Source organism: Platichthys flesus, chromosome 6 (assembly GCF_949316205.1).
Source record: "Platichthys flesus chromosome 6, fPlaFle2.1, whole genome shotgun sequence".
NCBI classification, from domain to species: domain Eukaryota; kingdom Metazoa; phylum Chordata; class Actinopteri; order Pleuronectiformes; family Pleuronectidae; genus Platichthys; species Platichthys flesus.
Window position 1 is genome coordinate 13,828,354 of NC_084950.1, and position 60,944 is coordinate 13,889,297.

The 60,944-nt window shown below is 44.2% G+C and overlaps 3 protein-coding genes across 5 annotated transcripts; 2 read left to right on the forward strand and 1 right to left on the reverse strand.

Annotated features, from left to right (window-relative positions):
- Positions 1-561: 561 nt before the first annotated feature.
- tbc1d2b (TBC1 domain family, member 2B) lies at positions 562-14,555 on the forward strand. The gene is made up of 13 exons (XM_062390005.1): positions 562-953; positions 1,886-2,036; positions 3,406-3,580; positions 5,150-5,301; positions 5,453-5,706; positions 7,406-7,837; positions 8,001-8,111; positions 8,298-8,494; positions 9,471-9,965; positions 10,053-10,170; positions 10,415-10,600; positions 11,717-11,838; positions 12,671-14,555. The coding sequence occupies exons 1-13, from the start codon at positions 612-614 to the stop codon at positions 12,864-12,866; spliced, it is 2,931 nt and encodes a 976-aa protein (XP_062245989.1). The 5' UTR covers positions 562-611; the 3' UTR covers positions 12,867-14,555.
- A 176-nt stretch (positions 14,556-14,731) lies between these two features.
- Positions 14,732-30,780, forward strand: dapk2b (death-associated protein kinase 2b). Of its 2 annotated transcripts, XM_062389792.1 has the most exons (11): positions 15,394-15,517; positions 22,422-22,643; positions 23,728-23,866; positions 24,526-24,655; positions 24,751-24,799; positions 24,898-24,924; positions 25,019-25,171; positions 25,650-25,695; positions 29,122-29,211; positions 29,310-29,390; positions 29,800-30,780. In XM_062389792.1, exons 1-11 carry the CDS (start codon positions 15,441-15,443, stop codon positions 29,875-29,877), a joined length of 1,092 nt encoding a protein of 363 aa, XP_062245776.1. In that variant the 5' UTR covers positions 15,394-15,440; the 3' UTR covers positions 29,878-30,780. The 2 variants fall into 2 exon arrangements, with proteins under 2 accessions (XP_062245775.1, XP_062245776.1); XM_062389791.1 differs by lacking the exons at positions 29,122-29,211; positions 29,310-29,390; positions 29,800-30,780 and adding exons at positions 14,732-14,853; positions 27,151-29,002.
- Positions 30,781-39,231: 8,451 nt separating this feature from the next.
- LOC133955112 (circadian-associated transcriptional repressor) lies at positions 39,232-48,500 on the reverse strand. 2 transcript variants are annotated; one of them, XM_062389781.1, is made up of 6 exons: positions 48,257-48,500; positions 45,785-46,244; positions 45,324-45,399; positions 44,710-44,788; positions 42,152-42,278; positions 39,232-40,862 (listed from the first exon to the last, which is right to left on the reverse strand). In XM_062389781.1, the coding sequence occupies exons 2-6, from the start codon at positions 46,202-46,204 to the stop codon at positions 40,470-40,472; spliced, it is 1,095 nt and encodes a 364-aa protein (XP_062245765.1). In that variant the 5' UTR covers positions 46,205-46,244; positions 48,257-48,500; the 3' UTR covers positions 39,232-40,469. The 2 variants fall into 2 exon arrangements, with proteins under 2 accessions (XP_062245765.1, XP_062245766.1); XM_062389782.1 differs by having other exon boundaries at positions 48,344-48,499.
- Positions 48,501-60,944: the final 12,444 nt, after the last annotated feature.

Genomic DNA, 60,944 nt, shown 5'->3' on the forward strand with positions numbered 1-60,944 from the left:
TTTTCGCTCTAACTGTAGGAAACTTTGTAAAACTCAGGGGGATTTCAGACGTTAAGCTGATTCAATTTTACATCCCACAAAACTATAAAAGCAGGTAACAAGTTTAATATTTTCATATAAATATTTCATATTTCATTTCACTTTCAGTTGTCCCTTAGCATCAAATGGTAGCCTTTCGTTTTCTACACTTTTTGTGTATAATGTGTATTATTACCTCCACCAAGGAGGTCATGTTTTGTGGAGGGGGGGGCCATGACTCAAGGAAAATCATATTTTAATAAAATTGAGTTATTACTTAATTAATTTTATCTATAATTTCATTTGATTTATATTGAATGTTATTATTTTAGTACACTTTGGTATTTTTTGCACATTGTGGTAATCAAAAGTAAAAAATAGGAGAAAGGCATGTTGCTGCTCTCCTTGTGAAACAGCACCACCCAGCGGTGCTTCTGCCTCGCACACGAACTACACTTTGAAGTGAACTACATCTCCCGTGCTCCCCCGGGGCAGGAGGCAGCCAGTCATGCGGATGGAAGCAGCAGTGGGCATCCGCCGCTGCGCCGCTGCACAGAGAAGTCGAAGAAGAAGAAGAGGAAAGTTGGGGAAAGATGCACGAAGGGGAGGATGGCAGCGCCGCTAGCCCCGCCGCGGCCCCGCGGGTCACGGCCGCCAGGTCCGTGGACGTGGCCGAGGTGGAGGGCACGAAGGAGCAGGCCTCCCGGCTGTGCGGCTACCTGAACAAACTGTCCGGCAAGGGGCCACTGAGGGGCTACAAGCCGAGGTGGTTCGTGTACGACCCGAGGAAGTGTTACTTGTACTACTTCAAGACTCCGCAGGACGCGCTGCCGCTCGGACACATCGAGGTGGGAGACGCGTGCTTCTGCTACGACGTGGAGGGGGAAGAGGGTCAGTTTGAGATCCGCACCGCCGGGAAGGAGTTCCTCTTGAAGGTAGGAGCTGAAGGTGTGAGGGTCCTCGCAGCGCTGAGGCTGTGGTGCTCTGATTTCTCACTTCCTCCTCTGAGGGAGGGGACGCAGACACACCCATTCACACTGGACACAGTCATCTAGTCTCACATGCACGTCGTTTAGTCACTGTGAAGGAAATCTGCAAGTGTCATGTCTTCCAGAATCTGTCTGTTTACTTTTAAACATAGATTCAAGTGCACATGAGCTCATAGACTGTATATAAAAGTGTCACAGCCATAGACTGTATGTAAAAGTGTCACAGCCATAGACTGTATGTAGAAGTGTCACAGCACTAGACGTTATATAAAAGTGTCACAGCCAAAGTCTCTATATAAAAGTGTCTCATGTGACGCTCCCCTCTGCTGCAGTCATGTGACTTGTGACCGGGGTCAGTGCCAAACCAGGGCCCTGTGGTCTCACTCCTGCTGCCCAGGCTGAAGCAGATGGAGTGAATGGTTAACACCAGGCCCGACTGCATGGCCTGAGGCAGGAACAGAGACTGAAACCAGGATCTGCGCTCCTTCACGTGACAGATCTTTTTAGTAACCTGATATTTAAACTGTTTCGTATGTTCAATTTGACTCCACAGCTGTTATCTTGCATCCAGACAGGCTTTTGTTCTATTACTATTGATGTGTGAGGTGTCATTTAATCTTTGAACTCAAAACACCTACTGGGTAAACACTTGGCCCTCTGAGACTAATGAAGAGTTTGTTTTTGATCCATACAAGTGAATCACCTTTTGTGATTTCAGGCATGCACTGAACTCTGGAGATTCTCAGCATTTTCTCAGGAGGAGGTGCATGTGTGAACGCACTTATGTCCGAGTGAGAGCCTCGGGATTATCCGCGGACTTTCTTTATCCATAGATCGTCTGAAAACTCTTATTTGTGTTTTGGTGTTTGTGTCTCCAGGCCCCCAGCAGGCAGGTGATGAACTTCTGGCTCCAGCAGTTGCAGCAGAAGCGTTGGGAGTACAGCAGCACTCGGAGCTCTGGTCAGAGAGACAGCTGGAGCTCCCCGACCCTGGCCTACCCTCCCACCGGCCTGGTCGGCAAAGACAATGGTAGGCAGACACACACGGGTACACACAGTGTGAATGTACTCAGTGGACACGTCCCTGCTCTGTTTCATCATGTCCAGGCACCAGCTGAAAGTAAACATGTGTATCTGATGGGTTGATGTTGACACAACTGCTGCAAACACCAGGCGAGTTATTTTGTGGCCAGGTTCCCAAGTGTTAACAGTAAGAGAATGTAGGAGTGGTTTTAGCGAGCATTGATTAAATGAAAGATCAACACAGGTGGAAAGAAAAGAGGTCACATAAGTTGTTTTAATCTAGTGTGTTTAAATCTTATTGCATTAATAGAATCAAATAAGCCTACAGAGGAACTCCGGAGACTTGGGACTGGAATTTCTCCTGAGGTTTCCTTACACACGTGAGCAACGCAGAAGGAGATTCTCTGTGTTCATAACTGAAACAAATCCTCCAGCTTGTTCTAGTGAGGGGTGTTGCAGCAAAAACAGAACGTAACACATTAATAACTCTGCTGCGGAGATCACACGTTTTTGCAGACCAGTAGCATGTACAGTACAGTGCATTTACAGAGCTTCATAGAGCAACATGTTACAGAGCATAGTCTGATAAGGCTACTGCTTGCTTACACTGGAACTCAGGACAATGCATCCTCAAGCAGTTGGCAACTGTTGAATGTTGTTGCCGCACAATGCTGTGAAATCTCCAGCAGGACGTTATTATCTAAGATTAGAATATTCCACATGCCTAAATTGAATTATGTCTATCTGGGATAGGATCAGAACATGCTGTTCACATGATAGTGTCTTATTCAGAACAATGTCTTAAAGGGATAGTTCCCCCCCCAAAAAATTTAAATTCTCTCATTATCTACTCATGGAGGGTGGGTGAAGGGTTTGACTCCACAGAACACTTTTGGAGTCTCAGGGGGAAACAGTGTTACAACCAAGTTAAAAAGGCTGTAAGTAAAATGTATTCAGGTTTGGAAGTGTGCATTTGTTAATTGATTTCAAATTACAAACACACATTTGTGATAACACACAAGTACATACAAAGCATTGTTGATATTTGCGACCACTTTCCTTTTAAACAACGTTTAAATAACATCTTCAAAGTTAGTTTCATACAAAGACGAAAAATGTATATTCAGCATGCTGGGCTTAGAAATGTTACACAGTGATTTTTAGAGAGTTGCTCATGAACCCACAGGCATGTATCCTGCTGTAAATAGCTTTGTGGGCAACTCTTACATATTGCTTTTCTTTATTTTGGAATCCTTTAGTGTCATTTAAACTAAAAATAATAAGATGAATCCTAGATCTTAAGAAGGAGTAGTGGTGAGGCGAGTGCTGTCGTATTGATCCAATGTTATTCTCATCGTCTCTGTGTTGCACTTCAGATGGTTTCGTCTTTGAGAAGCTGAGCGACAGCATGGAGAAGGTCCGCAGCGACTTTGCCATGGAGACGGAGACAGAGGACGGGTCGATGGTGGGACTTCAGACGGCCAGAGGAGCCTCCGCTGTGTCCACCAACCCTCTCAACTTCTCGCTCAAAAACTTTGGTACAGAACTCAAGTAAGGCTCAGTTATATTGCACATTCAGTTTTTGAAGAAAGATATCACATTTTCATCAGGTCTTTGTTTCGAGTCCCTGCTGAACAGGTGCAGCTAGTTTGACCGCTGCAGCGCGTGCCCTTAGAGAGCTGTAGTGAGGAAACAAAACACCTCCTCAGTTCTTCTTGAAGGTGTCAGCAGGACAGGAAATGGTTACATCCAGTTCACAAGTTGCTCCAGTATTGAGACATCAACAGTTCCCCTTCTGGTACCATACAAAACATACATTCTGAAATGTGCATTTGATCTTGCTTTGTATCTCTGCTGGAAAGAGAGTTGTACTCGTTGAGGTGCACAGGAATCTGAGAGCAACTCAACTGCGATGCTGTTCACTTCCAGTGTGCTCTACCTTTAACGATGATGTAGCTTCCTGTGTTTCCTTAGACTCAGTTGTTTCCTGATAGAGCTGCTATCTGAACCTGTTATGTTTGACATCAGTCTGTTATTTTTTTTATTTTCTGCTCATAGAATTAAAGATGAGAGCAGAAGCAGTCAAATCTCAAAGATGTAAATGCTCATTTATGCTGCCTTAATCTATGAACAGTAATACATGGGTTTCAAACTGTCGCTTCCGACATTCTTCCATGTATCCTTCATGTTGGCGTAGTTGTCAAGCAAAACATCCACTAGAGGGCAGCGCAGACTCAAGAGTTTGCTGACAACAACAAACATGGCGACGGCGGAGAAGGTTCTGATAACGTACTTCTTAAGAAAAACACAAATGCTGCCGTGTTGTAGGCAGCGATGGTTCATCTTAAAACTTGTAGTCTCAACCATTGTTTAAATTTCTTCCTCGTGTCCTATGATCATGTCTTTTCAACTATTGGCTATACTGCCCCCCCAGCATTACTTGTGGTACTGCTACGTTTAGTCTGTTTCATCTGTATCCTGAAGCTTTCAGAAGACGTGCACAGATGCGCACAAAACGATTGAGAGGATGGACTCTTTGCTCCGTCCATTTAAATTCACATTTCTAACGTTGAGCATAAACTAGCCTTTACTGTAACAGCAGAGTCCTGAGGTAAAAAGATGCTTATTGAGGCCTTAAGTGAAGAGTGATTCATCATGTGGCCTCTGTGGGCAGCTACACTTGTTAAACGGTGTCCTAAACGGTGTCCACAACCGTCACACTATTGTGACGGTTGTGGGCCGGATGTGTCGGCTGACGAGGTGTGAAGCAGGCGACCAACTTGAGTGTCACACTTGTCGTGGCCATTTTACAGCTGTTTACACTTTAAAGAATTTTATAACTATGATTCATAGCTTCCCACTTATTCCAATGTGATGATATAATTGATTAGTATTTAATTTAAAAAGACATTAGCATTATCAGAATTTATGGCAGCACTCTTAGTAGATTAACAAAGGATTTCTTTATGCTTATGTTACTATTCACCAAGGAGTAGAGCTTCATGTTCCCTGCAGTAAGTCCGTGATGTCTGTGGATTTGAACGGCTTGCACAAAGTAGCAGTCACTATAGCTCCACTCCTGGTCTTACTCACCCTCCTGTCTGTTTTTTGTTCTGTCAGGAACTCCATGTCTTATCTGCGGCAGGGCAAGGGAGCTGACAACAGGCGCAGTGTGTTTTACACTGGTAACAACAGCACAGAGGAGTGGGAGCTGGTGGACGCCCCACCCAAGGACCTCATTGAACAGAAATCTCACCCAGACACACTCAGACGTAAGTACTTCATGTTTCTTTAAACACTTCTGTTTTAATACTCATACTCTGCTGACTATCCCAATAGAAGAACTGTATAATTGTTTTGCATCCAGCTCCTGAAGTCTCTTTAATAAGAGGCAATAAGTAAGAAAATTCTCCTCTCTCTCAGATTCCTTGGGATCTGCATTTACATTTGACTTTGTTCGAAATCCGGCCCGGCCTAAGAGGCCACTGCTTCGGGACATGATGGGCTCTGGGAGGTTTGGGCGCAGTGCTGAGACGCGCAGTGCTGAGAGCTCGCCAGTGGAGTACAACGGCAGCAAGCCTTTGGAGATGCAGCTTCGCCTCCAGAGCCAACAGGAGGAACTGAGCCGCATGGAGCAGGAACAGGCTAAACTCCGAGATGAGCTCGCCAGTCAGAAGGTACACACTGCCATAAGCTCTCCCGATGTAATAGCATTTAAAAAAGGAGTGTGATAAATCAAATAAGTATGGAATATATATATATATATATTCATATATAGTCAAGTTTATTGTGTTTGCTAAACACACAAACCTTCTTTCGAACAATGTAAACATTCTGATTGCTTTATATCAACATGTTGCCAAGACTGATTATAAGGCAAATCATCTTGAACGCCCCAATTGTTGCTACATGCAGTATAGATCATAACCCCCCCCCCCCCCCCCTCCTCCATGTTAGTTGATGTGACACAGACCAAACTAAAGCGTCCAATAACATCTCAAATTTATTTTCTCAAAGATGGTTTATTTAATTTAAGTAGTTCTTATCATTAAACATCAGGTGAACATTTCTCCATTTAAGCTGTTCGGTCCAACAGGTCTTGTGTCATCTCTAAGTGGATGTAGCAAGGATTCATTGGTTTTCACAATGATAGATTGTCAGGACTTTACTTCAAAATGGATGACTCATCCACTTCAACAAAAATGTACTGCTTGAAATAGTATTTCAGGGAATTTAGCTGTAATCTTGGGTGGTGATGTTTGAGTTAGAGCTGTGAGTAGTTTTGACTCTCTCACTGACACAGGAAGACAAAAATGTAGCAAGAACCGATAGAACAACAGTTCCCCTCAAAACAGTCTGTTAAGAGACTAGCTAACTGTGTGTGTGTGTGTGTGTGTGTGTGTGTGTGTGTGTGTGTGTGTGTGTGTGTGTGTGTGTGTGTGTGTGTGTGTGTGTGTGTGTGTGTGTGTGTGTGTGTGTGTGTGTGTGTGTGTGTGTGTGTGTGTGTGTGTGTGTGTGTGTGTGTGTGTGTGTGTGTGTGTGTGTGCCCCTCAGTTGGGAGGTAGTTAAGACTCAGCAGCTCCAACTTAGGCAGGAATTTCTAACTGACTCTGGAGACAACTGGTGTGTGTCTCTGTGTAACTGGAAATACAATACAAATTTGTTGCATGTGACATATTGTGTCTCCATCTGTGTGAGCACACATGTGGGTGTGTTTGTGAAAGCACATTAGCCACATTTTCTCAGTGCAGCACATTTGACGATGGTAGAGCTCTGTTGTTGAAGTGAATGAGGCGGTCATGCGCGCATAGTGGAGGAAAACGTCTGGTCCACCTGACTCCAGGTCCAAATGACCATCGACACTTTCTTTATTATATTAGTGTTGGGTTTTTTTTTTTCAGCTCTGCCATTAAACACAGTGGGAAACCCCAACTGGCACAAACTTGGCTGCTTGGTTAGAACAACAAGTCAATATTTGTCAAGACATCAAGATTAACTTCCTTTTGCCATGAGTTGTTATCAGTTTCAGTAACAAGCTGCAAGATTGTGACGATTCATTTAGACTACAACCTGTCTGTCGTTAAAATATAGGACTTTACATATTACTAAATGGTGAGATCTGTAATCAAGAGTTTGGTTCCAGAAAGAATGGAACTCTGCCAAGTAGGGTTGTTCCGGGTGGTTTTCTCCTAAATAGTTTTTTTTCTTTATTCTCATAATATATTGAAGTTTTTCTTGTTAAATTAAGACTTAATTCTTGAAATATTATGACTTCAAATGCATATTTTCTGTGAACCAGGCAACGTCATTTCAAAATATCATTTTGACCCTACAAGTTGATGTGGTGACACATTTACTTTGTCTTTTATCACCCAGGAGCTGGTTAGACTTCTGCAGCAGACTCTCAGGACGTCTCAGAGCGAGCGGCCAACAGTGCGCTGTCCAGCCCCGGCTCCTGATCCATCCACAGCCTCAGACCAGGCCCCGGCTCCCGCCTCTGAAATAACCCAGGAAGACATCACCCAGCTGGAGAACCTGCTTCAGGAAAGAGACGGACAGATCAAGGCCCTGTGTGGCCACATGGAGCGTCTCGCCTTGGAGAAGGAGAGCCTGCAACAGGAGCTGAAAGGCTTGAAGATTAAAGTAGGGGAGATGAATGAGCAGCTGGGTATGATGATGGAGACCATCCAGGCTAAGGATGAGGTCATCATGAAGCTGTCGCAGCAGAGCCTTGAGGACAGTGGAAAACCAAATGATGCAAGTTCACTGTCTCCAATCAAAGAGCAGCAGGAGCTGGACATCCTGAAGGTGCAGAGGAACACACTTAAACCTGATTTTTAGAGAGAGACAATGAAGCTGCTGATTATAAGCACTGATTCTGTGGGAATCGATTTGCAGTCAAGTATTATTTTCTTTTTGTGAATAAGTTGTCCCTGTTTAACCCGACAAACTATGTGTTTTAAATCTTCAGGACGGTCTTCAAGGCTACAAATCCCAGAACAAGTTCCTGAACAAAGAGATCCTGGAGCTGACAGTGTTACGCAGGAATGCAGAAAGTAGAGAAAAAGCTTTAGAAGCAAAGGTACTGTCTTGTCTTTGGTGGTTAATGGTGCATTTTCCTGTTAATAGAAACAGGAAGTCTGAGTGGTAGGGGAAGTCCAGTGTTGAGCTTGCCTGGTGCCCCCTAATTCTTGAAGTGCAAAACAAGAAACAATTATTAACAATCAGAAACTTTATTGTAACCCTCTGCGTTTTCCCTTTCCTGCAGTATACGGCCCTGGAGGCCAAGTTGTGTCAGGTAGAGAGTAAATATCTGGTGCTGCTTCAAGAAGTGAAGAACCCGGTGTGTTCCTCTTCGGAGCAGAACCCTGCCTGTGACGTCATTTCCAGATTGTTAGAGGATGCTCTGCAGGTAGAGGGCTCCGATCAGCAGGAGCACCCCATCTTCAAACCAAGCACTGTCAGGTATGGCCATTAAATGTTAGGAAACAGCAGTAGCCAATGTGTCAGTCCCTGGACATGCTGTTATATGTAGATATAGGATTTCACAAATCATGGAAAAATCTGTTTCAGGAGAGACGGATATTATCCCAGTAGTCTTGACAGACACTGTTGCATGAGAGTCACAAGACCTGCTGTACCTTGATTAACAGCGACACCCATTTATTAAACCAGAAGAACAGGCTCTGCTGAATGGGTATAATAACATATCTAGTGCTCTCTGAATCTCTCTCTGTGTAACGCTTATCTCGAGAATCATTCATCTTATCAACTTCCCATCTAACATGTGTATTTTAATGGTCTAGGGAAGTGCAGTGTTTGGTCTGGTGCAGTTTGTACATGCAATATGCTCATTATTAATACAAAGTTGAACAGGCGACAGTGCTCTGTAGCAGTAGGTGGGGGTGGGGCTGTGTGCAAATACTCTGTCCAATCATGTTCTTTATATGTCCTTGCATAAACTAAAGCAAACTTTCTGTAACTGGGTCAAACTCTACACCAAACTATTTTGATAAGTTGATTATTTTTATTTCACCATATCAGACACACGCAGATCTGACCAGTAACAGGTGCAAAGCTTCGTCATGGCAACGAGATCCACAGACCTTGGATCTGATATTTGTGCCAACTGTTTAACAGTTATTATGAAATCTTCACTGCAGATAAAGCAAGTTTTCTAGCTTCACTCTGCACCAGAAACTGTTTTATAAAAACTTCATATTTGAGGAGGACTCATGTGTGACAAGGAGTAATTCGTAATTCTGAAGCAGCTCTGGAGAACTAACACAGGACAAGTAAACAGCCCATTCTGAACAGGCGCTGAACTCGTTATTATAAAATCAGGAAATCCTAAGTTTAAATAACTTTTGCATTAAAGTGAGTGTCACTGATTCTTGACAGTTTTTTCTACTTTGTTTCTCTGTTTTGAAATCCACCTCAGTGAGTACGACGTGTTTGGCTTCAAGACGGTGCTTGAGGAAGAGGAGGAGGAGGAGAAGCTGTTTGCGAAGATGAGAGCCTTGGAGCTGAAGACGCTGTCCATGACGAACCAGGAGGTGTCTGTAGGAGTAAAGTGGGAGAACTACCTTGCCAGCACCCTGAACAGAGACCTGGTGCGCTCCCCTGAGCTCAAAGCCCTGATTCGCTGCGGTGTGCCACATGAGCACCGGTCTCAGGTGTGGCGCTGGTGTGTCTCCTTCCACGTCAAGAAATTTCGGGACCATTTGGCGCCAGACTATTATGAGACGTTACTGAATGTAGCCAGGGACAAGCCCAACCCGGCCTCGAAGCAGATCGAGCTGGACCTGCTGCGCACTTTGCCCAACAACAAGCACTACTCCTCTCCGAGTGCGGGCGGCATCCAGAAACTCAGGAACGTCTTGATGGCGTTCTCCTGGAGGAACCCAGATATTGGCTACTGTCAGGGACTCAACAGGTACTGGAGGGGATTTAGTTTTTCTGCTCTTCCCTCTCTCCTCTTATGCATTGTAACCATTCATTTTGATTGCATGCAATTCCTCAGGCTGGCTGCCATTGCCTTGCTCTATCTGGACCAAGAGGACGCCTTCTGGAGCCTCATAGCTATTGTGGAAGTGTTCATGCCGAGAGACTATTACACCAAGACTCTGCTTGGCTCACAGGTAAACAAGCTGAAATTAAATACTGTGATACTGGAGAACATGGGACAAGCTGCTGCCTCCTCAGGAGTGTTTTTTTCTTTTCTGGTGATGGTGATGTCATATCCATGTGACCGAGCCTGCTGCTCATGACATGCCAGAGCAGGAATGCAGTGCGCTGATCAGTCTTTCTATCTGCTGGACTTTTTTTCTGAAGTTTTTCCTCCTGCTTCGAAAATAAAATTCCCTGTTTCTCTTGCTTGTGCAGGTGGACCAGCGCGTGTTCAAGGACCTGATGTTAGAGAAGCTGCCGCGGCTTCACGCCCACTTTGAGCAGCACAAGGTCGACTTCTCCCTCATCACCTTCAACTGGTTCCTGGTGGTGTTCGTGGACAGTGTGGTGAGCAGCGTCCTCTTCAAGATCTGGGATGCCTTCCTGTACGAAGGTCCAAAGGTAAGAGGCCAAAGAGAAATTAAAACTCTGACTCGCCGTTTTCAAACGCTGTCGCTCCATTTCTGATATTTGTCCAGGCATGCTGGACATTCGTGTGAGCTTAAATTCTGCTCCTTCTATATATAGCATGCTTTCTGTTGGGGTGTAAACAAGTTCCAACAAGTTGTTAGTCATATTAATTCACTGTGTCTCCAAACTTCAAAATCATTTGTGGGCGCCAGAGATCTATATATAGACTTTTTTTATTGACAGTGGGTAAATGCTTTTGTGTTATTAAAAAATATTATGAGGATCCCACATGAAATTATCCCCTAACTATACAGCTGCTGAGCTTTTTAGCCTATTTTAGCTTTTTGTTTTGGTTCTATGTTCTACAAGTTAAATATACTCTCATTTTCGACAGCAGCACACATCTATTTTTAGTTAGAAGAGTGCTGACAAAGCACCAAAAAAGACCAACAAAATCTGTTTCTGTATCAGTCTGTCATTTGCCGGGTTCACCCTAAGATGGGTACAAATCAATGCTACATGTCGGCACTTTGGTTTCAGTTTTTAACCACAATAAATGAATACGACATTAAACCTGGACTTGTTTTGGCCCTCTGGTGGCAACAGAATTATTATTTTCTTGTGTCGTATGGTAAACTGCTAGGTCACAGTTTGATAGTCACACATCCAGCATATACAAGAACATTAGCAGACTTTTGGATTCATTCTTGCTCCCCGATGTTTAGTATTCACTTTATTTTAGTTTCATTTTCGGTCTCCACCATGTGAGGCAATATCTTTGTTGTAGAAGTCCAAAAAAAAAAAAAAAAGGCCCGTGGGGAGACTTTTTCAACATATTATCATGACTAGTTCCAAACTTTTATATGATAAAAGACTACCCTAACTCTACATCATATTTCCACCTTTAAGGTTCGGTCACATTTAAGCAAATGCAACAGTGGTTATTTGGTGTTAAATATTGTTACCTTCAGACATTCCTCTAAAAGTCATAAAAACTCCTTCTAAATGGACCTTGCATATTAAAGATGATGATGGGATTATCGTTAATGTTCACACAGGAAAGTCCAGGGGAGAATTTCACAGCTTTTGATACTTTCTTCTCTACAGATCATATTTCGCTCCGCCCTCGCTCTCTTCAAGTACAAGGAGGAAGAGTTTTTGAAGTTGCAGGATTCCACAACCATCTTCAAATATCTCCGATACTTCACAGGAACAATTCTGGATTCAAGGTACAGTCACTGCTAACTGTTTGTTTTGGTATTTGCATCGTGAAACAGACCAGTGTGTCTGCAGTAAGAAGGAGCAAGGCCATTTACACTGGAGTAGCTGATTGTGTCCTCATGCTCTGTTACTGAGCAAATAAACTCGCTCACTGCTCTGTGTGTCCTGCACCAGATGGGTCAAAAGCTGAGGTTACATTTCCCTACCTGCATGAGTGTGCCTGTGCATGTCTGTGCATGTGTTTGGGACAAATAAATGCATCTTAATCTTAATCTCTAATCTTAATCTCATCTACAGTAGGAGTTTGCATCTGTAGCTTAGCATTAAATAATCAAGAATCAACCAGAAGGGCACTCAGTAGACTGAATACCTCGGCCAAGGCCCAACGGTCTCCTTACGAAACCACATTTCGTTTGCGCTTTCTGCCAGAAGATCCAGGAATTATTCTCTTAGAGATCAAGGACAATTTCGAAAAACGTCTCGCAATGTTGAAGAAAGTGAAAATAATTCCAGGATCCACCCCCTGATCCAAATTTGTCCCAAAATGTGTTATCTTTCTTTGGCCATGCCCCACCCCTCCATAAAGGAGTAGTTTGTGTGTAATCCTGCAAACAAATAAATAAACAAACAAACAAATAACAACTTCCCTGGCAGAGGTACAAACTCTAACTCTAATACGCTTTTAGACTAAGTCATACACTTAGTAACCCTAAAACAAATACACAACACAGGGACAACAGGATGTCAAATCAGTTCTCATCCACAGAACAGTGTCTGCATAACAATGTGAAACATCCACGACTGACACAACAGTTTTTCCACCGTCTCTGTTTTTTCCAGGAAGCTGATGAGCATCGCCTTCGGGGACATGAACCCGTTCCCCATGAGGCAAATCCAGAACCGCCGCGCCTTCCACCTGGAGAAGGTCCGTCTGGAGCTGACGGAGCTGGAGGCCATCAGGCAGACCTTCCTCAGGGAGAGGGAGTCGAGTCAGGACGGACGGAGCTTCGTCAGCGACGATGAGGAGGATAATTAACCTGACGCTGAAGACGAAGAGACCTCCTCCACACAACAGTGATGTGTCGCTGTAAAAGGGGTGTTCTATTGTAGAGATCTGTTTGGAGTTGCTCTCCGCATTTATGCTGGAACAATCAACTTCATACAAAGTCGAGGTGGAATCGTGACAAAGGACAAAAACGTCACAGGCTGTGTGGCTTACTATCAGTATTCCTGCCTTATTTCCTAAATCCTTTATTTGCTGGATGCTTGTGTGTTTACCTGACGGCCAAAGCTGTGTTTGTCTTATTATCTCTTTATCCTCCAATGCCAAGTTCAAACTTTCACTTCAGTCCAAATCAGTATTTTCGAAATCATGGCTGTGATCTTGTAATAAGTTGGAGATTTTTATACCTGTCGAACAAATGATTGTTTACTCTTCTTTTCCTTTCATCGCAACTCAAATGTCCTCTGAAATGTCATTTTTCCACTTGTTCTGAACAACAGATATTTTTGTCTGTTGATGAACTTGAACTATTGATGCTGAAAACTTAAACTTTAAGTGTTAGAGCCCTCAAATCACAAGGTGTGTGCGGTCCAGAAGCTCTTTTGATCAAACCTTGGATCAAAAACAAAATCTTACTCCCGTCTTAGCAGTTGGAAATCAGGTGGAGGGTTTCAGTTATTTTTCTTTCTCCCAAAGGTCAGAGTGTTTTTCATACTTTTGACCCCAACTTCTTTCATATGCTGGGATTTCTGAGTCTTATCTCAAATTGCTGATGTATTTGCATTCGTTGTCCACAGTGTGGCAGTACAACATTGGTCTCTGTCAAGCGTTTACACTTGTCCACAGGTACCGATCACTGTGCTGGACTTCAGCTCAGGATGAGAAGTCCCTTTTTCAGTGTGGTTGTTGTGTGAGAATGGATTGAGGATATGATTTGTCATCTATGGAGATTGTTGAACCTGTGTGGCAACAGCTGTCTCTCCTCCACATCCAGGTACTAAGACATGACGGTTTCCTCTCCAGCACTGTGACCATCTGGTTTGTGATTCATGCTGTTCAACTAACTACAGTCTAAAAATATTCTACAAACACAAAGAACCATGTTTTCATTTGGCTAAACAAGATTTTGTTATTGTTTGAAATCTACAAGGTTTGGACATCGCTGATGTATTGTTCACAACTTATAACTTTTATCTTTCTTTTACTTTTATTTACAGAGCATTTGTTTGCGTCAGAATTGACCATGTTTTCGTTTCCTTGTTCAAATTGTTATTAAAATAGAAATGTAGATTGAAAAAAACTGTAGGTTCAAATGAAATGAAATGATCCTCATGAGAGCAGGTCTCTCTAGAAATTGTTCAGTTTAAGCTAAAAAATGTCCTTTTTACTGAACTTCCACTCATAATGTCAATGTTCACTTCTATTTCAATGCACGGCCACTTGTTCTGATGCTTGTTTTGTCCTTTATTTTTCACATTGAATAAGCTACATGTAAAGTTACCCTCTGCTCTTCAGTTTATCTTTTTGTCCTTTTTTTCTTTACACATCCCTAAAGTGTCAGAATATTATTGTGCACTCGATTGATTTTTTATTTGTAAATCTCTACATCACCTTGTTCGTTGTTACTCAGTATAAAGTGCAAAGCTTTTATGTCACAGAAGTGAGCGTACGCCACTCTATGTTTCCGTTGCACACATTCAATAAAAACAAACGGCTGACTGAGTTTGTTGTCCCCTCTGTGGGTGTTTTATAAGGAACGCTTCAGTAATCCTCACTTCAGACCAAACAGCAGACATGTCAGTCATCTTTATTCATAGCCTGTCCATCTCATGCTTCAGTTTCATAGTGGAGCCATCAGGGGGAGGGACTTGTGCAGACTCAAAACCCTGACGGTGCAGCCCCAAGTGACAGAAAACAACAGAGACGGTGAAGCAGCCAGTTCCATGAGGAGAGCAGAGCAGCTGCTGGAGACGTGGGGACAGATGTGAGGTCATCGGCAGACAGAAGCTTTGACACTGAGGTAAGATGTGGCTGCTGCTCAGTTAAATGTGTGACATGAGGCTTAACATATGGGGAGTTGGTTCTAATTCAGTTTGTGAAAAATATGAGATTGCTTTTATTCTATATTCTATTTTGTAACTTCATTATTTATTTCATTCATTCCTATTCATAGAGGAAATAATAGCAATACAAAGAATATGCTGTGGTCTGTGTCAGACAAAATGTTTCACAATAGATACCCTGCCCTCAATACCCCAAATGCTCTTATCTTTTAATTTGTAATCCTGTTATAATCACAAGAAGGAAACACTGTTACTCGGCTCAGCTTGGCACAGTTACATCTTAAGCCAGTAAATCAGTATTTTGACAAATTAAAGACAAACCAAGCGCACTTTCTCCTTTGGTGGTCAAGTTCTAGTGTTGTGAAGACTTTGTGAACAGGAAGGTGAAAGTAGGTACAGCTCTGAGATGGAATGCTCCACAGCAAGCTGCAACACGTACTAAGGGTTTTCTGTGCCCCTGTCAGGAATTAATGTGAACTGCTCTCTTATATCCACAGGGCTGGACTGGTGGAGAAAAGACAGGCTGGACCCACAGACCACATCAATGAAGACACCTGGCATGGCGGTTTTCAAGCAACAGAACGTGGATGATTTCTATGAAATTGGGGAGGAACTGGGAAGGTGAGTACAGTAGAAATTGTTTATCTCCAGGGCAAAACTGTGTGTGAATCAGTGTGTGTGTGAGGAGTCCCCTGCTTGCCTCTATGTGTGCAAACAGCTGGCTTGTTTAAGCTTGACTTGGGAGTGTCACTGTGTCAAAACTAGGTGGAAGTTTACAGCCAGAGATAAAGTCTGAAAAGTGAACGCTCTCTCTATGAAAACAAGCTCCCACTGGGTTCAGTCCAAGAGAGAGAATGAAAAATGATTTTGGCCAAAGGTGATTCTGGGCGTTGGTGGAACCAATGTGTTGAAGTATATACGTTAAGGAGGGGTGTTAATTCAGAGCACACATCAAGGAAACAGCGTCTAATGGGGAAATAAATTAAAGGAAGTTGGCCGAGTGCATTGGGGCCTGAGGAAGCTGCTGAGTCGTTTTGCACGGACGCACGGCTCGGACATACGCAGCACTTGTTAACAGACGGAGAGGGTGTGAGGGGACAGCGTCTGACCTGTGACCTTTCGCTACCTGTCAAAATACACACTGCGTCCCAGTGTCTGCTGGCCCCCGACCCTCTGACACACCCTGACAGCACAGAGCAACATCTGCTCTGGAAATGCTTCAGCTGCAATTCAGGAGAGGTTTCATGTCCAGCACTTTGATTATATGCTACATTGAGATTCTAGATATAATTTATTTAAACATCCCAATGCAACTTGAAAAGCAGAAATTTACTGGACGTAAACTGGGTATGACTTCACAATTATTAAAAGGCACCCATTACTCAGGGTTTACAAGGTGCAAATAGGGATTTTATTCATGTGTCAGTCAAATCCTTTAGGTTTTCAAGTCAAATTACTTGTTGACCACTTTCTATGAGAAGAGCAGCAGAGATCTGAATGTGCTTATTAATAACTTAATAACTATTTATTAAATGCAACAAATTAATGACAAATTGTGAATCATAATTGCAGATGCATTTCTAATATTTTAGCTTCCTGATTAATTAAAGACGAAGAACCATCCCGTTCATACCCTTGCAACACAAACAGATATAGTTGATGGTTAAAAGCAGATGTTTTGGTGGCGCCCGGAAGTTCTCTGGGAGTGAATTGTTTGGTCAAAATAAACGCACGCCGAGAGGCGCACAAAACAATAAGATCTCCGGACTCCGTGATTCCCTCGACTCCTACATTGGTGACCTTGACGTGATTTGAACACACAGCCTTCTGATGTATTTATATAGTCAATGTCTTACAAAGGCAGACTCAATGTGCTTTACATTAAAAGATGAATGCAATTGATAGAAAATACATATTGATACTAATAGGTATGTACTCTACTGAGTGCTATTGTAGTTATTAAATGTTTATTGTAAGAACGTCAGTGAGTTGTGGCTGAGCTGACACATGTTGCTCGAGAGGAGAACTGAGACCTGAGGTTTGTACGTGTTCAGCTTCACACTCGTGAGAAACAGAAACTCACATCTACTGTGGTTTTGAACGCTGCAGATGTTTGTGACTGAAACCACAAAACTTTGTTTTTTCAGTCACACGTCACATCTGAGAATTGTATCACTAATCCCAAGTCTTTCGCTCGTAGCTCTTCTGTGTTGTTTAGACAGCTTTACTGAGAGTTTTGAGTTCACCCACAGTTTGTGCTGACCTCATGGGTTCAGACCGCTCCACAGTGGAACTGTTGCTCAATCGTCCTCTCAAGAGAGTGGGGGATATTGAGTGTGGCCAGAAATTGATCGATGTGGGTTATTTAAATGTTTTCTGTGCTCTGTGGAACTGTTGAGCCGAGAGGAAAGTCCATTCATCTTATCAGCCCCCCACTGTTGACAGATTCAAAAGTCGCAGGACCCCACACGGTTGTACTCACTGTTTCTTTCCACCGATGGAGAACGTTGGGTAAACCCTGTGCTTGAGACGCTAGGCATTCACCCGCAACTGTACCGGTCTTAACGTGTGATTGAAGATACTGATGATGACGTACAGTTTGGGCTCACAGCTGCCACTGCCCCCCCCCCCCCAGCCGCCTGGTGAACCTGTGGTAGCTGTTATGCATGCGACCATTAAGGCAAGGTGCTGATGAATGTGAACTCTACCTGTCAACAACAGACCCGTCCTTGTCCATGTTTGGTCGTGACCAGCACCATGTTCGGTCAGACAACTTTAGTACATTTACAAGATGTAATTTCCGTGTCGGTCATTTAGCGCTTACTGATAAAAAAAACAACAACACCCCCTCTGTAGGTCATGGCCAAGTAACGACAAAAATTCACAGGATGCACCGTTGGGTAGGAAGTGCCATTGTCTTTGCGTTCCTGAACACAAATAAAAGGCTTGTAAACTTCCTCTATTTACTGAAATGTGTAAATACTGCACTGACACCATGGCGGATGTGAGTATGATGTCTCCTACACAGGTTTCACAATGATTAGCTAATACAGCCCTGAGTCTGTGGTGTTTATCTCCACTGGCTGCATGTCATTGTGGAAGTTGATGTGTCAGTTGTTTTCGGCTCACTACTCTGGTCCATACTAAAATATCTCAACACGTATTGGATGGATTGACAAGAAGTTTTGAGTCTGCGTTCATGGTCCCCAGATGCTGAATCATAAAGATCGGTCCTCTAGTGCCACCATGAATTTGACCTTTTTGTTTAAAAAACTACTGAGCCACAGATGGATTGCCATGACATCTATTATGTCCACGTCCTGATGAATTATAATCACTTCCATGATAGCACCACCTTATGGTAAATATTTACAACATTTTCATCAGCCTTAGCTGTACTTAATGTTAGCAAACAAGCCTAGCTAAGATCATAGACTGTGAATAGAGATGGACGACATGTCTCCACTTCTTCACACTATCTGGAAATGATTTTCCAAAATATCCAGGATATGAACGCTTCCATTTTGTGCATTTGGTTCTAGAGTAATGGACTAGTTATGTCACATTCTCGACAAAGAGTCTGTGTCAGCTGTCAGTCATGATGTTTCTTTCCTTTTACAGAGAATCAAATATCATTTGAAGAAAAAATTATTGAAAAAAATTATCAAACACCAGTTAGAACAATTTAATTTAATGTTTATTAGTTTGGTCCACGTCTCACCCACTAACATGGAGGAGGCAGGGTTTCTTAATCGAGGGAGGTTGTGGGGGGGGGGAAGCTGTCATTTCGTTAATCCTCATTTACAGTCAATGGCTAAGATGGTGAACATGAGGCTAAACACGGGCAGGCTGTCGTGTTGGATCTCCCAGAGCCCTGTACTCGTGATTCAATTAGAATGCAGAAACAGTGACGAGGTCTGATCTCACCACACCTGACGTCAAAGGTGTTTCCCTATTCCTCTCCGGTTGATGTCCTTTCTAGAAACACATGACAATGAATGCAGAAGGATATTTTAATTGCGGGGGAAATGTGCAGGCGCTTGTTGTCGTTGGCGAGGGTTCAGGGAGGGCGGACGATGCTCGGTGGAGGCAGCAGCGTTCACACTCGGGATGTGTTGAGGTGCGAGGTGCAACAGGTGCTCCTGGTGAATGCAGGGAAGTGATAGAATTTCTCCAATGGGATCTACTGTACGAGGTTTATCTATAGCTTTGAGGGAGGGTGTGCACGGAGCAGGTCGGGAATGCACGTAGTCAGCTCTGAGGAACACGCATTCCTGCCGTCGAGTGGGAAGAAAAATGTGTTTATTCAACGCAGCCGGGCAGACGGAACTCCGCGTTGACCTCTTGGACATTCCCGGAGTTCCCGCTCGACAGGGGTCCTCCCGTTACTGTCAGCAAACACTCGTAAAGCCTCGCTGAGCCGGAGATGATTTGTTGACATTGGACCACTTCAAAACCAATGGGGATCTATAGTATCCTGAACAATTTAAAGGGCATTCAAGTTGAAGTACTTCAGGACAAAAGCATAGTGGCTGATCAAGCTGTATTTTGTACATAATGTCTTCTGCAGTGTGAGGATCATTATTTTAGAAGTTCGAGGTTCTCCTGCAGCCGTAAATTTACAGATGGTCGTCGGGGACAGGGCTTGGCCAATTACGAATCTGGCTTTCATTGTCATCGCAGCCCCCCCCCGAGATTGCTCAGTTGAGAAATGTGTTTAAATATTGGGCCGGCGCCACTTGTCCGAGCATTCCTCCAACCTTGGCTGTGGATAATAACCTTCAGCTGTTGGAAGTGGAAACTCTGCGGAGAGATGGTACTTTCAGCCCCACCGGCCCCGGCTTAGAGGCTAAGACAGCCGGCACGCCTGGCCCGGTGTGGAATACCACTCCCAGCATCTCTGCTCTCTGCTGTTACTCTACACGACTCCGCAGCCACACTAAAGCAAAGCCCGCCGCAGACATTCGTGTCGGGCACTTTCTCACATTTTGGCGACAACCATCAACGCGGAGGGTTATTCTGCTCGGCCTGGTTCTAACAGGCAAATCAAGGACACTGCTGCCGCTCCTGCCATTGGACTCTTCCTCCCCTTGGGGTGCCTGTTTTTGGCAAGAGAGATCTCATTGGACGCCTTCCCCTCCTCTCCAGTTCACACATTATCCTCGTCATCTTTAACATTGTCAGCCTCTCGGGATCTGTCTCTGAGGTGTAGATGTCGCCCGAACGGAACAGACGGGGGGAGAATTTGAGACTCCAGATTGCTCTGCTTCATCCCCCCCACCCTCCCTGTTGTTACCTCTGCAGTATGAGACTCTATGTATGATGTAAGATGCTTTCTCCCCCATTATCTCTCTCTCTCTCTCTCTCTCTCTCACTCTCTTCTGCATTTTCTGTCGGGACACGTTCACACCCTCAGGTGGCGTTTAGTTATGCCGATATGAATGAAATGATCTTAATAACTACCTTGAGCGCTACAGTTGACGACGTGCCGCTCTGGAATCCGGAAGGCATACTGACTCATGGAAAAAAAAAAAAACGATGTCCACTTTCAGTTTGAACCTTTTGTTGTTGGGGAGACGTCTATTTATCATTTCATATTGGAGGGATTCCCCTTCGTTTTAGTAAACGTTTGTTGGCTTGAAAAGAAAACCTCAGTGACTTATTGTTTCATTGTGTTTGAGTGAGGTAAATCTAATGGAGCTTAGCGTGTACAGTGCAGCTGCTCCCAGATGTGACTGTTGAGTGAGCACAGGACAGGGTGTGCCTCATAAAAGCAAACTGGCTCACCCGTCATGCTCTTATGTGGTTAAGGAAAGGTTAAACCCACTATATGGGTTGATTCAAACCACAAAGAGGATAACTGTTGTTTGGTTGTTATTTCATCCCTGCCAAAGAGGTTAATGTCCTTACACCTGTTTGATGGGCTGTATGTTTGTTTATAAGCAAGAAAGCACAAAAATTGCTCGATGAATTACGACAGACCTTGGTGGGGGAACGAGCTCATTCACTTTTGGTGCGGATCCAGATTAGGGCGATTTTTCAACATTGCGAGATAGTTGTTTTGGGGGGGGGGTACATTTTCACCAATCTCCGAGCAAATACTTAATTAATATTAATTATATACGTTTTAATTATAGTTGATGAAGAACTAAAATCAGGCCTGTTAAGTGGCCTGATATCAATGACTGCTTGAAATGTGGTGCAGCTTCACTGGATTGAAAGGGACTGTGGGGCCTCGGCGGAGGTTTGTTTTGCGATGAGCTCGGTGTGAGTGCTACTTGAGAGGGAAAGTGGAACCTGAGTGTGGCAGGAGCAGAGTGGGCATCCGTGCGTTTGTAGACTCTTGTCTTTTATCCAGCAGCTCCTCTTAGCACTCCTCTTTCCCACTCGTCCTCGCTCTCCACTCCTCCGCGCTCAGCAGGACGCCTCTCTCTTTATCCACAGCAGCAGCAGCAGCAGTGGAGAATGAGCCTGGAAGCTGAGCTATTCTTAGCCCCACTAGACACCATGATGATAGTGGATGCAGATTGGACAGCTTCTCACAGCCACCCTGGAATCTCCGGCAGTAATGTCCGAAATATATGAAATGCCAGTTATTATCTCTCCCCTCCTCTGGGCATTTTTTTTGGGGTTCAGTATCTGGCCTGCTTTGACCTGCTGACTGCAGGGGCCAGGGATCAAACAATCAACTTCATTGTTTGTTTGGTGGATGACCTGCTCGACCTCCTTAACCGAAGTCGCCACAATGCTCATCCTCCATATGCAGAACGTCACCTTTGTGTCTCTGTCGCCTTCGGATCAGTGACTCAGACGTCTGAATTTACACGGTTGGCAGTTCAGGTCCCAGATCTGTCTTAGTCAGGCCTGAGATTACATGTGCTGCTCTGATCACAGAGACTCTGCACATATATTTAACTGGGCGACGACGCTGGAAAATGTTTTCACACTCTTCTATCTGTCTGTCAGTGAGTCAATTATGAGTGAAAGGACCGTGTAGTTATGTTGGAGGAGAGTGACACAGAAGGAGCATGTCAGAGTCCCAGGCAGAGGCTAGGACATGCGAAAACAAGCGCTCAGTGAAAAGTGAAACAATCGTCCTCTGAGAGATGCTCCCACCCCCCCGAGCCACGCCTCTGTTGTGAAATATTCAGAGTTCCTGGGATTTTATTTTCTCTGTGGACTGATCACTTGAGGATAGTTTGAGATTTGGCAGGAATGCTGGTGAAGTGGGAGGACACCAGCTCTGTCCACACTCTAGGCCTGATTGTTCTTTGTCCGGTCGGGAGACAGGAAGTGATGAACTTTACCACAATATTTCATCTGGTTGTGACACACGGCTTCCTCCCTGGGTTTCTTCACCTGCAGCTACATCCTGTCGTTGATTACCAAGAATCTCCTTTTGAAAGTTATACAAATAAATGATAGAACAAGTATTTTACCATTTGCCACATAAAAACCCCCCCCAGTAATAACATTGTTAAGTAACCTCTGTGGTTTTTTTTTTGTGTCTTTTTGTTCTCTGCAGTGGGCAGTTTGCCATAGTCAAGCGCTGCACAGAGAAGAGCACGGGCACCGAATACGCCGCCAAGTTCATCAAGAAGCGCCAGAGTCGGGCCAGCAGGCGAGGCGTGAGGAGAGAGGAGATCGAGAGGGAAGTGACCATCCTGCAGGAGCTCCAGCACGCAAACATCGTGTCCCTGCACGATGTGTACGAGAACCGCACGGACGTGGTGCTCATCCTCGAACTGTGAGTCGCCTGCATGGTTCAACAACACCGGATAAAGTTCGCCCCCTACACTCACCCTTAACCGACTATGTGACCACGGTTATTTTTCTTTAATCCAATAGACAATCAAGAATTGAACAAGTACAAACAAGTAAAGACAGGAGTTTATCAGAAACATTCCCCAACAAACGCTGTGTTTCTGAACCTTACCAAATCACAAGCATTTAGTCTGAAATCCTTCCGGTTACTATTACATTCACATTAAAGGAAAATCACCAAACACAACACATCACAAAACACAACGGCAAATAAGAAAACACAATGACAAACCACAACACATTTCGTTGTGGTTTGTCATTTGAAGTGCAATATTTTGTGTATTGCACTTCAGAGCAACCGTGCTTATGTCATATTTAACCTCATTGAACTGAGTCTCCCCTGAAACTGTTTCCTTTGGGAGAATCGCCTCCCACTATAAAAACCGTAGAGATTTGTATCCATTTCTTCTGCAGTCACATGATCGCAGCCTGTTTAACATAGCATGTAATATGTTGAGCAGTGTTTACAGAGTTTTTAAAATTCACTACATGTCCTGCTCCATGAGAGTTTTGTCCACGCTTGGTTTGTTAAACACTGGTTTGCTGAAATCCTTTGTCGAGTGTTGTTCCACGAAAGAACTGAATGTCTCTCTGCGACAGTAACAGTTGTGTTGATCAGTCCTGAGAGGACCTTGTCCGTGTCCAGCCAGCCCCCGCATGGGAACATGGAGAACTGAAAACTGGGACTAATTGAAGGCTCTGTCCAATTAAAGCAGGGATGAACTGTGACTGTGACCGTTAGCAGCAGGATCGCAAACTGTGTGCGTAATCCAGTGATCCGTCCATTCTGTCCTCTTTGTATGACAGTGAAAGAATATCATGCTTCTGGGATGCCAGCTGGTCAAAGGGTGCTTTATGTCGCTCTGTGAAGTTAATGGGGAACGTTTATGAGTTGGACAAACAGAGGCAAAGCTGGGCTAAATGAGTACCACAAACAAACGTATACAAGGCATCCATTCACACTGTAGATCAGTTCAAGTGTGTGTTTTTGTGTGTGTGTGTTTCAGGGTCTCTGGAGGAGAGCTGTTTGACTTCCTGGCTCAGAAGGAGTCACTCAGTGAAGAGGAGGCCACTCAGTTTATCAAACAGGTCCTGAACGGAGTCCAGTACCTCCACTCCAAGAGGATCGCACACTTTGATCTGAAGGTACAAACTGCTCCATCTGTGCATCACAACAATAAGACTATATCTGTCCCGGGGCTGCAGAGGGAAATTCTTTCCCTCTGGAAATTCTTTCCCTCTGCAGCAACTCTACCATTACATACTGTACATGCAAGGACAATATAATATTTATAGCGGGTGTCCAATTTACATGTCAGTAGAGTCTCAATTTTCATAATCACACTTCCTTCCTGTTTGCTCTGGCTGAGATCCAGATTCTCAGATACAAACACCACAAGGTTATCTCCTCACATTCAGAGAGCAGTGTCACCATCATCGCTGCTCTGTGAAAACCAACATCCTGTTTACCTCTTCTCTCTTCATGAGTTTTATCACCAACACAAGTCTAAACTTAATTTGGCAAAAATTAAGCTGACATTTTAGATGGAAAGTAAGAACATTTCTTGAAATGTGCTTTTTCACTTTCTTGCCACGAGTTAGATAAGAAAATTTAAACCACTCAAGATGTCAAACTTGAATAACAAGTATAACGGATGCAATGTTTTTCTTTACTGCTTACACAAAAGACGGCTTTAAAGAGGCAACGTGAGTTATTCATTGTCTTTATGTATTAATCGCTCTTTGTATTAGAGCAAATCCGCTTACAAAACGTGCGTCTCTCTTTTGTTTTCTTGACCCTTCAGCCTGAAAACATAATGCTGCTGGACAGGAACGTTCCTCTACCCCGCATCAAACTCATAGACTTCGGCCTCGCACACAAAATAGAAGCTGGCGCAGATTTCAAAAACATTTTTGGCACTCCTGAGTTCGTCGGTAAGTGTTTTGTACGAGATTTGTTTTCCCCCGCAGGACAGTGTGATGTCTGGTGGCCTGATTGTGATGCACAACCATGTCCTGTCTATTTTCAGCCCCAGAGATAGTCAACTACGAGCAACTAGGATTGGAGGCAGACATGTGGTAAGATCCTTTAATTACCTCTGACGCTGCTGCCCTCCACACAACAGGCTGCAGGGCAGAACTCAGGATTAACCTTGTGCTGTTGTTCACATTCACAGGAGCATCGGAGTCATCACTTATATACTGTGAGTTGCCATGATTCGTGATTATGAACAGGAATTCTGGAGATTATCGAGGAGGGTCTTAGTCAGTGTGTGAACGATCGCTGTGTTCTTTCAGGTTAAGCGGCGCCTCACCTTTCCTGGGTGACACCAAGCAGGAAACGCTGGGAAACATCTCGGCGATGAACTACGACTTCGACGAGGAGTTCTTCAGCAACACGAGCGAGCTGGCCAAGAGCTTCATCCGACAGCTCCTGGAGAAGGACACGAGGTAAACCAAACAGGTCGCTGGCAAACTGCTGAAAGCCAAAGGTCAAGTCCCGACAATGCCAGTACAAAGCCCGGCTTTAGTTTGGTTTCACTGCCATGAATCCTAAGTGCTTAAATACGCAGTCCTGATCCAAATGAAAATGAAAGCACTGCCAGTCCACGGAAATCTAGAGCAAGGATTTGGGAAACATGTGTTTTTGGTACACACTGTGATACACAAAAAACGATAAGCTGAATAAACATTATTTACAAAGGAGCCTCACTACCTCAGGCGAGCCATTGTGCAATACTTTTTTTGCACCGTGTGGTCCTGTTCTGTTGCTTAACAAGTGTTTCCATTTAAAAACGCCTTCCCTGAAATTGAATATCCCTGTGAACTTTCAACTCATCTGAACGTATGAATGTTTCACAGCAGAATGTGTGACTGACGGTCCCGCTCCTCCCTCCTGTATTTACTCAGCTGCATTTTCTTCTTCCAGAAAACGGTTGACCATACAAGAAACCCTCAATCATCCTTGGATCAAGGTATGCTCTACGTGTGTGCCGTGTCGTAGCATGTGTTTGGTGTTCTTAATAACTACGGTCAGCTCCCCACCCACACACGTGAGACAACACCAGACAGGTTCATGTCAAACAGGGAAGCAGGTTTGTTTGAACAAAATAAAAATGACACTAACTTCAGCCTTTATGTTTTGGGAACATACAGTAGTTTATCACAGTGACTGCACAATACATAAGCTGTGTCTCAATTCAGAGGCTGCATTCTTCTGAGGCTGCATTTGAAGAACAGATTGTGTCACAGCAGCACAAATAGACAGTCCCACTAAGAAGTCTCCTCCGAATGCAGCCGACAAATACGTCCTTTCATCCCCGAGAAACAAAGCCTCCAACAGGTCGATCCTTTGCAGCCCAACCTATCCCAGGATTCACTTCACTTCACAAAACCAAGGGACATCAACGTTTCCTGTCGTGACCAACTCCAGTAATGAGGGTAGGATGAGCTGATGACTCGGCAGTAGACAGCCCCATAGACGGCATTCTTTGTGGTCTATGCTGCCCACCAGAGAGATATAAATAACATAGAAGTAAATAATCACAACAAACAACATCCATCAAAACCAGTTAAAAATCAGGGATTAAAGGTTTCCTTCAAAAAAAGGTTTCCAGCAGTAATTTGAACATGTGTTGGCAATTCTCATCTCTTGAGACGTGGACATCCAGAGCCTCAGGGTCCTGATGGCAAAAGCCTGGTCACCCTTAGTCACCAGTCAAGACTGAGGAGCAACCAGTAAGTGCTGGATGGAAGTTCTTAAATTATGGCCCGAAGCATAGGGTGTGAGCAGATCCATAACATAACAGTGGGTTGTTAGAATCAATCCTAAAATTAACTGGCAGCCAATGAAGCGGGGCATGAATAGGAGAGGCATGGGCCGGGGCTTGGGGCTGGTTATAATGCGAGCACTAGCGTTCTGCACCGGCTGGAGCAAAGACCCTGAGGATCGACAGGAGAAGACGGAGCTTATATGATTGTCGTTATATTTCTCTCTCGCATTGGTGATAGTAACTCAATTTAAATAGGGATCATCACAGCAGCACAGATCTAATAGGTCTGTAGTTCGCAGTCGGAGGTCAAGGGGAAGCAACTGGTCACTAATCGTGTTTTTCGCTGGCATGGACATTTAACAACCCGTACCGTCAAAGGAGTCCACTCCAGTGTCCACTGCTGAAATGCATGGGAGTAGTGTCCTGCGGTGGAGTCTTCATCCTGTTTGGACACATCAGCATGAAACCAGGAAACTTAACACACTCAACAACAATGTCTGTCCCTTTCGGTGCTCTTAACTGCCATGGCTTTCGCTGTAGGGTCACACACTAATCCTTCAGTACCACATCTGCTGGGATATTCACCGCTTCGTGTGTTTCAAAGACAACGAGACTCTCACTCAGTGTCCTCCCCCTCCTCCACCCCTCTGTCTGAAGTCCTGCGGTCACCCGGAGGAGGACAGCGCCGCCCCTGAGGCCGAGAAGAAAGCGGAGCAGCTGAAGACTAAGCGTCTGAAGGAGTACACCATCCAGCTGCATTCCAGCATGCTGCAGAACAACACGTACGCCAACTTTGAGCGCTTCGCCCATGTGGTGGAGGACATCAGCCTGATGGAGACGGGGCTGTCAGAGGTGGCGGGGGCCCACCACACCCTTCAGGGGGACATCGAGGCGCTGCTCTCCATCTACAATGACAAGGAGGCCTGGTACAAGGAGGAGAGCGAGGCAGCGCGGAAGCAGCTCTCCCAGGTCCGCTATGAGTTTCGCAAAGTGGAGGCCACCAGGAGGCTGCTGCAGGAGGACGTGAAGGCCGTAGATGCCGCTCTGGAGAGCATCAGCGGGAAATACAACCAGAGGCAGAGCCAGATGGACGCTCTGCGGCTGGAGCTGGATTCTGAAATGCAGTGGCTGCAGGACGTGATGAGCTCCCTGCATCCAGAGGGCGCTGACAGCGTCCACAGCAGCAGTCTGAACGTGGACGTGAAGCAGGCGCTGAAGGAGCTGCTGCGTCAGTCCTGCAGAGGGGAACTGTGCCCTGAGGCCCAGCAGCCGCTCAGCGACTCTGGTTAACACGCTCAGACGAAGACACGCTTTCCTTGAACTTAGGGATCTTAACGTGTTCTGCACATAGATTTTTGTTTCCAGAGACACAAACTTTTGAATGTATAGCTGTGTAGTACTCCTTTTTTAGATTTCCTTATTTGTGAAAACAAAAATAATTGAACTTTCCAGTTGAAGAAATAGATTACAGGAAATACGCGTGATTGCTTTCTTGTTGAGGGATAAATGAGATGATTAATAGTCTGGTTCTGGAAGTAAAAATCCCGTTGATTTTAAAATAGAGATGTTGATTATCAACCCTAATATTGTAATCATCCGAGGTAGACTTACAGTTAGCTTGTGTTTGCGATGTCAAGTGCAACACTACCCACAATCCTCAGGTGAAGAAGCGAATGGTAAAGGGTGGAGCTCGCTGTTACCACGGGAAAGTAAGCTACTGTATACGATAAAAATAAAGATACAGCAGAGGCTAGCCTGGCTCTGTCCAAGTATCTACCTCTAGTCCTAACTCTAAAGCTTATATCTTGTTTATCAAAGCATTACAGTAAGCAAAGCGAAAACACATTTTTTATTGAGGGCAAAATCATCTGTAAAATACCAACTCGGCATGTACATGTAGTGCTTTAGAGAGCAAATAATCATACTTCACAAAATGTCAAACATTTATTTTATGTGGTACAATATAAAATGTTACTAAACTTGAAATGTTATTAACAGAAGCTGATTTAACTTACGCACAGCTCTTTTTGATGGAGCAGCTTTGGTGGCATATACTGTAGCAATGAAGACAACAATGGTTATTAATGTTTTTACTCCGTCATGTTCACATGAATACAGAATCAAACTGCAAATATTTTCAATTGAATGTATTTGAAGTTGACATTTTGGGATTGATTTATTGCTTTTGTTATCCCAGTCAATTTTTTTCGACTATACAGTCATATTTTTTACAATGGTTATAAATGTGTAGAATAACTTTTGTAGTCTTATTAATTAACAATGGGCACTTTTAATGAATGTTGAATTTATTTATTTGATGTAAAATCCTTTTTGTTTCTTTCTTGGAGATGTTACAACAGCAATCTATGATGAGATGTAGTTTATCAGTTTTGCACCTTTTTCAGTGTTTTTTCAACACCTTACAGATGTTTTGGTCTCGGTTGATGTGCACACTGACATTTTTAACTGTTGTCAAAACCTCTGAAATAAATGTGCATTATTTATTAAATATCCTCATTTCCAATCTGCTTTGATTTTTCAACAATTTCCTTTTATTTCCTGAGCTTCTCCTTTGACAAGCATTCTCCAAATTTGAAATTAACCTGAAAGCTCCTTGTGTCTTTGTAGCCTCTGAATACCAGACAGGCCATGGTGAAGAGGCTGTCGGTGGTGAACCTGGACAACTTTAGGAGACAGTACGCCCGACGCAGGTGGAAGGTACAGTGCAGTATTTACAATCTTACAGTAAATCAAGGTTCTATAAAAATATCATTGGTTTATGTTGTAACTGATTCTCTCTTTGTTCTCTCCAACAGTTCTCATTTAGAATTGTGGCTCTGTGCAACCACTTGACGCGAATCATGAAGAAGGGCAACAAGCTGCCTGAGCAGGACGAGGTATGAACACACTGTTGTAAAAGTAACAGCCACGGCTCAGTCAGGAGTTAAAACAATACTTCAACAAGCGTCTTTGCTTTCTGGCAAATCTGGAAACTTCAGTAAAATCTCATTGCATTATTTATGCTTAAATAAGCATAAATAATATGCTGTAGCTATACATCCTTCATTTATTGGTGAAAATACAATTAATTTATTCATCCAACTATCAGCAATAAAACAAGAGATTTCATTGTATTATAACCTGTTAATGTAAATGTAACCTTGACAGTTGCAGCAGGGGTGGAATCTGTGTAGAGTCATAGAGCTGTTCCACCTGTACAGTTATGAGCCCATAGATTTTTCCAAATAATAATAATCAGAACTGTTTCTAAATTCTAACACTAGATTTTACTTTTATTTTTCTCAGCGTGACTGTGAAAGTGACCAAGAAGAAGACATCCTGAAGAGACGACAAAGATCCAGAAAGAGAAGCAACACCTCCTGAGAGCAACAACCAGCGTGTCAAGTCCAAGTGTCAAGTCTGTTGGTTCATGTTCCGGTTGCAAGTAGTGACTTAGCATCTTTTTTTTTCTTTTTTTTTAACGTTGCAGCTGACATTTTCTCAAAGAGCCCGACACAGTGTTCGCTTGAGTGACGACTGAATATGCAGCGTTTTCATTGGTCAAGACGTCTTTGTCTTTATCCTCTCATAAAAACCAGCAGACGATAGACCACCTCCTGCTGTTTCTAGATTCAAATGTAGGTTTTAAAGATGTAACATGTGTGATTGTTGACAGGAGCCGAGACGCCGGTGTTGGCGGATACACAAGAGCGTAGGCAGCTTCCTCTAATAACTGCAGTCTTAAAAGTCCCTCGGCTGTTGTTTGACGCCTCAGTAAAAGTCCTTCTCTCTTTTCATTGTCGGGTGCCTGTGAGGATCTGAAAGTCTTGTATTGTCCAACTTATATAGACACATAAAAGTGCTGTGGGAAGACAAGATGTTTACATGTTGTTCTGCTTAAATTACAGCCATGTCTGTGTGAACACAGTGTTTACTGTCGACCTCTTTGTTTGCCTCATCATAATTACCTGCATTGTTCACTATACAGACATATCTGTAGGTTGTATTGAATATAGGTCATTTGAAATACTGTCAATTACTTTCCAATGGGAAAATATTTGCATCTCATTGTAAGACAGTTTATAAATATCTTTATGATGCAGTTGTGACGTTTTTGACATCTATATATTTATGGTGTAAATATACATAAATGTAAGCCAAATGTCTTAATTGCAGTTTTACTCATATCTTAGCTTAAAAAGAAAGTTCACTGTCACAAGCACGTATTTCTGTTCACTTGTATGTATTGTAAATGGAGCCTTTGTGTAATAAATTAATGAAACGTGACTGTTTGTTCTGTTAGTTTTTATAAAGTAAAGAATCAGCGGTGCCGTCCAGGTGCAATTATTGGTTCAAGGTCATTGCCATTCTTTTTTCTTAATTTCTATAAACATTCTGTACACACAGAAGTGTTCTGCACTGACACCAGTTGCTCCTGACAAAAAATTAATTATTAGTTCTCTGGACACCCGAGAGCTCTGATTCTAGTCGGGCTCTTCTTCTAATTTTTCCTCTGGCCACGGTTCAGTCATTTGGTCTCACAACAGCGATGTTGTTTGAGTTCAGTTGGGCTGAAAACGATCAGAGGCATCATTTGAACAAGATGGATTTTTGGCAGCAACACAATATAGGTCAATTCCACAGATTGCAAGAAAGAAGTAGTGATCAACAAGTGGGTCAGTCTGAAACCTGAAGGCCTGTTTGTGCTTCAGTGTTCCATGACAGCATTGATTCATTTATACACTGAATTTGCACATACAAGTTTGATAAGGTCTGGGGGGGGGCACATGAATGATTCGCTTCATGAAGTTTTGTGGAAAGAATCAATAATATGGCTTTCTATTAAAATGTCTTCAGGGCCAAATGGCTAATTATTTAAGAGCTTCAGCGTCAAAGAAATTTAACAAAATAATGAAATGACAAAGCTCCTCTGTTCTGATGGAAGAAACAACTGTTGAGTCATTTTCCTCTTGATGATGTCTTAACTGACAAGGCGTGTAAAGTCGGTGGTGTCGCTATGAGTTTAAGAAATAAAATTAAAAAAAAACACACAAGATTTACATATACAACTTTGTTGTGGGGGCTGTGGCTGAGGGGGTAGAGCGGTCTTCCTCCAACCAGAAGGTTTGCGCCACGAAGCCCAGCCCATTCCGAAGTGTCCTTGGGCAAGATGCTGAATCCCAGCTGGCCCCTAATGTTCACATTTTGAATGGAAATGAACCCACAGCCGGATACATGTCATGGAATCAAGAGTGTTTCAAAGGGACTTTGGGGACCCCAGGCAAAAGGGACTTGGCCCTACATCAAACCATAGCGCCCCCCCCCCCCCCCCCCCAACCACCCCAGAAACACATTACACACATCATCAAATCGTCAAATTATTGTTTCATTATCAAAAGTGAAAACCAAAGCACTTATTGTGTCTACATGGAAATAATAGAAAAGTAGTTAATGTAATGATTGCTAACCCCAGACACATCACACACGCATTTCGATGTTCTAATCTTTAACCAACCTCTGAAGTTATGATGAGTTTGAAAACAGAAAAATACTGACATGAAATGCTGACACCTCGTTACAGAGGTTTGTAACCATGTAGTCTTTGCTCTCTGCTGTATGTAGCTAATCGTATAATTTAAGGGGATGCTCACAAAAGCTGGTATGGCCCAAGGTAATCAGCTGTTCTCAGGGGACCCTGGCTATAGCCTGCTTTAGCCAGGGCTATTGCAACAGGTTAGCAGGTCAGCATATTCTTTGAATTCATATTTCTCTTATAATAAGTTGAAAATTTGTGGATGATTTTGATTTTATTTGTTTATTGTAATTCAGCCTCCATTACTGAATTGAAGAAGGTGTTAAATCCGCCGCTGTCAGGTTGTAATGGCCAGTATCACACTGCTGGATCTCAAGTCCTTATTAGAGCATAGTGACACTACATTTCTACAGTAGTCCGTTTCTGTTTGATGACAACCCGTGAGTTACTGGCACAGGATCAGATGAGGGAAAAGATTTAGAGCACGCCCTGGACACTTTGTCTGCCATGGGCCTGATGGAGTCAGTCCCCGGGCTGGTGACTGTAAATATTTCAGCCATGTCTCACTGCAACATGAGCCGAGTCTTTTGCAGCTTTGTCATGGGCAGAGAAGTGAGATGCCTTCCAGTCAGCCATTACAGATCGGTCTGAGCAGTATCTCGTGTAACAGAGTCGCTGCTGGTATGCTGGGATCAGTTCTGTGGTCGACCAGCGACACAGGGCTATGGGCTCATGAGATTCCAGCGGGCTCACAGGGTGATGATCTGATGGTTGGTCCATTGACACAGACAAATAAGGCGTCCAGTCACATCTCAGACGCTGCATGTATTTACTGTAACACTAAACCGTGTCCTTCATCAGCAGAGATACAGATGTCTCTGAAGCTGCAGCAGACAGGAGGCCACACTGGAACATGTGATGTCGTCTGCAGGAGGGCAGACAAACAATGAGGACCCTCAGTAAAAAAATCACACACAGGTCTTTCTGAAGAGTGAGCTATCAAAGTCACTTCTGAAAACAGATCATAAACATTAGGCGGTCCATGCTGGAGTGTATTGATAACCGTATTGATTGCCTGTATGTAAAAATGGATTCCCTTGTTCACCACAACATTGGTACAAGTGATTCAATATATTTATATTTCCTTATCATTGAGCTGTTGAGGGTTATCAAGTAGCTCACAGTAGACCACACACATCACTTCTGGAACTGCCCCATTAACTCACTCAGGTTAAAGTCATTTAATGTACATGTACAATGTTCATTTATATGTGTGGAAGCTAAAGCCCTCATGTGCAATCCAGGTACATTGTACATATTCTGCTCACACTGCTCAAATTGCATGTATTATTTCTGCTCTATTCCTATAATTATATTTCCGTGTGTTTATATAATGTATAATAAAGGATTATCTAATCTTATTTTTGCAAGTTGCACAGCAGTGAGTTTGTTTACCTTTGAGAGCAGTGCCACCTAGTGGTCAATACGAAGAGCTGCTGATCCATTTATTCTGTGTTTTTAAATTACAAAGGATTCATATCAGTGAGCCACAACATTAAAGGAACATCATAAATATGTTCAGAAAAGCAGTAATTAAACAGTTGAGCGCAACCTAACCAGATGAATCCTGTTCCAGCATGTGACAAACTAAATATTAATTGTGTATGAATGAATATTAAAAGCATTGCATAAATATTGCAGCTATAACAGCACAACAACAAAACTGTGAGACCAAGCTCTCATTTACGTACAACAATCCACCATATGTCATATATTATTATTGCATGAATGTCCCTTTAGTTTTGTGTAATTATATTGTACGTCTGATATCAAAGCTGCTGTGTGCACACTGACAAATGTTAACAATACGTCTCCAGTGTTTCAAAGTGGATCTTGTTTTCTATGAACATCTGATCCTGGGCACTCGGGAACACGGGCGTCAGAAGATCTGACAGCAGAGGCCGTGAATCTCTGGAAACAGACCTGGAGGCATTAATCTTGTATGTCAGCCTCTCACTTTATCTGTGTGATCATCGGGCGATTCTTTAGCTCCATGATCACTCTGGAAATTAGCTCCTGGAGGCTGCTTCCATTATTCATACCTACAAGAGCACGGCCTGCTCCCTATTCTTGGAGATGAGATTTAATGAAAGGGGGCCATATTTAGGCTCTGGGCTCTTGATATGTCACCGGCTGGTGTGTCTGTATCTGGGGTCTCACCCCCCCCTCCCCCCCCCCCCCCCCCCCCCCTCGGTGCTTCATCCTCAGCGGTGTGCGTCCCCTGGACCTGCTGAGTAGACTCCAGGGAGGTGCCAGGTGGTGCACCTCAGGATACTGAGGACGACTGCAGGACGCCCCTTCAGTTAGATTCACTCACTGAGAGGACATCAAAGTTATGTTTTGCAGCTCTACAAACAACTGTGGATCTGACAAAGCTTTGAACTGCAACACAGACTGTTTACATGGACACGGATAATCTGACTGCCGTTAGTCCTATTATTTCAATGATCCTATTTATGATGAATCTTCCATTCATATTCCGGTTTACATCCTACAGAACAGAGTCTGATTCTGACATCAAGCTGTTGGTAACTGATTATATTGATGTCTGGAAATGCTGTGAATCTCCAACAGGACACTACTGTAGTTAAGACGTAAATGTCTTAATCACAGTATCACAGTACATTTCTTATATTGTCCGATTATTTATCTGATTGTATGACTTCAGATAAATAGTTGTATTGCACATGCAGTACATCTTTTAAGACATCCAGGTCCTGACGGAGTATCTGCTGTATGTACTCACCCAGCGGGATGTGAGAGCTGCCAGATGCAACGAGCTTAAATGCCTCTTGCAGGTTCTTTAAAAGGATAGTTTGCTTATTCCAGGAAGATCCGAAGCCTCAGGAGAGTGGGTCATGCTCCTCTGCTACAGGAGTGAGTGCAGGTAATTAGCCAGCAGTATGTGGCAGATTGTGGTGTGGGGGGGCTTGACGATGCCACACTCCCATAATTGGTCTCCGAGGCCCCGGCGGTGCACAGCTTGAGACACTGCATACAAATTAAACCCCATGATGAAGCTGAAGCTTGTGGACGTTGTTGAATCAGGGACAGCTGACCACACAATGAGAGCACACTGAGAAAGAGAATCATTTCCAATGTGATCATCATCATCATCTCTGCTGCGACCATGTGAAAAATTCAACAAGCCTTTAAATAGCCTCCCAGTCGTCCACTCACATGTGATCAAGCTTTTTTTCTCATTCGTGTCAGTTTTCTGGGCAAGTGCAATGCATCGAATTTGGATATATCCTCAGATCTAAGGTTTTTCACATTTCAAACAAATGTTAATGTTGCTGGGAAGAGCCACGCAGAACAGCAACAGTGCTCTTTGAACACCTCTGCTGCTAAAAGGGCTGAGGATAACCTACTGGAGACAGAGAAATCCATGGACCGGTTCTGAGCTGAGGAGGCCCACTGCTCTCTGCAGGGATCAATGGGAGGGGGGGCACTTAGCTCCAGAGACCAGGATATTCCTTTTGCAATATTAGGATGAAGCAGCAACCAGCATCCTTTAAATAGCATTATTTTATCCTCATTAATATACTGAACAATTTAGCTAATAAGCCATAAAAGTAAGCAAGACCCGACCTCGCCATTATCCATGCAAACTGCTCAGAGGTTTTATGGGAGATGCGACAAGCCCTCCCTCAGTGGGAAGCAGATTGTTGCAGCGGTGGTTGTGTCATCATTTGTGTAACCCGCTCTTCTTATAATTGAGCCGGGGATATTTTGGGTTCACGGCTCTCTCGTAATTAAAGGTGTTCATTCCTCTGACAGATGAGACAATTATCTCTGTAGGGTGTGAATGAATCAGCTTCACGCTTCCTAACAACATAATGAGTTCCCTCTATACTTTTGATCTCAGATGGAAATGTGTGACATTCTCATGCGAAGTCGCCGGATGTTCTGAAACACGTTCGTCTCCCCTGCAACTCCTGCTGCTCTGACAGCCGGTAATTATTTGTTGTTCTGATGGAAACATTTAGAAATTAGTCGATGGGCGTTGATTTTACGTCCAACGACTCAAGTGATTATTAAGCTTTAAACCTCTCTGCTGACAATCTGCCGATGGCAATTCAGTTATGGTCGCATGCATTTAAATATGCTTGTGATGACTGTGTGGTCCTCGCCTCTTTTTGTGTTTCATAGAGCAGGTGTAAAGACTACAAACATGTACGTCTAAGTGTTGAATCACAGGAGGATGTTGTTTTTTAAATGTGGTCTCACAGCTTGAGGAATATTTTTAAACGGCCTGCAGGGGAGATGGTGGGATTATCTCCCTGTAGTTCACTACCTGAACCGAGGTTAATTAGACCCTGTTACATCCTGAAGTGAAACCTAACGTTCTTTTGACTTGGCGGCTGGGAGGTGACTTCACATCTGCCTCTTTCTGTCTGCGAGGACTTGAAGAAATTGAATTACATAGATACAGTGCATATAAATAGCTGCAGCAGAGAGAAGCGCCACCACCTTGGGTCCCATTCAGCGTGGTGCTGCCTTGTCATTTCCCAGTCAGCTGGAGCTCAAATCAAGGCTGATTTACAATGAAAGAGTAGCTGGAGATAATTAAGCTCTATTTATTATTCCTTCCGGCTTTTAGCAATTTGGAAGAGCGGACCTGTCCTCCTCCCCCCCTCTCCCCTTTTCTCTCTCCCACTCGCCTTTCAATGTTTCAAACAAAAGACTCCCATCTCTGCTCCTCCAGTGGTGATTAGGCTTTGTAGTTGCTCCCACATGTCGGCCTCAAGGTAACAATACACTAACATCAATCAGTGACCTCTCTGGACCTTTAAAATGGAGATGTGATTTCTGGTCCATTGTGTCATCAGGTGGACCATTGGAAGATAATTCGGGATTCTCCAACCACTCACAAATTAAAAACATTCACTTATGGGATTTTTCTGGCACTTGCTGGCGTTTATGTGCACGGGACTTGCCATTTCTTGGGGTTTGCATGTTTCTAGTAATGCAGACCAATTATTATTCTGGATACGTTAAGCAATTAAAGTATTTTTATGTTCCTAAAATATGATAAGTATTCTCTGGAGAGCATTTTTAAAGAGCTTGGCCTTGAGGCCCTTTTTCTGTGCCCTACTTGCCTATTTTGGTGCACATGTTTATGGTAATGCATTTATTTAAAATGTTTTTAAGTGCACCCATATTTCCATATCTGAAGATCCCTTGCCCTTTTTGTTCTGTGTTATTTCCACATCACATTTTAACCATTGAAAGCCATTTTACAACAACCCCCTTCACAGAGCCGTATGAGAGAAGTGTCTCTTTTTTTGTAGCTACAGCGAGACGGATGCAGCTCTGGGCCAGCCGCCTTCTGGTACAGATGCTGTCAGGTCGACTGCACACGTGAGTCCAGTGCTATTAGCCCTGCCCCTGGGAGATGGAATCTGGGGCAGAAATGCCAGGAAACAATGCTGTCTGGGTAATGGACCTCCAGTCAGCCAGCCCCTTTTAATCTGGAAAATGAGACACGTGACTATGCACTGCAATTTAGAGAACAACGAATCAAAAAAGAGAAAAGTGGAAGATCTGAACTAACTCCATAATGGCATTTTTTCCTAATTCCCTCTGACAGATTAAAACTCCGAAGCAGCTTCATTTGGGAAAAGAAGACACCTCACAAACACCGGATGGACTCTGTGTTTGTGAGGTTTCCACCTATAGATGGCGGTGTACGGTTTTAGATTCGGGGACGCCAGTCATTTCAAGTCTTCTTTGCAGAAATCCTTTTTTTTTCTTCTGGCAGTGAAAGGTGTACTTTTTTTGAGGCACAGCTTATCGTGCAGCTCCAGGCGGCGGGAGTCGTCTCTTTCATCACACAGAACTTTGGAAAGTTAGCTGCTGCTGTAACGAATGTAGGTCACAGTCCAACACTTCTCTCCAACAGAAAACCTGCAGACATTTTTGAATCTACCAAATGTTTATTACATGCAGACGTTTTCCAATGTTTCCTTTCTCCGAAAATGATGCTTGTCTATCTGTCATTACCTCTTTTATTTTTATTATGATTATTCCATGACAGAGATAAATGTGTTGTATCTCAACAGGGAGATATTCAAGTTATAGTGCACTGTGTTTTATCACAAATTTCTCACTCATCATTGTTCTCTGCGTCACTCGGCTTATTGAACATCTTCACAGTCATCTCATGTTACTCCTTTATAAAGGTGTAGTGAATAAACTTCCAAACTACCTCATCTCTCTTCTCTCATTTAAATCTAGTCTGTACAGCACATGATCCAGTAACTACAGCACCTTAGATATCCCCCACACTCACTCTGATGTCTGCAGAGCTGTGTTCGGCTGCTATGCACCGTTTAAATAAAGCGGCGACTGGAGACAGTCTAACATTCCCCTTGGTGAAATTTAAGTCTTTGTTTTCTGATGTTTTTTTCACGATTCATGTTTTAATTAAGTCCTTGTTGTGTTGCTTTTATTTTCTGATTGTTGATCTTTCCGGTTCTCATGTTTCTCTTGAAAGAGAGAGTAAAAATCTCAATGACTCTGCCCCGATTTACCAAAATTCGAATTAGGAAATACCAATAAAATAAGAAATACAGTCATAGCTCTGCAGTGGGGTTTGTCTGCAGGCTTACGAAAGTACTTTCCTGTGTGAGCATGGAAATAACTGAAGCCAACCTCCCCTGAGTGGCAACACTTTCTTAGAAACATGAAGTGATACCACGCAGGCATATTTCACTGCACTTCTATAAAACCATTTGACTTACAGCAGAACTGTGCTGATAATTACATCCTCCTCGCAAATAATAAATCGTATTATCCATTCGGTCGGTAAGCCCGAATTGAAAGGGTTCCCAGCCAGCCCATCCTATAATTGCTCTACCTGTAATATAAACCAGATAGGTGTTCTTTGATGGTGGATTGACTGGCTTGAAATCTTATAGTTGAGACTTAACAATGTTTTTTTTCATGTCATTTGCTGACACAGCTGGGTCTTTCCCTGAGTCTTACCCTCTGAATTGTGCCTTTTAAGCTTTAACAGAGTGGTGCTGAATATGTTGCTTAATGTTAAGGAGAAAGAGCTTGAGTGCAACACGATTGCAGGTTCTCTACCTTGACGGTGACGGCGACCAGGCTGCGCACGGAAAACACACAAAAAAAGGCAATTTGCATCAAACAAATATAACCACATTTATTTTGAAAGTATAAAATTTCACACTATAAAGGCCACTTTTCAGGGTAAATCGACAACCTTTCTGTAAGATTTACACAGAGAAACACCTTGTTGCTCTCTGCTGGTCTAGCATACTGCCCAGTTCTGTGGCAAAATAATTATAAATCGCTCTACTCCACCACAGAAAGTAGTTGGCAAGATCTGAATAACTTAAATCGATACAGGAAAATGGCAGGAGTGTGAGAATTCCTGATTTGTACATCCCACAGAGGAGCAGGTAATCTGAATGGTTCTCTCTCTCTCTCTCTCTCTCTTTATCAAACCAGCTTACAGGCACAGCTTGACATTACAGGCACTGTTTGCCTTCGACTGGGAAACTAAAAAAACGAAATCTGCAGTTGACATTCTTTACAATGGCACCAGTCAGGCCACAATAGCGTCCCCATGGAGAGAGCATCCTCTGTTTGTACAAGCGGGACGGCTCGTACGGCAAACCTCGCTGGCTGACGGGCTCACTGCTGCGGATAACTAGCGTTCACATTCCTACTCAATAACCATGACGTGGTGCCCACTGAGGTAGAACAGTTGTACCAAAAGACTTATTTATAAAGTATACAAATGAGTAACAGTCACATCAATAAACTTAAGAGTGGAGTGGGTGGTGGGTGGGTGGGATTACATCACATTTCGGCCCTGTTTTCAGCACAACAATATGTAGACCACTGACATGTCTGGATATCTGAAATACTCCCTTCAAGCACCATGTACTCCTGCAGCTCTTTCCCTTTCTGGCATAATGGCGTTTTCACAGATAGTCAAGCTGTGTTATTGCATCTACAAGCCGGTGGGAACAATTCACTCATGAAATTACAAGCTTCGGTGATCCCGCCGTTGTGAAATCTATCCTTCCCACTCTAACACAGGCTATTGAAGAGTGCAAACGGGAAAAACTAAAAAAACATAAAAAAAAACAAAAGAGAAGTCAACAAAAGGGAACTAAAGCAGACACTTGTCATGTCACAGTGGGCACATTCCCATACAGAGAGCACAACGTGTTTGTCGACACTCCTTCCACATTAAAGAGGAAAATGTGATGTCCCTTTTGAAGGCTACCGTTTTCCCCCTGAAGGCTGGAATGGGCTGAGCAAGCCGACTGGCTCCAGGCAAGGTGGGCAAGGCAAGGCCGGGCTGCGCAGTGCTCACAGCTGGACACCCAGCCTTCTGTGTGGACTAGGACCAGCTGCTGTCCATCAAACCCCGTGTCTCCCTGCGGGTGATGATGCTTTCTGTCGATTTAAGGAGCCTCTCTAGGCAGGGCGCGTTGATTTTGCCAGGCGGAAGGCCCCGCGGCACAGAGTCTGTCTTAGTGTGGGCGTCTGTGCTGGAGGACACAGCGTTAACCTGGGTAAGGTCTCTGTCTCTGGGGGGCGGCAGGTGCCTGGGGCCAGCCGGGGCCTGCTCTGCTGTGGGGGGGCAGATGGGTGACGTGTGGAGCCACTTCAGGTTATTGGCGGAGTAGGCTCCACCAGGAGCGAGGTCGGTGACTCTCAGGGCTTTGGCACCGACTGGAGGATCGCTCACGGTGACTGGGCTCTCGGCTGCAGTGGCGTTCACTGGCGACAGCTGTGGGGAAAGAAGGGAGCATGGTTTAGTTTAATTCATTTACTAGTTTATATGCCTGGATCAATAACTACTGATTAATAACAAAACTATAAATTTTAAAGAGCAAAACAACAATCTGATGTTCCCATCTGATATTCAAGGCACACCCAAAAAAAGTATTTCTAAAAAAAACACTGGAATTTAAAATGTTCCAGGCGTGGTCCCCCCAGTGCCCCAGAAAATTATTTGCTGAACAGGCTGACACCAACACACCAGCACCACTCCTCATCGGGACTGTCTTGGAATAATTGATTGATTGGCCACTTGGGGGCAGTGTGACAAGCTGCAAATACAACACTGATAGATCATCATCTCTTCAGTTGGTTTGAAAACACTTATTGGCAAACACTTTGCCGATTTACAAATGAAGTAGACACAAAGCCACATTGGCATTCGTCTGAAGCTGTGAACAAGATATTAACAAAACTAATTCACGACTCTTTTAGCTACTTTTTTGGTCTCACAAATCACCTAAAATCTCTGGCTCTGGCTTTTTTGGCTACATATTACAATCTGTTAACTCTTGCTAGTGTTTGGAGCCTGGACAGGGAGCATCCAGTCGACTAATCGAATATGTATTGTGGCTGAAAACATCCCCTTGATAAAATCTGCTGTAAAACGTAAACAATGAGCCAAAAGAAATCAAAATGCTGTGTAGAGCAAGGAGCTGGAGATTTGGATGATAATTCACTGGGCATAGGTCATTATAAGAGATCATTTTCACATTAGAAATAGAAATTTCCTCCTATGTTTAAACAAAATATAAATTGTATCAAATTTAAAGTTACAGCTTTTGTATTTCGAACCTATTAAATGAACCATCTCTGTGTTGACGGGAACTAAATCAGTCCCCGTTTAATGAAGGGCGTGTCAGGATTAGCCATATAAATCCTCGCCGCTAAAAAATGCGGAGGAATGTTCCAGAGCATTCTGACCTTTCTTATTCCCATAGGAACACTCCTTCCCAAACTACCTGTTCTCCTCCACCACTGTTCTTAGCAAACCTGAGACTGCAGTAATACCTCAGTAAAAATAGCCTTTAATCCTCCCTGTCCCAGTCCTTTGATTAAATAACAATTGATATTTTAGTCCCTCCTTCACTGCACTGTCAGCATGTGTTCTTGGCATCAGACCATGTCACAGCAGAGAACTGTTACACAACAGTTCTGCTCGCCCCCTCCTCCATATACACACACACACACACACACACACACACACACACACACACACACATACAAACACAACTTTACCTTCAGTTTCTTGGTAGGAGGGCCTTTCTCCGTCTGCGTGACAGCGAGTTGGTCTTGGAGTTTTACGTTAGGGAACCAGCTCTTCAGCATTTCCTCCATTTTAAGAATGATATTAATGTATTTCTCTCTGGAAAATGAAATGGAAAGAGAGGAGGAGAGAAAGATAACCAGAGAAAAACATTTGGTCAAGCAGGGAATCCGAGTAATCAACCAAAACAATTCTCTTCTCGGAAATCTCATTTCTCCGACACAGGAAATATGCAATCCTGAAAAGCACATGAACACTTGCAGTCACTTAGCAAGGGCTGCACCGCGTGAGTGTGTGTGTGCTGGGAGGGGAGGGGAGGGGAGAGGAGGAGGGGAGTGATTGTCTTAAGCACATTTCTCACATGTTTTGAGCTCACACGTGGCGTGATGCATAATAGTTCTGCTCGCTTCTAAATATAAACACTAAAGCCACAACGGTCTCCAGCAGCGTCACTGAGAACACAAACTCCCCGCGCTGACGCAGGTCTCGTCGGAGGTGGGCACGGGGCTGCGTCCCGTCTACCCGTTAAAAACCAGATGGTGGGTAGGGATTAGCCCGTGTCATCTGATCAGGACCTTCATGCTACACTCCATTCAGGGCATGTTAAATTCATGTGAAAGATTATCCGCCACGGCGACTGCTAAAAAAGTCACTTTGATCCTATCTGCCATTGTGTTGCGGCGAGGGGGGCTGCCAGCTGGCAACACAGAGCAGGCACGGGGAGCGAGGGAGGGAGGGAGGGAGGGAGGGAGGGGGGGTGCCGTCCACCTCCCAGCCTCTGCCCCTGCTGTCTGCAGGGGAGGCTGCCACACCCACTCTTTGTCTCCCATATGAGGACAGCAGCTGGTGGGTGAGGGCTCCAATTAGTTTGTGCCACACTCAGCAGCACTTTATTATGTGTCAGTGCACCTTGATGCAGAGGCTCACGGCCGGTCTGTGCCCCGCAGGACACCGTGCGCTTTCCCCCTTCACTCTGCTTCCCCTACAGAAACCACCCAGCGTGCTCTACATTGAGGGCTCAATGGTCCCAGACGCTGTTATTTCATTTACAGGCTGTCAGCTTGATATTGCATGGACATTATTGTCTTGTGCCATTGTTCGATTTCATATAATTTGGTTACTCTGTCGATCAAGAATCTTGCCAGACGCGTTTCTTGACTGGTGATTACCACTCGTTCCAGCTTTAAGGATGTGAAAGATTCCTGCTTTTATGTCCTTATAAATTGGAGAAAACATTTTGAACGTGTCTAAGTGAGCTCTGACATTTTTTTTGTTTTTGTGGAGAATTTTCCCCAATGCAATATTAAGTACTCAACACATCTTATTCTTTTTTTATTTATCAGATATTGTCATGAAAACTTTTTATCGGAAAATATTCTTATTGATAATATGATATTGATTTAATTTAATTATCTTGGGTTCAATTACACAACTTCTGATGGTAAAGCACCTATAAAAGGTTGCCATTTACTAATGTATCACGTAAAACAGATTTACAATATCAAACCCTTTGATAAATGATCACGTTGCAGAGACTAAAAGACTTTCTCCTTCACAGGGGGGGGATGTACTCCATTATGCCGTCTGGCCAGTGGAGAGCTAATCAAGCAGACGCAAGTGTGCTGTCCCCACTGTGGAGCCTGTTACATTTTTAACAAGATGGCCAGCTATAGTGAAACCCAGCCATCCTAGCAGTAAATTCATCCTGAACGTGTGGGGGGGGAGCGACTCCTCTCTGGGCAACCTGCTGTGAACCACGAGTCACAGACATACTGGAGACCGATTTGACCTACGGATAGTAAGGGCCGTTTCTAGCTGTTATAATTATGTGCAATATGGTGGTTGAATGTAGTTGTTGCTTAAGAGCAGCTCAGAAGCAAAAATGATGGTGTTTAATTCTGAAGATCAAATGTGTCAATACATGTCAAAATCCAACTGCTTATATATATATGCAAATAAAGGGCTGGATTTTATGTCACGTTACAATTTCTTTTAAGTTCAGAGACTCATTTTTGCTCCTGAATGAGGTTTATTGTTTTATACTCTGCATTATGAAAAGAGACACTTCTGACATCAACGATAAAAAAAACGTTGCGATAATTTTCTACCCGTTTATGTTTTTATCTGAGTTTGTCTGTTTGCTTGTTAGCAGGATCAGACAGAAGCTACTGGAGGGCTCAACATGAAACTTAGGGAAAGGATGCAGGATGCGTCAGCGGATGCACATCAGGGGGCAAATCCAGGAATCTTTTTACTACTCATTTAACACCAAGTGGTTATTTCCTTGTTTCACAAATAATACTTCATGGATGTTGAAAAAAATCAGGCATGCTTAGGATACGGACATTTATGCAATTTGTTCTTTGGTCTATTATTAAAGGGACTGTTAGGCCTTGGTGGAGGTATGTGCTCTACTCAGAGCTATTCTATTTTATACTGTTTATATATGTAGGAAATATACCGAACAATAACACGACAGAGGCCATTGTTGCATGCAGACCAGAATGTGGGTCGTGCTGAGGACACTTACCCCATGCAGGGGTTCTGCAGAACACCCATGATCCTCTGAATCCTGTCCATCGCCACACTCTCCTGGAAACTGCTGAGTCCTGGAAAAGAAGAAAGTTGTACCATGAGCCGCATGAAACGCGCTGACAGCAGGGCCGTCTCTGTGGAGCAGATGGGTTGTGTGAACTGTGTGTAAAGGGAACAGACTCCCTGCCTCTGTGGCCAGGAAGTGTTGGGTCACACAAGGTTTTGATTTGACAAAGATCCCAAACTAAGCAGTTTCACAGCCTGTCTGAACATGGAGCTGCCTTCCAGAGGACTGCGTTGCACCTATCGGGCGAATCACAAATAGCAGCTGTTTTTCTGGAGACGGTTGTACAGAGTGTTCTCCCTCTCACTGCCAATTTACAAGAAACTCCGAAATGAGACCGTTCTCATTTCCAACTGCTGAAAAAAAATGTAATGCGTGGAGTTCTTTATAGAAGAAAAAGCTTACGGACCTACAAGTAAGCAATTAATTGTGGTTAGTAGATAGCTCCTTCAACAAGAAATGTTTCAGAAATCTCTGTGACCCAGTATGGCACACTGTGAATCAACTGAGAAAACAGAAGAAAAGATAGGAAATGACCGACTTACGTTCTCTGTATCTCCCTGAACGAAGGCCATTCAAGATTAATGACAGCGGTTGAATGTAGACTTGTAGCTCCATGCACTGAAAAAGGAAAACAGATAATTATTTAGTGATATCTCTGCCAAAATGTGATGAAACAAACGTTTAAAATCCTGACATCATTGATTCAAAGTGCTCAACATGACTTAAATAACTCTAAATTCCTTCTACTGTTCAGCTTATTGAATGTTTGATTCATGACTCAGGGACTCGAGCTCTTCCGAAGAATAACTGCATGTCTAATTATGCCTAAAGACTGGAAATGACATGCATGAAATGTTCAGTGAAACCTGCAGGGGAGTCAATCTAGGTGACAGGACACGCTCTAGTTTTGCCGACACTGTCAACCACCTTTTGTGGAGAAGAGGACACTCATCATGGAGGAGGAGGAGGAGGAGGAGGGGGGGGGGGGGGGGGGGGGGCTCACCTTACTGCTGAAAATTCGGTCTCTCTCCGACATGTTGGAAATGAGCTGCCGTTCCTCGCAGTCCTCTTCTGCGGAGCTGCGAGGTCTCTTCAGTGCTTGTTGGGCATTTCTGCCGTTCGCTTTTTCACCCTGGTGTGTCTTACACAGTCCAATGGCGATGTCGATTGTCTCTGTGCGGCCGGGGGAAGATCCCCGGCTGGAGGCCTCCCTGACCCCGCTCCAGTCACCGTCCTCCCCCTTCATCTCGCTGCCTTGGCGGCGGCTGGCGTCAGACGGACCCAGGTGTGCCGGGCTGCTTGGGCACGGAGGAGCCTCTGTCTGGCTGAGCTCTCTGGAACTGTCCAACTCTCGCTCGCTCTCATTGTCCTCGGTGTCACTAGCCAGCCAGTCAATGGAGTTGTCCGAATCTGTAGCAGACATCCTTGGCTGCAGGCTCTAACTAGCACTGACCATCACTGACCTGACAGAGGGAGGAAACCAGCGTTACTCTCATGCAACAACAGAAAGTAGTGAAAAGCAGCAGGCAGCACAGAAGTGAAGATGAGAAACTGTGGCAGCTTAAATATAATCAGCAGCCATCAGGAAATGTATGAAAAAGATTGAACTGTGCAGGTTTGTGTGGATAAAAAAAATCCTCCTGCACGTCCAGCCCAGCAGACATGAGCAGAGGAAGAGACGCAGCCGGGCGCTCGGAGCAGATGGTGGCTGTGAGAGCAAAGTTGTTGAGACCACAATGATCTGTCTGTTTTGCAGAAGCAACACCTGAAGCCAGTAAACACACACGGGCTGCAATCAAAAGCAAACGGCAAACACCCGAGTGTCCACAACATCCCAAGGCCTCCGGCGCCTTTGTTGTCACTGTAATTCTCCACGACGCGACGCCACACACAGGAGCACATTTCCACATTTTATATATCAGCGGCCAGCTGTTCCCATCGCACTCATTCATAAGCACTGTAAGGTTGTTTATTCAGAAAGAGGGGGCAGGGGTTCTGATACCATGACGACCAGCGCTTCACACTGCAGGCCTCCCATCAACACAAGTGACACTTGTGGGGGGGGGGGGGGGGGGCGGGTTTGGGAAAAAGAGAAAGTGGCACTGTGTGTTCCCAACATGAAGATGGTGCCTGGTGGAGTAAAACTCCTCAGACTAAAGGCTCATCTTCACAGATGCTCAACGGGGATCTGTCCATCTCTCCACCACTGACTGCTAGATAATGGAAGGGAGATCAGCGTTGTCAGCACACACTTCACTTCTGGTGGCTGTATGGTGAACGCCTGGTATGTCATTTTGTCTGCTGTGAAATTTGAGGGCAGGAGACTTTAATTGCTCCCTGGCTCTTTGTCTCGAGACGACGGCCACCTTCTGATCTCACTGTTGCTGAGGAGGGTGGAGCGGAGGTTTACTGATTTTACAAGTTCTCACGTTACACAAACGCAGACGACACAAAGGGGGAACATTTAGATGCGTCCGATTGCTGGTTGAAATATGGTCTCTGGGTAACTGTGATCACGCACGGTTCAGCAGTTTTACTGGAAAGAAAACAAAAAGGTCCAAAGACGAGGCCAAGGGAACAGATAGGCCGATCAATATAGATAAATTGATAATTGATTTACTTCAAGGAATATAAGAGTAAAAAGCTTAAAATAAGCAGCAAGTAACACACACTCAGGAAAGAGTTTAATCTGATTGAAAGCAAAGTATTTATGGTCAAACTTTTGTGGAACATGGATCTACGACACACTAATCCGATCTATAATAAGAAGTTCATCTCAGTCAATAGTGATGCTTCTCGACAAGAAGAGAGAAACCAATGCAATATCAGTGAGAACCCAACATTCCCTTTCTAGATTGAAATCTATTGAATTCAGGATATTCAATACATCCTAAAAATGTATTCTGTCCTGACTCGTTTTTATCACTGATTTGACTCTCATAACATAAAACACATCATGCACCACATAGGCCTAAACAACTTCTGATATCCATTCAATTCACACATTGTCAAGACATAATTGATAAGAAAAACCCTATCCGTATCATCTCTATATGTGTCCATCTACCTGTGTAGGTGGGGCAGCTGGATAGAGATGTCCACCACTCAACACGTACACTGATTATTTTTTTAAATGGAATTACATGAAATAGAAATTCAGCATCCAGAGGTTCAGCATCTGTCCTCACCGAGGAGTAGTACAATGTTCGGCTCAGTCCGCCTGACCGCAGCGTTCACATCAGCAACAGACACAAAAGACTTCCTCATCAGTCATAGTAAATTTGGCAGCGCACTCAGTGAAGGTTACATAAAACTACGCTCACACTCATGTAATTATCTCCATCACGACAGACCTGAAATATCGCATTCTTATCAATATCATTATTCGGCCGCCACGAAATGAGAACAAGCATCAGCGAGTCAAATTCCTCTGGATGATTTTAAAAAATAAATAAATAAACAAACGTGATTTCACCTCCGCACGCGCGCGTAATCGATGCAGTTGATCCGGATGCCCGGGTGGTGGTGAGGACGCGAGACGGCCGGAGGTGGTGCAGCCTACCTTCCCCTCAGGATGGAGCGGCTGGTTCCTTTGTTCAGCGGTAAATCCTGCAGGACGCGTCGGCCTCTCGGAGCAGCTGATGTGCGGGACGTGCGGCGTGTGAGTGAGCGAGCGCAGCGGCCAGGACACACAGCCAGCGGAGCGCGCCCGTGTTGCTTCTCCCAGCGCAACGTGTCTGGGAGGGCGGGACCGCGGCGCGCCGCCGCCCCCATTGGCTCCGCGGTCGCCCCCCGCCGACCAATCCGCGTCCCCCCCGAGCACAGCCGCGCAGCGATAGGCGAGGGCCGTTTATATATGCAAATTTCATGGAAATGACACAAACACGTGGACACGCGGATCGGTTTCATTTCAACGAGCCACAGGCGAAAAGTCAACCCGGGGCTGGGTTCGGTCACTGTGCAGGTACTCTTCATCATCATATCATCCGCACCATGAGGATGAAGATGAAGATGATGGCTGACTTGTGGCATGTCGGTAATCTGAACGGCCTGCTCCTCGCGCACAGTCAGCAAATCCAGGAACAACTGAGATGGCCCGTGCACGAGTTTGTTCCAGGACACTTGAGCAGACTATATTTAAATAAATAATCTCGGCTCATCGGTTGGACAATCATTTCATTACGATTATAATGCAGATTAGATCTCACTCAAATAAATACAGTAGTACTACACTAAAGAAGAGAACATCAGACAATAAAATGTACTTTGATGTCAAAGTAAGTAAGTATTTTATTATACATAGACAGACCCTGTGAGTGTTATTACTGGATGCTAATTTTGACTCTTCAATATGAGAGGTAAATGTGAAGCAAAAGTTATTAATCCATATAAACAAATTAATTTATATATATATAAACCGATCAAACATTTTGTTTTTGATTTGTAGTAACTACAGATGAAATGCAAAGTACAATGTTTCCCTCTGACATGTACAGGAGTAAAGTATCTCTAAATAATACTTAACTACAATAATTTCTTAGATTTTCTTCATCCTTCAGCTTCTGTACATTTCGAATGAAAAGTAAGTTACAATGTTTTCCTCTGAAATGTAAAGGAGCTGGAGAGTGAAAAGGCATCAATTGTAAATATCAGATTGAAGTTACTCAAAATATTCTATAGTATAATTACACAGAGGATTGAAGTATACTTACACTATACTACTTAGTAATTATTCTTCAGTGCCTATACATGACAAATGAAAAGTTGGCAACAATCTTTCCTCTGAAATGAAAAAGAGCTGAAATATGAGGAAGCAAGTAATGGAAATATTCAAGATACGTACACCTACCGGAGAAAATTATACTCAACTACTTCAACCTCCTGAATAAATGTACAGAGTGAAATTCACATGTATGAGTCATGCAAGGTCTCTGACTGGTGAGGAATGAGGACGAATTGCATCATGTTGTTGTTCTTCAAAAGCTGCAGCCAAACAAGCTTTACCTTCTGTAACCGGTGCTGCAGTGGACATGCAGTGTGTGTTCGGGCTGCATCTCTTTTTTTCCCTTCTTTTGGGGACACAGTGGCGGTAAAGGCGTGACGCACAGGACCTCTGTTTGACTGCCTGAGAGGGAGGGATTAGGAGCACTCTGTCAGACGAGGATCCTGAGCCTGGAGCCAGTGAGTCACGAACCCTCTCGCAGCAAACAAGGTCACGTGCGCTCGGGAGACACCCACCAGGCTCCTCACCTCGTCCCCCCCATGATCGAGGATGGGGTCAAAACCGAATTTGAGACAATACATTTTGCAGAGTGAACTGGTCACATGGGGAAATCCAAAGGCGTGTGTGTGTGTGTGTGTGTGTGTGTGTGTGTTGTTGACAGAGGCAGAGACGCTGCCCAGACTGTTTTAACAACTGGGTGCAAATCTGTCAGACATAAAATGCATGAGGACGTCTTGGAGCGTCTTCTGAGCTTTCTGTAAAGAGCCTGTGCCATGATAATCCAAGAGCATTTTATGGTCAAGTGATCATAGGGGAGCGTATGTGGCTACTTTTTTTTTTGTTATGTGCAGCTGTCAAAATGAGGAGCAGCAGGACAAGGGCAGCCACAGCCCAGTGTCCTGACTGCGGTGTCTCGCTTTAATTCACATCCTGCTCCTCAGACACCAGAGCACCCATGAAGCTGGTGGAGGTGGCTCGCCTGGCACTAATGTTGAGCTGTTATTGTCTTGTGTGGCCGTTCCACTCTTTTAAACATCCAGCAAGCCCAGTCTCCTGTTGCTCCGCTCCCCAGGACCAGGTCCTTCGGTGACCCCAGACCTTGTGACAGGCCGAGAGCTTCCTACAGCTTCCCAGCGAACGCTCACTTCCCTTTTTTGTCTTCAAGGCTTCCACGTCACAGTGGAATACATCGCATCCACTTCAAAGCACAGGAAACAGACATCTATTGGGTTTTGGATCAAAGAGATATTTCGGGCACACACGCATGCATTTTAAACTGCAGTGACACAGGCACTCTGTGAAATGCAGAGAAAACAGTGTGTGTTTGTATAAGTAACAGATTTCCACAGTTACTTTACAGTGTTTAAAGTGTTTTCCAGAGCTGAACCGCAGATGGTTCTAGAGGTTCCAGTAAATCCAATGTGTGATCTCACAGGAACGTTTATGTATTAACATTAATCCGGCTGCATTCGGTTGCACTGTCATTTGTCGGGAACAACGGCAGCAATTTGCGATCTTCTCACAGAGGATTTAGGTTGGGCGTGTGCATTCGCCGGTCCGGATCCCAGATGAGTCACACCGCACAAACAGGCGCTGTGATTTTCAATTTGTCAGAGAGGCTGGCTGATTCTGTATCCCACGGAGACTGCATGTCTCCCGTTCTCATTCATAAAAAAATGAAAGCCAAATCAGAGCCTCACACCCTCTTTATTACGGGGCATGCACCAGACATCTGTCCCAACTCTGCCGAGCAGAAAAGCACAGCACGTGTGCGTGGGTTTTCATCACACCACACCTCAACCTACAGAAACGTTGGAAACCCAGCGGGCCCTGTGGGGGTTTCATGCATGTGTATGCGATTTATGTGAGGCATTGCAAAATGTGTTTCTCATTTTCCGATTCACAGACAGTTTCGGAGTCTAACCGCCAAAAACATTCTCTGGAAGCGCTTGCTGATAGCCTCAGTTGACCCTCATCTTACTTGCAGGATGCATAAGAAGAGAACTTGTCCTTACCTGCATGTAGGCTGCAAGCAGACATGAGAGAGTGTTTGGGTGCTGTTGGCAGGGGAGCATGTTTGTGTGTGTCTTGTCTTACGAGCAGCTGTCCCGGAGTGTGTATGAGCTGTGCATATGACTCAGCTCTGTACCCTGGATTAGGGCCATATGCTGTCCTGTTCCCAAATCTTGAACTACAGTGACGTGAGAATGCGTGTGTGTGCAGGTTGTACTCTAATGTTGGGACACCAATCAGTTTACCACAGCGTTATTCATATAGACTGTTCCCCACTAACAGTCACTAATGTTACTCCAGCAGAGGGTTTGGTGGAAAAGAAGAACGTCTGGAATGTGCATAACTATGCTAAACGGCAACTGAAGCTACTGCTTCAGGGAACACCAACGTAAACACAAACATGTGAGCCATGACAGTGTGGGACAGACACGTGCAGCGGCCGGACACAGTTGACACTAGGCTTTAGCAGCGATTCATAGCTGTGTAATCAACAGATTATGTAACTTTTCCTGTAAAAGTTTGAAAGGTCTAGGAGCAGGATTAAAACCACGCTGCGTTCACTTTTACAGCTTGGATCTGACACTCTATTTTTTCAGCACAGAAAACATGGCAATTTATCTTGTTACATAATAATTTCCACAGATGTTTCACGTCATGATGACGAAAAAATTTGATTACAACGGACTGAATCTTACATTTGAAAAACAAATATGCTTCTTTCATAATGTGGGGAACGACTGAGTCTGGACCCTCTGAACTCTTCGAGTCAGAGGACGCATCTTCCTTTTCACACTCGTTGCTCACTCCTCCAGATATGTCATCCTCTTACAGTAAATGTTAGTTCCGCCCAGTTAACCCCGCCCACACAGCAGAAATGTGACTGCACGTAGTGTGGGCACGCTGCAGCAGTGTGGGGAGCAAAAAAAGAAAAAAACTGCCAGTTGTGTGTGGCAAGGCTCAGCCAATAGTGTTGCGAGCTGGTGTCGGAGGTTATGTAGTCGGAGGAGAAGTGATACATGGGTGCATTTTTTGTGACTTTAAAAGGTTGGACTTCCGGCAGCTCGTCATGTGCCCACTCCCTTTGTGGCTTCTTCCCGGTCCGTCTCCAGTCAGTCACATGCACAGAGAGAGCTCCACGAGCCTTTTCCACACAGACAGTTCAGTTCACATGCAGGAAGTTGAGAATGTCTGGCAGCGAATCCCTGTCAAATCTTTTATTTCTCTCTCTCTCTCTCTCTCTCTATCTCTCTTTCTGTGTGTGTGTGTGTGTGTGTGTTTACGCTCTCTAAAGTCTGAAGGGCTGCCAGAGCAGCTCAAGCGACAGTGGGATATCTATCTGCAGGGCTGAACGTTACATGTGACTGGGGTATGTTTTAACTGGGTTATGTAAGTGCTCCAGCCTGCGCTTACCACACACACACACACACACACACACACACGCACACACACACACACACTCACACACAAAGATGAGGAGGGCCATGCATGATGTAGAGGACTGTGAGCCCACCACAAGCGTTGCCTTTCGCAGCAGCACGTTGAATAATCCTTCACTGGGCTGGAACTTTGGCCAATGTGCATGGACTGCGCTCCGGTGTGATTCATGGTTGTTAGATCTTATCTCCGTCGTCAGCAAATGTGATTCTATTGAACAGATGACGTAACGTTTCAGTCGATAACACAAAAATATAATCTTCTTTTGAAGGTCAGGGTTACATAAGGGGGAAAGGAACGGACAGATCAACTCACACTTGCTAAATCGAGATTGGTCTGTGGATTGTTGCGAGACCAGTGGATCATTTAGGTGCAGACACTTCTCTTCATATAGGCTGACCAGGTCTTATACTTGGGTCTCCCTGTGGAGAGCTGATGAGATGGCTGACAAGCCGGCTGGCCGCCAAATCTACGTCCAATGCAGAACTGCCCACGCTCCCTCTGCTAGCACATTTACGGGATCGCGATGTGGGCGTTTTAGTGCGAGATCGAGAAGTGGCGTGATTTGGGCTGGTAATTATTTTAGTGGGCAACCGTCCAGCTTCACTCGGAGAGCAGCTGGTGATCATAGTTAGTTCGGAGCTGATGCTTCATCACAGACACGTCCTGTCAGAGGTCGGGGAGATTTTTGTATTGATTATTGTAAACCTCAAATACACATAGTGACCTGTTCCTATTATTAGGCAATAATCAGTTTCAGTATAAAAAACGAAATAGAGAAAATATCTGCTTTATCATCATTTCACAATTATTTGGTTTCAGGTTCCTGTGGTGAACAAAAACTCCATCGCCAAGGCCCTGCCAAGGCCCTGGCAAACATAATTCACAGGAGCTGAGCAACAGATGTTCACGACTTCCTATCGAAGTTGCGTCGACATTTTGCTAGTTTTTAATTGAAGAATGATTTAAACATTTTCCAACAATCAGCTAATGAGTCGACCAACTGCAATTAGAAAAGATTAGACACACAAAACTTAACGTCTATCAAGTCCTGCACAAATACGCACCTGTACGAGTACTTGCTATTTTCCTTTCAACAGGTCATTCTGCACAATGTCAGGGTCTGATCGTGTCATTCATAATCCCCCCGTGTAGTCTTTTCCACAAGCTAAGCCAGTAACGTTATGTTGAAAGTCATTAATAATCATGTTTGCCCTGTGAGCTGACGTGGAGCAGAGCAGTCGTCCATTCTGAGCTACTTCACCGCGCAGCTACCGTGCACGAGTCAGACCTCAGACGTTTCCATCCAGAGCACAGCTGCGGTGTAGCGGGGGCTGCTTGTAGCCAACACGTGTCTCCTCACCAGCAGAGACAGAAAAGCTTCAACGTGGGCTTTTAATTATCTTTTATTATCATTGCCCTGCTACTGGAGTCTCTGCACTTGCATAACATCTCAAGGCCCATATTCAGACTGCAGCTCTTTTCTTTGGATGTCGTCCCAACCTTTTATAGTGCACCTGGCATCCCTCCTACCTTCCTCTGAGAAGCAGTCCGATTCAACAAGGGCTCGGGAGGCGTTTGCTTCTCCTGCATCAGATCCTATGAAACATACACATCAGGATGGCACTTTAAAGTGATGAGTGGATTCCCTGTACTTAGCCACAGAGTTGGAGCTGATCTTATGCACGAGGCAGTGGATATATAATGGCCTTCAGATGCCACAAACATGCTGTACATTTACGGTAAAGTCTTCAGCACAAGAGCATGTGCACTGACATTAAACATGCAGAGAGGAACTCCTTGAAAACACAGGGGGAAATGTTTGGCAACATAAACTGAATCTTTGCGGCAAGACGCCTCTGATTCAAGGTTGCTGTGTGCACGAGTTGGGTGATTCTCACGAGAGGGATGGAGAGTGAGAGAAAAGCCCGGTGGGGGGGGAGATTAGATGAGGCGAGGGAGAGGACAGGTGACAGAGTATGGTTGCTACAGAAAAGTCCATGTGGAAGGAGCACGAGGGACCTGAGGGACCTGAGGGACCTGAGGGTCTGACTGGCTGCTGCCGCTGTGTCCAGAGATCGGCCCCAGTGCAGCTCCGTGCTTATTCTGGAATACACGTGACACGCTGCTCGCTCACTCTCCTCTGCCCCCAGCAACTTTCTCTCTTTCTCTCTCTCTCTCTCACACACTCACACACACATGCCTCCTGTCATTCTACACACAGTACACTAATCCTGTTCCTGCCCCCTCACTGCTCTCTATCACATATTTATACTTCCTTTCCACATTCCTGCTGTGATCTTTCAGTCAGTCACCACAGCCTGTTTCGCCCGCCCGCCCATCTCTTCTTTCTCGTGCCATCCCATCTTGCCCATAAGTACACACATGCAACAGCAGCATCCCTCCGTCCATCATCTAACAAATTCAGAATAAGAAAAAAAGGCTTTGTAAGGTTAGAATACGTTTTTTGTTAAAAGGGCTTGCATAACTTAAACCAAGTTTTGAAGCCTTGCATCGTGTTTTGATAGGCTGGAAAGTTTTTTGCATTTAAAATTCCCTCCTTTAAAACTGCAGCACTCAAATGTGTGTTCCTGTGCATCCGTTTGTTTTCACAGGTTTGAAATCGAAATGATGATTTGAAAATTGGAGCTCGTACATTGGAAAAAAAGTTCTGAACGTTAAAAATCGGATGTTAATTGGCCAATCTTTATTTATCTTTATTTAATTGATTGAGCTGATAGATGTTGAAGAGCTATCACTTATCTATTAAAAAACTGCAACAAAGAAAAGAAAGACTCAATAAAAAAATGGAGAGATGTCTGCCGGAGAGATGTGATGCTACCAAGCAGAACAATCCGGCGCTTGCGGACTGCTCTGCCTCGACTTGTAGTTACTTTTTGGGGGAGGTGCATGTCATTTTTTCTAAATAAAGCATAACATTTTAATTTAGTCTGGAAAAAATTGAAAAATAGCATACATAGAAATGCAAGTACAGGCATGCATGATTCACACCCTTCCCTCCACAGTGGCATCACAGCTAGTATGGTGATATTTTCAGATCACATTTTCAGCCCTGTGACCCATAAGTCAAAAAGAGCTTGTGCACCTTTCTTCCAAGACTGTAAACATATCAGAGCCATCTGCACTTCACTGCATGATATGCATGTGTACTGGATAGTTGTCTGACTGTCTGTAGAATAGTTTTAGCCCAAATAGCAGGTTGAAATTCTACTTGGTTATGATGCACAGTCCTTGGCAGCCAGTAGTGAATGACGGGTACAGGAAGTGGAAGGTTTTGGACAGTTTACACCATTTTCACACATTTGACATTTTTGACCCCTCACACATACGTGAAGAACCGATATGCTTGAAGTTTCCCTGTGAGCCGACATGCGCAGCCCCAAGCAGGACTGTCTCACTCAAACGAGTCAGTGTCTATCACACTGTACAGGAGGTAGTGACATTCTAGACAGATTCATTTTGTATTTGTGTTTCAGCTTTGACTGGATTTCTACAAACTTAAGGAGAGAAAGTTCCGCAGAAACTGTCTCACTCGGGACATTTGCGTTTCTTCCTCCAGAGAAAATAAGGAGGAATTGTGGAGTTCAGTGCAGGTTTGAAAGCAGCCTGATCCACAGTAAAAACCTGTTTGTGGTAAAAAGCTAGAAATGCAAATCAGGCGATCCAACCATAGACTGTAAATAAAGATGGAAGACATGACAGCTGTCAACATGTTATGCCAAAGTGTCTCCATCTCCATCAGGTGGATGGCTGCAGAGCCATCATGATTGACAGCTGACAACTGTGTCGCCTGGACCTCACCACCGTGGCTCCATCCCCTGATGAGCTCGGGCTTCATTTCTTGACAGAGAGAGGATATGGAGAGGTGTCGTCCATCTTTATGCACAGTCAGTTATTTGTTGGAAACAAGGACTCCCTTTGCTGCAGACTGGTGACTTAGCAGAATTTGTACATGTAATTAAAAAAACTGATATAACAAACCAAAGAAAAGAGAAAAACCTGCAATTTAATTTGACTAGATAATATATTCAGAATAAGAAGGCCCTAAAATCCATTTCTGTACAGAAGAACACTGGGAACAAACTGGATCAAACAGAGATTATTCACATTGAACAGAACACTTTGAAGCTGGGAGTGTATGAGATTTCGATGACCCAACTATTAGAAGGTCAAAGTTTTATCAGTAAAGTTTGGGGATTTTCCCCCTGTCGCAGCTCACGAGCCAAAAAAGGTCCTTCTTGTGGACACTGGCCTGTGAACTGGGCGTGTGGAAAGTTCCAGGTCTTTCTGGAGAGGAGCAGTTTGCGTGTGTTTACTCCTCCATCTCTCCAGAGACATTAACTAGGTCAAGCGCAAATGAATCTGCCAACAGCCTAAAGAGTAGTGGTGACAGGGGGAGAGGGGTGGCTGAGGAGAGGGGGGCTCAGATTCTGTGGACTTTGAGCACAAGTCTCATACTCAGGATGAAACACTATTACCTAATTTTAGTTCGAGCCGCCCCCACGACCCATTAACTTTCAGAGGAGGGCTGCAGTCAGGCAGCATCGGTTGGAGCTCAGCTCAGCGGGATCCTGGTAAAACAGTTTAATAGTCACACCGCTAATTATGTGCAGCCACAAACTAAGCCAGTCAAGGACACGGAACAGTTGCGGTCGTTTATCCGCTTTTGCATGAAAAGCCAAGAGGCTTCTCGATGATATGTTTTCTGTTCCCATCAAAATAAAGCACAACATTTTCCCTATATGTGTTGTTTTTTTGCCCCGTGAATCTGCTTCTGCTTCTGGTATCATGCTGTGTCTGCTGGAGAACGCCCGAGCCAAGCCCATCCTCCCAGTGGTATTTTCATTCAGTCAATAAAACGTGACCGTGCAGTGAGACCAGACTCTCAGCTTCGTCTGCGATGGGGATTGAGAAAAAGTGACCTGACGTGACCCATTAGTGGGTATTAAATGAATGCTCTCTCAGGATCAGGCAGAGGAGGAAACATAACAACGTAAGGTGGATGCATGATGTAATGGAACCTAACGTATATGTTTGGGTTTGGGACTCCTTCCTGTTTGTTGGTGGAGGGGTGTGAACAGAGGGGGGGAATAGCCTCAAAACAGAGCTCCGCACATTGAGCCTGACAGCTGATCCTCAAGAGAACAGGTTTCAGTCGAATGTTTTAGGCTAATTTACGGGTCTGCTTTTCCACAAGGTCATTCGGTTCAGGGTGTCACAGATGGCTGAGCCCAGGAGCCGGTATTTCTTAGCAATGCGAAACAGAGAGCAGGGGGGAGGGGCTTTCTACAGGTCAATGGGTTTGTGTACATTTGGGTATGTGTGTGTGTGTTACCCCACGTGCATTAGTGTGCTTGTATTAGTGTCCCAGTTATTATTTTTCGTCAAGAGCATCAAATTAGTGGATTAGTGTGTATTTGTGAATGGGAATTCGGAATCAAAGCCTTTTGGTGTTTCCTTGCTCACGATCACTGAAGCAGAAATGATGTAATCTCACTTAGAAGGAATGTCGTTTACAGATCTATGTCGCGCCGCAGATTTAAGTTTAATGAGACTCAGCAGCTCGGGGAGGAGAGGCCACACTCACGGCCAGGAAATCATCAGCCAAACTCAAAATGACTAATGACGCTATGTATCTTTAACAGCTCCTTTCTTGCACCTGATAAGGAAACACTTGAGAAGTAATGTGCACTTGCTGGTGCTTAACATGCGGTGACCTCACATTGTCCTTGGCCTCAGCAGAGCTTTGCTGCTGCTCTCTTATGAAAACACAGAGTCCGAGCTGCCGGGGACAACCAGTGCTGGCGAGTAATGGAATACAAGAGTTATATTGTATTGAGGGGAACAATTTGACATTTTGGAAAGTGTGCTTGTTCAAAATTCCTGAAGAGAACATAATAAATTTGGATAAAGCTGGACACTTGTTGTGAAACTCTCCTTCTTGATATAACATGATGAAACGACTTAAATGAAGAGACTAGAAACTCTCTTTTATAAAATATGAAGATATGATTCAAATGAAAAGACCAGACAGTTGTTTATTGAACTCAATGCCTCAAGTTCCCTCAGCGAGAAATTCTATGCTGGAAAAAAAAAGGTTGACACAAAAACTCAACCCACAAGGACAGTTCAAGTGCTTTACAATTATAAACTCCTTAAACACGTGGCTTCTTCTTTTTCCGTTGTCTCACTGCCAAATTTTCTATTGAAACGCAACAGCTGATCTTTGGGGGGCGGGACTTAGACCCTCTCCAGTCGCATGTGCACAGGAAGGTTTTGACAATAGAATCCTCCGATACTTCCTGCACCTGACCCTTGGCATCGCCTTTTGAGTCAGAATGTAACGAGACACATTTTGAAATACGAGGTCTGGCTTGACCCCAGCGTCAGAGATTGCATTTTCTAAAACATTCACGCGTCGTCGGCTACAATGTCACACCTGAGACATGACATCCGGCAAATCATGTGAATGAGGTCAGAGGACAGAGGGTTCACTGTGAAACACTGTATGTCAGCCTGTACAACGGAGACGACCAGTAGTGAAAAGTACCTGAATACATTTGCTGAAGAACTCTACAGTTCAGACTTGGCTTGTCTTCTTCTTCCAGAGTGCATTCTACATTATTTGTAGAATGGGAACTCGAAGTGAGTTCAGAGGGAACTCAAAGTGCATACCTCAGCCAAGGGCCAACACTCATAGATATCAGTTACGTAAAAGTGATCGCTCGTTCAAGGTCAAAGTCCAAAAAACTATTTCCTGGGATATTGCTGACATTGACAAAAAACTTTCTGGAGAGGAGCAGTTGCTGACATTGACAAAAAACATGCCATCTCACAATGAAACAAAAAGTGACAAACATGTCCTGGTTCCCTTCTTTTGTCCAAATCCACGACAAACGTAATGGATTCTTTTCCGACTCACCACACGTCGGTCCAGCAAGTTTCGTGGTAATCCGTCCCGTAGTTTATACATCAGCCTGCTAATCTGTTTTCAGTTTAATCAACTTTTTCATACACAGGGATGTAGATCTGACACCATGAATGGGACCAAGTGGCTTGGTGATTTTTTTTTATATTTATATATTAGGTACATTTTGTAGATAATAAATGTTTTTTTCAGTTTAATGTATGACTTTAGAGGCCTATGTTAAAATTGTGTAATTAAAATTCACCTCAGCAAAGGATATTAATATTTCTCCCCCACCCTGAAGATGATGAAAGTGATGACAGCGGCTGTCAGATCATGTGGTCACAGCTGAGTGGAGCTACACCAAAGCTTGTGAGACCAGAAGAGAATTCTGATGATCAGCTGATGCAGGTTAAGAGGTCTTAACAGCCATCATAATAAACAGGTAGATTGATGTCATAATGAGGCTCCATTAACACAGTATGCTTTTCACCATATTACATTTACAAAGAAATTAGAGTCTGACGGTGTGCATGCATTTAGATTCAAGTTTCTTCAGCTCATTTTGAACAAAAGCAAGTGGAGGTACCTGACCTTTGCCGCCTGTGGCAGTGACGGATCAGCCTGCTGCTGCTCTCCTACTGTTCACAAAGGTTGGAAAGACTTTTTATCATATGTCTTTGGCTCTCAAAGCTTGTGATCTTTCCTCCTTCCCATTAATGTTCCCCCTGCAATTTGAGCGCTGGCAACAAAAGAGTGAATGCATTATGAGCTGAAAGTTGAAAGGCTGTTATTATAAGTGTGCCTATGCCGTGGGCTTCATTCAGCCCTCCTCCTCTGATTTGCACATGTCATCGGCTCCTCCGTCGTCCGTCCGTGCCGCACGTCAGAGGCGGCTGCTGGCTGTCCTCCTACACCCCCTGGAGACTGTGACCAGTTGGGCAGGCAGCCTGTAAGAAACCTCGCTGTAGAGATCCACAGACGCCGCCTGTCTAATTACCAGGCCGCATGGGGGACAAGCAAACAACACGTGCTGTGCAGTATCACGCCAGCTAGCTCCTTCGC

Excerpts from the sequence above, each read along its gene's own strand:
- dapk2b (XM_062389791.1), top strand. The coding sequence starts at position 15,441 with ATGAAGACACCTGGCATGGCGGTTTTCAAGCAACAGAACGTGGATGAT. Across the intron at positions 23,867-24,525 it reads TCGCACACTTTGATCTGAAG|CCTGAAAACATAATGCTGCT; the intron begins GTACAAACTGCT and ends TTGACCCTTCAG. Across the intron at positions 24,925-25,018 it reads GGAGTCATCACTTATATACT|GTTAAGCGGCGCCTCACCTT; the intron begins GTGAGTTGCCAT and ends GTGTTCTTTCAG.
- LOC133955112 (XM_062389781.1), bottom strand. The coding sequence starts at position 46,204 with ATGTCTGCTACAGATTCGGACAACTCCATTGACTGGCTGGCTAGTGAC. Across the intron at positions 44,789-45,323 it reads TTCAGGGAGATACAGAGAAC|GACTCAGCAGTTTCCAGGAG; the intron begins GTAAGTCGGTCA and ends CTTCTTTTCCAG. Across the intron at positions 42,279-44,709 it reads CTGCAGAACCCCTGCATGGG|AGAGAAATACATTAATATCA; the intron begins GTAAGTGTCCTC and ends TTCATTTTCCAG.
- tbc1d2b (XM_062390005.1), top strand. The coding sequence starts at position 612 with ATGCACGAAGGGGAGGATGGCAGCGCCGCTAGCCCCGCCGCGGCCCCG. Across the intron at positions 3,581-5,149 it reads AACTTTGGTACAGAACTCAA|GAACTCCATGTCTTATCTGC; the intron begins GTAAGGCTCAGT and ends TTGTTCTGTCAG. Across the intron at positions 8,495-9,470 it reads TTCAAACCAAGCACTGTCAG|TGAGTACGACGTGTTTGGCT; the intron begins GTATGGCCATTA and ends AATCCACCTCAG.